Here is a 70,790-nt window from a genome sequence, read left to right on the forward strand (position 1 = left end):
TAGTCGAGAATGAATCTGAGTCTGCTTGACAGCTATACTTTGTGCAGAACAGAGCTGCATAAGCAAGCAGAATATTATTAGGTACCAATGCTGAGAAATATTCCTTTCTAAGGTGAATGTCTATGAGTAAAAGTACTTCTTCACTTCTTTCCCTTTCAAAGGAATTTGCACAACTCTAAACAATATAATTTATACACAGACTCCTATCGCACTACTGTCCACACGTGCCACTGTCAGCCTCTTTAAAGCTTCAGAAATTGCTTCTTACATAGCACTGTCCTCTAGAGCTCTTTCTTCTCGTTACTCTCCTGTTTTTCAGTTATCCCCCTATTTGCATACTGACACATTTTTTTCTTTCTCCTGCTACTGCACTTAACCTGAGCACCAAAGCTTTCCAGTACAACCAGGGACTTTCAGCATAAAAGCATGTTTTGAACAGAAGGCGGCAGCACCAGGAGGCTAACAGGGGTGAATTGCCTTCCTTCTTGCTTAACCTTCCAGTTTAGGAGTAATGAAATCAAAACAAAAGCATGAATTATTACCTTCCTCTGTAGACAGTGTCACAGTTCTCACCACTGTCCGGACATTTTCCTTTTCCGGAGCAGGAAAAATCATAGAATCGACGGGAGGAAGAGAAGATCTTGAAGGACCTTCTGCTCAGAGCAAGCAAAACATAAGGAAGTTTACCAAACAGAAAAAACTATCACGAAGAACAAAAAACTGTAATTATTCATTACTGTCAAACATACAGTGACCAGAGCATGCAAATAAGAGAGGTGACTAATTTGCCTCTGGTTGCCCTTGGAATTCCCATCTAGAATACCAGCTGGCTGAGAATCAGGTTGCTCGATGCCCCCAGCTAAACATGGAAGTCTATCCCTCAAGCAGCTCCCAGCCACCATCACCTGCCATTCTGAAGCCAATCAAATTTCACTTCTTTGGCAAATAGTTGGATTCACCAAAGCATAGCCAGCTACCCGGTATTACTGGAAGAATTTTTTTTTGAAAGAAAAATCATCACACAGGATGAAGGTGAAGAGGGTAAGAAAGTAGGGAATATTAACTCACCACCGTGTCTCTTAGTTTTTTCCTTCATTTTCTGCAATTTGATTTCTTCAAGTGTTTTTATTCCAAAATTCAGACCGTCCTCTGAAAACAGAAAACAGTTAATGAGACTAAGGCTTAGAGGCACTCACTGAGGACCACAGATCCTCAGGCTTCTTAGTGCTCAGGAACTTTCAGAAGTATTTAGAATAAACCCTGTCAACACTCCTCACAAGTGAAACAACCATAGAATCAATGGCATTTTGCCCCTCCTTTCACCCTTCAGGGTAAAAACTGTAGTTTTAATTTTAATCCATTTACGTGATATTAGATCCCTCTATCGTTAGATATGGCTTTCAACAGTGGTTGCCAGGCTGCACGTGCAGCCATTTAAACTCCATGCTGTGACCCTGTTTTGTTCTCCAAAAGGAAAGAAAAGGAGTTCAACTTTCTGACCCAATGGGCACATGATGGTATCAGGGAGAAATGAGATCATGGAAATAACCGAGTCCATTCAGCACCCCTACATTCTGTTGTGTTTTTACGCCACATTGCTTTTGAGTTAATTGTCAAGTTCTCCTTCCGAGTTATCCTACTACAGGTGCTGGAATACCTTGTTTAGCAGTAGTAGCACTGGCTTTCCGAGTGGAAATCATCCGTAATCCATTTTGGCCTTCCTCAGCTGGTTGCTGGACGGGAGTTTTAGTTTCTTCTCCTTCCGCAGAAAGCTGGTCTGAAGGGGAAAAATCTATTCAGTTATGCATAGGCCAGATTGTTCGTGATTATGTAGCTCATGCAATGACACTTCAGTCCATGGTTCCTATAAAAAAGCTTTTTTTTTTTTTTTTTTTTTTTTTTTAATACAGCTACACTGACCTGATGAACTCGTAAGTAGACTACCCTAGGACAAAACATCTAGGACTCTAGATTCTCTCTGCAGCTTTAACTACTACACAACATATTACTCTTCAGACAAAAAAAAAGGAATTTCCTTCCTAGTTTCACATAGAGCTTTACACAACAGACCAACTAAAGCCAAGAGTGGTTCTAAGCTTTCCTCCAACATTTCAGGTTCTGTCCACTGACTGCCAGACAAAGCCACCAGTGACCTGACCAGACTGCCTGCCCTATCGCTAGTCAGACCTCAGGTCATCTGTGATTTATACATTGATTTACAGCACAAATTCCTTCCAAGAACCAAAGACTTACACAATCATTTACAGCACAAATTCCTTCCAAGAACCAAACCATGCTCACCATCATCATCTTCATCATCATCTGCAGCATTGATTACAACTGGAGGGTGTGTAGGGCTTGGGACATTTTCCGAGTTTTCCACTTTCATCACCCGCCTTAGCTATGGAGAGGGATTGGACTGGACAGAAAGTTTGTTTTGCTGCAGTGACATCTGAGCCACTTTCAAATCATCGTCCGCGGACTCAGGCGGACTTGGCAGTGTAGCTAGAGGAAGAGGAGGATCATCAGTAATATGGCAGTTTAAAACTTTGACCACAATGCACGAAGATGGTAGCTAAGGCAGATAACCTGCACAGACAATGAATTCAGCATCTCCTTTTGCCCATCCCGCCACTGTTTACACCGTGAACAATGACTTGCCTTCAAACAACAACACATCTCCCTACCACCCAGCAGAGGACGAAACAACAGAAAGCAAACTGCAAGGCAAATATCACACAAAGCAGAGAGAAGCTGAGCATGAAAGCAGAAAACAAATACCAGCAGTACAGCAGCAGTACACTCGGTTTAGCTGACCACCTAGGACTGCAGACCTTTTCCTGCACTCACAAATGGACGGTTACCTGATGTCTCCTACACTATTGGCACCCACTAAGTAATATGCAAAATTAATTCTTCAATACTTAAAGAAAAAGGACCTAAACTCACTCTTGCTTGGTGGTAAGAAGACTCCATCGATGTAACGTCCCTTTGCGTGATGAAAAGCACAGTTGGCTTTCTGACAGCCTACTGGCTGCTTCTCCCAGTAGCAGGGAATCTCACCGCGCTTTTTCTGAAGACAGAAAGAAAGACAAGCTCGTGATAACATGCACCTAAGGTTTGCAAAGAGATGCACAGTTCCAGGTCACGACAGCGATAGGGCTGTCACAATACAGTGCTGAAACATCATTCCAAAGGTCAGTTTATCACGGAAGTATAGTATTTCCGGGCATATTCACAAAGTTTGCAGAAGCTGTAACCACTATGCACGTTTAGCCCTGTCATCATTCAGTTTGAGAAGACAGGCACTCTCAGACATCAGTTTAGGGTGGGTTAAACTAATACACCTAGGATTATACTAGGATTATTCAGAGGGAAAAAGAACATCTTAAATTGCCTACGTTAACTCTATCCAGAACTACTTCTTGGAGACTTCGTTCTTCTGCACCTTTAACTTTCCCCACTGCTTCCTAGCCCAGGCAGCTAGAACAGCATTATCTGAAGGACTCCGGGACACAAGAGACCTGATAGATCATTATCAAGCCTGCTCTCAGGAGGCTAGTACAGCCTGTTTATTACCCCCCTGCTCCAGCAGGTTTTAGCAGTCTAGTTAGCGGTTATTCTGCATCTGTTGAGACAATACTGTCGGCGTCTAATAAAAGAAAATCTTGCTAAGACATACCTAAGGCATTGATTTTATTTCCCTCTCCTTCCTCCCACCCCCTCCCCTGCTAACAGAAACCAGTGTAATTCCAAAGCAAATGACTCTATCCTGCAAAAGCACAATCAGCACACCTACAGCACTGAAAAATGCTTTTGTTGATTTATTTTGAGAACACATCTTTAGGCACTCACGTCAATTTCCATGTGTCTGAATCGGCAGACATTCCTGAAACAACGACCCTCCTGCCACAGCGTGCAGACTGTCTCGTTCCCCAGAGCAGCTTCGCAGTGGCGGAAGGAACAGTTGTCTCCCTGTAACCAAAAGGAAACCAACAAGGAAAATATAGTACAGCCTCAAAAACGTCCATGCTACTGCCTCAGGTTGCTACGATTGAATTCAGAATCTATCTGGTTATCACGTTAACCAAAGACCAGTGTGCCTCCTCCTCCTACTCTACCCCTTCCTGAAAAAAATGAAAAAAAAAAAAAACAAAAACAAAGCAAAGCAAAGCAAAAGAAACCCAGCCATACCTTGGTACAGGTAGAATAGAAATAGAAGTAGCAATCGTCTCCTTGTTTAGACATGCCGACAAGTTCTGATAACAAGCTCGGGTTCTCTCCACAGGGACTTCCTCTGCTCTTGGAGAGAGCTGTCTTCACCCTTGCTTGGGCTGAAAGTCTTCCACTGGCTTGTGATCAGTGAAATCTTCTTTTTAAAAGTAACCCTAAACAAAGTACCAACAAGTGAAAAATAATGAGTAACAAGCATTTTTCCAGCTTTCTTCTGTTCATCAAATTAGTCTCTTGAGGAGAGCAATGCCTTGAAATCAGCTGTTACGGGAACTAACACAATATTAAACTAAAGTTCTGTAAAGCTGCCAGGAGCTTTGTCAGCAAGTGTTCTCTTCCACGTCCTCAATAATATGCCTTGGAGCACACCTGGAAGCCTGAAAATGGAGTCACTTCTTCAAAAACCACCTGATCATACATGCAAGGCAATGATCAACTATGGCTACGAGTAACTTCTACAGAACGCAGTATGACGCATTAAATAGCATGTTCCAGTCACTGTGGGTCTTCGAGTTCACCTACCTGGACAACCTCAGCAAAGTTATTGATCTTCAAAGACTTCCAGTTAACTTCTCCTGGAGGCCGAACCAACACTGAATCCGTGAATTAATGATAAAGGGGTAGGAAGAATTTGCCTCTCCACTTTGCCAAGGGAACCTCTCATCCACAATTCAAACGTAGGATGTGCTTTTAAACAGCTTATAACTAATGGAGGAAGCAAGTCCATCTGAACACTCTCTCAGACTGGAGACAGCCAGGGTTAGTTAGCTCTTCAAAAAATAAAAACCAAAAAAAAACCCCCACAAAACAAAACAAAAACAAAAAAAACCAGTGCATTTAGAGATGAACTCGTGATTCAAAGTGGCTGCAAAAATGAGGATCCATCTTCCACAGCCAGACAATTTGACTTTTTTTTTTTTTTTTTTATTCAAAATTCAGTATGTTCCAATCTCTGGTCTTCAAGATTTCTTCACCTATTAAGAAAACACTAAAACCTTTCCCCGTCTTTATTACCTGTACAGCAAAAAACACACCAGTGCATAGAAATACACAAATGTGCATACGCATACACACATATGTGTTTAGACACACACACGAGGAGTGAGTGATAGAAAGTTAGCGAGAGCGACAGTGGAAATCAGAAGTTTTGCCTTTTTGACACAGAGAGCGCGTAAAAACTCTCTCATTTTGAGGGAACTAGAAAAAAATGGAGGATCTACCAAATATTTTGATGAGTATGCCTTCGAGGCCAATGCTTTATACCATGAGTGATCTGGGGGCCAGCACACAAATATGCATACATATGTACATGCATACAGGATAAACATATCTATACACACAAGCGTGCACAGTATATGTTGTATGGTATCCATATGGAGAACAACTCGTAGCCCTGATCAGACACGTAGAGTTGCAATCAATTAACAGCAGGAAGACAGCAGATCAAGGATACAGCAAGCTTTGAGAGGCAGGGCAATGCTCACTTTGCCAGTGGCATGGCTGCATGATACCAAGAATTTTGAATTAGTTTGATTTTTTGGAAGCAATTTGTTTTCTTTCTGCGCTGTAGCAAATACCACAGGTTTGCCATCACGTGCTGTTCCCTAATCCATATATCCATCATCATCCATTGCTGCAAGATCATGAAAGGTTAGAAAAGATGACTAAGGTCCAATTTAACAGCCAATGATTTTTCAATGACCAGAGCTGCAACAGATTTTATTTAGCCACAAGCAGGTTTTTTTTTCTGATGTGAAGTCAGATATTTTGATTTTTTTTTTAAGACACTAAATGTCATAAAACCTGCAACCAGACCAGATAAAGTTCAAATTAGAGTGATTCTGAATCCTTTCATTAAAATGCTGCACATTTCTGTGCAAATTATTTCTGACTCTTCTGGACAAAAGCGGATGAAATAGTTCTTACAAATTAATAATAAAAGGTTGGAACCTTTTACTCACACAAACACTAGTGAATTTTCCAGGAAGTATTATTTTGGCAGGGAATTTTCCCAAATCTAAAGTAAAGAGGGGAAAAGTTGGGTTCTCGTATTAGTTGTTGGTTTTGACTGCTTGACAAAGGGAATAAAAACAGTAGTTAAGTGCAAGGTTTCCTTCTCTTCTTTAGTATTGAGAGGAATCGTCACTTCCGACCTTTAGCACCTTCAGAAACACGCTTAGTGCCATGCAGATTCCTCTGCATCTACTTCTAAAAATTACTGGTGCTCCTTAACATGGAAGTTGGACTTGAAATCTTTTCCAGATTGAGCTCTTTTGAATGCCCAAGGAGCTCATCATTTTGCTTGTTGCCTTCCATTTTCCTGAACAGACCCAGAACGCTGTTCAGGATATGAATGGATCTGGTCTAAGGAATGGGAAGAAAGCAAAAACCAAGGATACCTCACAGCCCTAAATGCCATAAAAAGCAGTCTCATTTTAAAAAAGATCTCCAAAGCTTTTTTTTTTTTTTTTAACTGACATCTGCCAATATGGCGATCCAAGTGCTGAACAGAAACCAACTGAACTAGCCCCTGAAAGCCTGAATAAAAATGAGTAACTCTGGTGCACTCAGCAGGTCTGTAATAGAAGTTGGCAAGAGTTTTAGATTTCTTTTTTCTCCAGGGTGCTAGTAAAGTTTTTGCGTTACGAGATTTTGAACTCTTTTTGTACAAAAGAATTACAGATGCACTACAGTCACGGTAGCTGGGGGTCTGGAAATACATGCCAACAAGTGTCATAAACTTTGCCTTTGCTGAAGGAAGATAACTAGTCCAAAGAAAACCTGTCTAGTTTGTTTTACAGGCTTGTCTTTCTCAGTATGGAACAAACTGACCTCCCTGGTCTAACTTTCCAGTTGGCTATTCTGCCTTTGTCCTGGAGAGAAGAGCAAGAAGGGAACAAAATATTTTTGCACTCCAAAAAATGCATTAGGGAAGGATTATCACACCTACCTAAGGGTAATTTCTTGTTTGTTTATAAAGCACAAAGTCTTTCTCTTGGACAGTCTCTGTTGCTGGCCTGTTTTGTGCCTTCCATTTATAATAAAGGTATTAAAGATGCTTACCCCGTTTTGGTGGTTTTTTTTTTTTTTTAGAACAGTGTAAGCAGACAGTCGGATGACAAGCAAGAAAGAACAGCATAAACTCCTTGTTGTGACCCTGCTTTTCAATCACCCAGCATCAGCCTGGCTGCAAAACAGTCTCCGCTGATTTACCTGCTTGTTAAAGCACCCCACAGGCTGCAAGTGTTGTGTGCTAGGTGTCAAACTATATTTAACGGTGCATAGGTAAACCATTCATCTTCCCATGGTCGAAGCACAGAACAGCCCCCTGCTAGCACAGCTCATCCTTGCTGTAACTGCTTTTAAACCTATTTGTTGGTAAGAAAAGAGCTCAGTACACCACCTTCACAGGGCAAAAATTCACATGGAAGAGCAGAAAAACCCAGAAGTGCTTCCTGAACTTCACGTTACCAACAGCACCATCGGATTTAGATCCTGGCCTGGCATCCAGGATGCACGGCCTGCAAGCACTGCTGCGATGTGGAAGTGCCAAGGCAGGTTTTTGGCCTGCCCTAAAACACTTTTTTTTTTTTTTTTTTTCTTTAACAAACAATACAAAGAGTGTGCCAGGTATGCTGTAATGCCCGTGTGCCAGGTCAATAGAGGATATCCAAACAACAGAGGCGCTTCTCCTAATTTCCCGCGTGAAAACACTTTCACAGCGTTCTTTTCACGAAGAAACCCCTCTCTATCTTCTCCAATGCTCCAGGACCTGCTGCAGCTGCAGCGGCTGCGCTGGTACAACCCGCATCTTTGACAAATCTTTTCAACAGTTCTGCTTTACCTCGGCACAGTTGAGGTCACTCCTCTTCCTCTTCCAGCTGAGGAAGCAGCTTGCGGGCTCTGCCACACGGTCGGTGCAGAAGCGAAAGCTGGGAACACAGCAGTCAAACTCTCACTGCTAACGAAGCCACCAGGGCAGAGGGCTGACACAGACCCGCCAGAGGCGAACCGTACCCGCTCTCCCTCCCAGCTGCGAGGCTCGCCGCAGCAGCCCCGACCCGAAGCGCTCACAGTGCTTTGCTTGGTGATGTCACCGATGAGTCAGAGTCCCCAGATGAGCATCTGCCTTGCCACTCTTTAATGTTGGTGTTGTTTTTTGGTTGGTTGTTTGCTTGCTTTTGAAACTTATGCAGGTTATGGTAAACCTTCAGGTAAACCACAGATCAATGGGGAAGAAGTCCCACACGAGGGAAGGCCGTGCTTTTCTTCCAGGCAATGGCGCATGCTTTAACATGCTGCATTCGACAAAGAAGCTCTCTCCATTTTGCGCAGTGGCAACAGGCACGACTGCAACACACGCACGTGTAGGCAGCACCTGCAGGTCCCAAACCCTTAACCAATTTTTAGATAGCACCAATTTTTTATGTAGTTGCTTTCCCTTCATCCATAACCCCTTTTTTCCTTTCTTTGTATCGGGTGGCTCTCCTCCATTGTTCTCTCTGTCATTTTCCTCCCCAGTGTCTGAGCAGGCACTGGGAATCGTTTCCAGAGGAAGGGTACTGCTGAAGCTACAACATTTACTCTCAGGGAAAAGAGAGTATGTGAAAGAATACATACTTCCTTTCTTTTTCCTTTTTTTTTTTTTTAAATCTCTGAAATCAACGCTGCGGCCTGGCAGCAAATAACTATGGGAGTAATGATGATTCCTCATCCTCACTGTAACGTTGTAGTTAATGTCATAAAGAAGCAATTTCCCCAGACAGTGGCCATTTGAGATGGGAAGGGGCAGTAAGAGGAAGTTTTCCTTAGACTAGCTCTTCCCCCAGAACACCTCGCCATCCAGCAACAAATTCAATTCACCTGCTCCGCCTGATCAGTCAAACGCGCGTCCGACTCCAGCACACGCCACAGCGGTGGTTCTGACGTGGTTTGAGAATCACCTATCCGCAGAATATCTCGGGTTTGTACACTCAAATAACGCAGTCTTTTCCAAATAAGGCCCAGAGCTCACACTCCGAGTGCAGCCTAACAACACCAGAGGGCCGGTAGGCTAAACATTCCCATCCTGGCAACAGGACTGACCCGGGCAACAGTAAGCATCCCTTCTGCACTTTCATTGTGAACATCAGCATAAGGAAACAGAGACCTCCTCGATCCAAGTTTGAAGAAACAAACACAAAGGTCACCCAAGAGGGTTGTTTTCAGCAAACTAACGGAGAAATTAAGGTGACAACCGCGTGCATCCAGAGTTAGTCAGATCCCGAAGGCAGTTCCTTTGGGAAACGCAGGAGCAGCGCGCCAGATGACGGCTACCTTACAGCGCACCCCTCAGAGGCACTGCTACGAAAGGAAGGCAGAAGGTTGGAACTCAAAATAACTCGCAAGGCGGGTTAAGGGGGAAGCTTTAATTTCCTGAGCAGAACCTCCCCCCTGAAGGCAGCCCAGGGACTCTTTGCTTCCCTCGGAAGACGGCAGGGACGGAGGGACACAGGGCCAGATGGACGGCCAGACAGCCCAAAAGGCCTGAGCAAGGGCTGCGGAGCGGGAGGGAAGGGCAGGGCAAGGGGAAGGGCGGCCCTGGGCCTGACAGGGCACCTTGGGCCTAACCCCAGGCAGCAGCTCCCCGTCTCACAGGGCCCGCGGGGGGCTGCCTGTAACAGGAGATGCGGGCAGGTAAATTTTACAAGCACTGCATCACAAATACCCTGCAACACCTGAACTATTCACTGGGACAGCCTCCTTCCTCACCTCCTGAAAGCTCCAGCTGGCAAACCAAGGACAAAATGAAAGGCAGATGTGGAGGACCTCGTAAGATACTGTTTTGTTCCCTACGTGCCCACTGCTGGTGACACGTAATGCCTCCTGTTCCCAAACGACATTGGCACGTTACATCTTTACTACATGCTGAAAGGAACTCAGCAACTTGAACACAACTTAGAATTACCCATCCCGGCAGCAGGCTGTCCAGCTGAAGCTGCTTTCGCCAATCAAGTGTGTCATGCTGCCCCTCAAAGGTTTCTTCCTGGGAACGTCTGCTGTGACACTCCTGACGTATTACTTCTCGGAATGGCAGAACTGCGCTGGGTAGGCCCCACAGCAAGACTCGTATTTCTGTCCTTCCCTTTCAGGAAAGGATCTCCCACCTTGAATTTATTAATTTTCATGATGATGATACACAAATTGAAGTTTTGAAAAACTGAATGCTGATTAACAGATTTCTAGCACAGCCTGTGCATCAAAATTCATTTCTCTCCATTTAGGTAATCTTAGTTTCTGAGTTACAGTTACAGTCAAAATTTTTCTTCTTCGATTTTTTTCTTTTTCTTTTTTTTTTTTTTTTTGTGATCAGAAAAACGAGGGGACTGGCTGTCCCAAGTCAGCCGGGGAACTTCTCTTTGGTCGATGCATCAAGGAACTCAGCTCTCTTGGGGAAACTTAAATAGAAAAGACAGATCTCCAAACGGATAAAAAAAATAAATCAAATGATAAAAACCCAACCGACACATCTGATACCCCAGCTTATTGAACAGCACAAGGGTTTAATCTACAGGCTCTGTCCAAAGCAGCAAGAAGTGACAGATTTAATCTGAACCAGTTGCCCGCTCTCACTCTCTGATCTGGAGACGTTATTGGACAAGCATGCGTAGCAGTAACACTTGTAAACACTGGGTTACTGCACCACAGCCCTGAATCCCTCACGGGCCCACTAAGATACTTTTACTGACTGATCCACAATAAGCACTCCCAAAAAGATTCTCAACAAGTTAAACCCTGTTTAGAAAGAATCTGAGGAACCTGTCACTGCAGCAACAAAGGGCTGCAATTGCATGCAAAATCTCCAACACCCTCCTTAGCACCCTGCTAGCTCAAGGACTGTGTGGGGCTTCCGTGCCCTGAACGAGTCCACCCTGGCCACATAATGCAGATGTAATGGTCAAGAAAGCACATAGCATTATCGAAACTTATCAGATCCACAGCAAAAAGAAAAGCCCACGCTTCTATATTTCTCCTCCTTCTCCATTCACAGAAGGAAGAGACTGAAAACAAGCAGATTTGTGGTTTACATTTACAGTTAATGTGAAAAATGGCTATTTGTGAAATACATCACGTATTGTTTCAAGCTACAAACAACTCGCTCCCACAAAGGAAGGACTTTTGACCTCAGCATGCAACCCCAGTTACAAATAACTTCCTATCTACCAGCGGGCCGCGTTCCCCTGGCACTCAGTCACTCCGCAGCACGGCAGCCACCTTTGTTCTAAGGATGGCAAATTCTACTTAGAAACGCTCTGTAGAAGAGTGATGCTGTCCCCTTTTAACACGATCCGGCCTGCAGCACAGAGAAGGGAAAGAGGGGATTAGAGAGAGCCCAGAACCTGAGAATAATCTCGTGTTTTCAGAAAGTGTTTCGTGTGGTTGAGCAGGGTTTTGCCCATCACGCAGAGTGCAGGCCGCCTGGTATTACACGTTTCAAAGACCAGAACTGATCTCAGGCAGGGACAGATTCTCCTTCATTCAGCAAAATCAGCAGCTCAAAAATCATCAGGGACAGAGATGTAGCCAGGAATTGCTCACTGAACTTCAACAGCAAGGCTCGTCACACGGTTGGTACCTCTCAGTGCTGCTACCTAGAAGGCTCACCCGGGCAGGTTTCAGACCGCGCGTCACTCGGGTTGCACAGACACACGACACACCCAGCTGTTTCCTTGATTTTGTCTTGGAGTGAATCTCCTCTGCGTCGTCCAGCGCCAAATTCACGTACTCGTCAAAGCCCTAGAAATCGGCAACAGTGGCAATTAGTTCAGCAACAACACGAACCATCGTCAGCTTTGCTGAGCCAGGCTGGACAATGAAGACTAATTGTTAGAGAAGCACGATTTCTTTTTTCCCTTGGGCTAGTTTTTCTTGACAAGAAAAAATAGGATTGTGAATGAGGGAAAACAAACTAACGACGTAACGTGGGGTCGTGCTGACACTCACGATGATGCAGCCTTCTATCCGCACGTTCACTTGCTCAGCCACACCTGGATCCTCGAGCTCTGCAGAACGAAGGAGGAGAGTAAATTGGAACACAAACACCGCGAGCAGTTTTGTTCTCTCTCGTGTGTTCAGAAATACCCGCTAACCATAGCCGCTAGAGCTCCCAAACACTCCAAGGAGCAACTCTCAGGGGCAGTTTCAATTAACAGTCTGACATTTTAGAGTCTTATATGACTGGGTGAATACTACACGTTTGCTGAAGGACACGTTTCCAGTCACAAGGGAACACTCCTGCACGCCCGGCTGCACGATCCCACTCCCGTTAACACGAGGGCGAAACGCCGGGCTGCGCAGCAGCTCCTTGTACCCACCAGCACGCCGCACAGCTCTCCATTCCCCACAAACCTGCCCCGAGCAACGGGTGGGAGCCGAAAACTCAGCGAGGGAGATCCCCGGACCCTCCCCGCTCCCCCCACCCCCCCCAAATCCCCATCCCCATCCCCTCCCCGTCCTCTCCCCGCGCTACTCACGCTCTGCAGGTAGCGGAAGATGAGGTTCTGGGGCGCTGCGTGAAGGGCTCAGCATGGGGACAAGAGCTCCAGGCCCGGGACAAGGCCTCAGGACAAGGCCTCAAACCCTGCAACGAGGCCCCAAGGCCCCGGGACAAGGCCTCAAGGCCCGGGCCGAGACCCCTGAGGCCGGGGCCGCCCCCCACCTGCTCCCCCGTCGCTCCCCGGCCGCAGGAAGACTACGATGGGCTGCACCATCACCTTCTGCACCTTCTGGTCCTGCCCGCGGTACGCCATGGCTGCCGCCGCCTCGCTGCTCCCGCCGCCCCTGCTGGGCCGCCTCCGGAAGCCCCTGAGGCCGGGCGGGAGCGCGCAAGGGACGCTGGGATGCTGGAGGAGCGTGGGGGGCCGCTCTAGCATGCCGGGAGGACCGCGTCTCTATGGTTGCAGGCAGGGGTCCCTGCGCTAGCTTTATTGGCGAGCAGCGAGGCTGGGGGGGGGAGGGGGGCAAGACAGCCTTAAATAAAATACAAATATAAAAAGTTTTATAAATGGCTGAGTCCCAAATAGGATTACAATCAAAGTTTACAATTTATTAAACGAATAGAGGCAAGCAAGCAGCGCTGGGTGCGCCGGGAGTCTCTGCTCCCCCAGGACGCACGCCTGTTACGTAAGGCGGCTGGTTTTGATGCTCCCAGGCTAATACATATTCATTACTACTTCGAGAAGAGGCAGGGTTATTAGAATTGGTTTCCGGAATCCGAAACCCCTCCCAGGGGCGCCTGCGTACCTGTCTCTGGTGGTCTCTCGGGGCTTGCTCGGGCTGAATGCTGGTTGTCTTCCTCTCAGGCTTTTGTCCTTCAATTGTCCTTCAGCTCCCCCTTCCTCCTCGTTTGGGAGCCTCTGCGCCGGATTTCAGAAACTCTAGCAACATCCCCTGCAGTAGTCAGCACTTTTCCCTAAAAACCCCTTTGTTCTCTTATCACCTAGAACCGGGCCTCGATGGTAACCCTTCAAATCCCTTAGTGACACGAATTGCTGGACCATTCCTTACAAAAGGAAGGATAAAATATGTAGAGGAGCAATGGCACACGCGAAAGCCCAGCGCCGCGGGCAGAGGCAGCGAAGGTTGACGGCAGAACAGTGCTCGGTTTGAACACGGAGAGGGAAAGCGAGGGGAAGGTGGCCGAAGCCGGCCGCAGTCTCTGAGCTCTCCTCCTCCTGATTGTTTTCTCTCAAAGCCATTTCTGTCTGTGTGCGGGCACCCGGAGCCGGCAGAAGTCCCCGTGAAGTCCTTCGGCAGGACGGAGGGCTGCGTGGGCTCCAGTGAGAGAGGGAGTTAGGAGAATCTTATCAAGTAGAGATAGAGCGCTGACAGCGTTAAACTAGGATGCTACTTAGTGTCTTTGCTAACTATGGTGCATTGTGCCAATTAACTAAAGCAAGAAGCCTTGGGCCCCTTACCAAGGTCAGTCTCCTAATAAGAGAGTGAGCCTGTCTTAAGAAACTGGGAGAAACTGGTCTTGCAGATGGACAAGAGCCAAGGAGCAACTGAGTCTGTGCAAAGACAAGAGGTCAACTAGCGGTGACGAGGAAGAGTCATCAATCTTCACGCCCACGACCTCCCATGCTGCCCAGCGCTGAATAAACATACCTACTTTACAATCTCACTGATTGTGGAGTCCCTTTTCCGCAAGTCACTAGCAGCGGTTTCTTCCGCAGAGGTTTTCCCAGAGCCGCTTCAAAGCTTCCCTCGCGGAGCTGGGGCGTCGCAGGGGGTCGTCAAAGCACGCACGCGTGCACACACACACACACACACACACACACACACAGGCGTTGTTGTCCAAACAGAAAGTATTTACAACAAATTCGACAAGCGGTTTTCCTCTGCCAGCAGCAAATGCCTGAGGGCCCCTACAGCTTCACAAATCATAGCACAAAGAGCCTAAAGTTCCTCTAAAATTTAGGGAAATGATTCAAAATAGATCTGCTAGGGGAAAACGATCACTGGCGGCAGGGTACACAATACACGCGAGTCTCAGCTCTCCTCCGCAGGGTCAGTGCCCACGCCCAAGTGCGACGCTGATGGCACCCGAACATTTGCTGTAGCAGGCAGCAGAGCCAGCAGCTCAGGGGAGCAATTTTAAAAACCAGGAGGCACTTAAACCAACCCTTAATTGACCCAGTTACTGCAGGAGAGTCCCGACTACTCGCCCTGGAGTCCTACTGTCACCAGCAAAAAGCACCAACCAAAGCTTGGGGGAACTTTGGTACAGCACAAGAGAAGGGAGTGGGGGTAGCGTAGCCGTATCGCAGAGCTGCTGCTTTTCACACCATTTTATCACCCCTGATAATTGAAAGTAAGGCCGGGTGGGCTGACCCCACTACCACCACTCCTGGCAGCATGTTTGGTCCACAATGCTAGAATAATTATTTTGCTCCCTCCCGCCCCTACAGCTTCATCATCTGAAAAGATTACAGTCAAAACAATGGCATACACAAATAAAAGTCAAGAGTTGACATAGTAACTCCGGGATTTGGGTATCAACTGTCCGAGAAATCAGAACACCCAGGCTTCACAATGTGCCCAACATCGAGCTGTGCCAAGGGGGGGCGGAAGGAAGAAGCTTTCCGTTTAAGCCTTCAGAGCATCGCTCCATCACTACGTCAATTCACAGCCACCACAGCGTGCCGATGGACATCTTTCTGTGCCAAAAGAAACAAGTGCTTTGTCCTCTTGATATCAAAGGTAGCCACCTATAGTTACGGAACCATGCACAAGACCTTAACTCTGACCAGCAGGAAAACTTAGGACAACTGAGTGCAGATCCTGCCAATTTCTACCAGATCCAACTGTGCTTTAAGTCTCATTGCAAAGCCTCAGTTAGAAAAAGGATCACCTCGGGGTATCCAACAAGAAGAAGAGTTTTTTTTTGTTGTTGTTTTTTTTTTTTTTTTTTTTTTAATATACCATAGGACTATGCAGTTCAATCATCAATCATCTTGGAAAGCTCAAGGAGGAGGTCATCCTCATCCTTCCCTGGGTCCAAGTCGAGCTCGGCTTCCAGTATGCCGTCTGAGAGTTCCCAAAGTAGCATCTCTAAATCCTCGTCTACAGATACGGGCGCGTTGCCTGTGGAACTCAGCCGGCGTGTCCTTGCTTCTTCTAGCTGGGAAGAAGCTGAAGTCGAGCTTGAGAACTCCATTGGCTCCACGGATTCTGCCTGGCTTCCAAGATGTGCTTCAGGTCTTGGCAGAGCAAGGAAGAGAACAATCAGTATATGCCATTTCTTAATGGGAAATCCCTTTTCTGCAAACCGGCTCTTAAAACCGTAGCCAACCCCTCCTGCACTTCAATCTTACCCAGGGATTGTTATTCAATTAACCCAGGGCTACATTTAGAGCCCAATATATTAGCAGGTACATTTTTCAGTTTGGGGGTTTCTCTGTGAAGCCAGAGCACCCGGAGTCTAGCAGAGATGGTTCAATTTTTGTAGCAAGAGGCACTTTGCCACCTTGCTTAATTTTCCTGTAAAAATGTTAAGAAGTCTCCATCTGCAAATATCTGTTTACTAAGTTAGTCATTTTTCCCACGGCACACTCAGCAGAGTTTGCTCCCCACTACAGGAAGCTGATCTGCAGCCATCACTTCCCTCTGCTCTCCCTGCACTCTTGTCACCTTGTATGTTTGTTCGGGTGGCATTCTTGAGGACCAAAAGGCAGAGGACACTACTCATCATTTATCACCTCACGAGGAAGTAGAAGAACTTCACCTCATCCTCATTTAGGTATTCAGACAGAGCAAGAAGTCACTGGAAAGCTGTACCGACTTGCAGCATTTAAAGAAAGTAAGTCTAATTAAGCATTCCTGCTAGCTGCTAGAAAGTCATTTCACGTGACTTATTTATCTTATAAGATAAATAAGTGACTTATCCTCTGATGGATTTGGGCTTTAATTATCTCAGAACCCTCCTTTTTTCCCCACCTGTGACAGAACTTATGTTTCACTGGGGATATACACCGATTGAGAAAAAGAACAAGTTGTGGTCATCACCTGTTTTGGGGATTTTCTTCAAGTCTGGTGGCTGGGACGTGCTCCAGCGTGGCTGGAACAGCCTAGAAAGCAGCAAAACAGTGTTTAGGACTCATGGGTAAAAGATTCCTTGCTAGCTTTTTCCTCCATGCTGCTTCTCCTCTGGCATTGCGGAGCCTTAGCCAAAATACAAAACCAAGGTGCTCCTGAAGAAAGTTAATATTCACTTGGAGGTTACTAATGATCTTGTGTCTTTTAAGAACACAGCATTAATGGACAAAATCCTCCACACCAGAGAAATCACAGAATCACAGAGGACTAAGTAAATAGTGCCATTAATCTAATAAATATGGAAGGGTACTACAAGAATTCTGTAGGCAGCTACTGGATTTAAAAGGAAACAGAAGGCCTGTAGAACATTTGAGTTTTCCATCTTTTCTCCTAGAGGAGGGTATAAATTTTACAAGGGATCCATTTCTGCATTAGCCCCTGTCCTTACCATAGCTGCTTTTTTGGCTGGAGGTCCCATTGTGTCTGCATCGGAGGCAGTCCGTGGTTTCACAGCTGCTACAGCAGAGGGAAAACTGCCAGGTGCCTTACGTTTCAGTGCCTTCTTCTTGGGGGAAGCGACTTTCCCATCCCAAGGCTTCGCAAACATGTTAAAGTTGGCTAGAGTAAAAGGAAGAGAGAACTGATACAGTCTTGCTCTGCCTCATGAAAAATCCACGTTCTCTTCCTCATTTCCACGGCCCTTCTACACAGTTAACTGTATTTGGCCAGCAGAATTACACTGCCATTGCCTGGATTCTCAGCAATATCTTCCACATAGTAAACTCCGTCTACCAACAATCCATACAAAGGAACAAAGAAAGTGAATGGCTACAGTAAATCATAATCCAGGACGAGGGAAACTCAGACACAGAGCGATCCCAAGTGCAAGCAATACTCTAAGACGTTGTATGAAGTCTAGTAAGATTCACAAATGTTGACAGCTTTTGTATTTAAAGTCTTGCTCCCTCTAGGAAAGGAAAAGCAGCAGGTATAGTAAGACAAGAGAGTGTATGCAACTGTTGTACCAGCTTCCTCTCCCCTGCAGTGATGTCCCACAAAATTTATTAAGTTGTTCTACAAAATCCAAATTTGTAGAGTCATATTCTAGTCTCCCATTCCTGACCTAACGTCTGGCTGGCAGGAGAAGAAACGAAAGAAAGCTGGGTACTTGTTTTCTTTGTGTGTTTATTTCCTCGTGTCCCGTGAGACAGAGAGAAAGGCTACAATGTGCAGTGCATGCAGCCTTTAAGCCCTCCTTATCTCCCTCACACAATCTCATTTTACAAAGTTGATATAATCTTAACAACGAGGCCTTTGATCCTCTGTCATTTTTGACAGAAACTGGCCCCCCACATTAAGATGCTGATGCATGCTTTACAAACACATACACGTGTCAAGCTAAGCAACACATGCCAAAGAGGAAGGTGAACTTGAACTCAACACAGGGAGGACTTCATACCATAAACAGATGGCAGAAAAAAACAGAATACCAAAATTAGACTAAAAAGCCCCTCAATGTGTTAATTTTCTAGTGGGAAATACAGAATACCATCACGTAATTAACGAAAACAGACATGGTTGCACGTTCTGGCCCTTCTTTGCCTTTGAACTTTGTAGCCTTAAACTCTTTTATCCTCCGCATTGAAGGAAAAAGCAAAGCAGATCCTGAGCAAATGGAACTTGCTCAATATGGGAAGCACCTCACCGGGGCAGGTATTAAAGCATCTTATTACCTGATAGCTTTGTGTTCCATAACGATTTCTGCCCGGCTGGGGCAGGTCCAGGTTGTGCTGGGGGAGCTGGCACATTTCCTCCACTCTGCTGCATCCGCAGAGCTTTCTCGCGCTTTATTTCTTCCAGGGTTTTAACACGCACTTCTCCTTCTGGCTTGGCTTTACCTGCCGGCTCCTTCGACTGCACTTTGCTGGGCCCGGAAAGAGTGAGCACACTCTGCTTCTTGGGCTCACCCTCAATTTTTGCCCCTGCGCTGGGATCTTTGGTTTTACCATGCCATTCAGCCTGGGCTTTGGCTTGACTTTCTCGAAGAGCTCTCTCACGATGGATTTCCTCCAGTGTTTTCACATGGATCTCTCCCTTTGGCTTAGCAGCCTTCCCTGTCATCATCAAGAAATGAGAAGCACCAGCATTTAAAGAGAGTCCAACAATAGTTTAAGTCTCCAAAATTTGTCACAGTACTAAGGAAAACTAAGCCTGAGCGTTCCCAATAACCCATCTTAGGACAATAGCCTAACATTCTCCTCCTCCTCTGAGCCACTTGTTGTATTTTGAAGACCAGCCCTATCCAGAGAGAGTTGCTACACAGAAATGCTAGTTTACTTGATTACTTTTTCAGACTGCATTTCAAATTCCTGCTCCCGGCAGTGGCTCTATTCTAATTGTATATGATGGTTCACAGAAGCAGCTTAAAACCTTGACAAGGCACAAGCGGAAAATAAACACACACCTAGAGGCAGATTTCTGATAGTGGCTGTCAGAAGAGCTTCAGCACTCGAGCGAGAGGAACCAGTTCTTTGTTTTCATTTGAATTCCTTTTTAGGGCTGTATGAAAACGGTCTAAGTTCACGGAAAGGAAGAAGGAGAAAGTATATTTAATAGCCAGTTGTTACCTTTCGCAGTACTAGTCCGTTGAGAAGGTAATCCTAGTCTCTCCTTCACAGACTTGGGAACTTGAACTGCAAAACAGAAAAAGACCAAATTAGGGAGGCTGCATAAACGTCAACTTTGTGTTCACATTCGAAAACAAGGCAGGAAAGGTAACTTTGAATCCCGGTGATTAAGACCTCAGCCAACATGCAAAAAGAAACATCGCAGGAAAAGGACAAACAGAGAGCCTAAATACAAAACCCGTGAATCACATCCAGATGCCTGTTTAGTAGCTGTACCTCTCTTTGGTGCTTTGTCAGCATTTCCCGGAACCTCCACCTTCTTCCCCAGCCTTTCAGCAAGGCTGCGCTTCACGGGAAGGGCGCTTACATCAGCTTCAGACAGAGAAAACAAGGAATATTTTAAGAACATTTCTTTGCAGGAAGATTTGAGAACAGTCAACCACAAGCTTCTATTTTTCAAGCATATTTTCATAAAATTGCCTTTCAGCTGCTAAATGGTTTTTTTGCCATTTCTGCAGTCAACACAGATCTCCACTGCAACGCATTTTCCTCTCACACGTCAAAAATACTCTTCGATGCAGTCATATAGAGAAGGCGGCACCTAAATAACAGCTCATAAAAAGTTCTTACCCACGGAGGCTTTCCGTTTTCCTTGTTTCTCAGCAAGATCTAGTCGAACCACAGGTTCCTCCCCTAAAACAAAAGTAAAATTTTTCTATTTCATAGAGACCAGTAGCCAATAGAAATAGTATACTGTTAGCCCATGTCCAAAAAAACCCAGCAAGACACTGTTTTGACAGCTAAACCACACAAACTCATATTACAACTATAATTAACTTAGAAAAAGTATCCATAGTCTCAGTGTTTGCCTCAAATTCCAGCTGAATGTAGTCGAGAATGAATCTGAGTCTGCTTGACAGCTATACTTTGTGCAGAACAGAGCTGCATAAGCAAGCAGAATATTATTAGGTACCAATGCTGAGAAATATTCCTTTCTAAGGTGAATGTCTATGAGTAAAAGTACTTCTTCACTTCTTTCCCTTTCAAAGGAATTTGCACAACTCTAAACAATATAATTTATACACAGACTCCTATCGCACTACTGTCCACACGTGCCACTGTCAGCCTCTTTAAAGCTTCAGAAATTGCTTCTTACATAGCACTGTCCTCTAGAGCTCTTTCTTCTCGTTACTCTCCTGTTTTTCAGTTATCCCCCTATTTGCATACTGACACATTTTTTTCTTTCTCCTGCTACTGCACTTAACCTGAGCACCAAAGCTTTCCAGTACAACCAGGGACTTTCAGCATAAAAGCATGTTTTGAACAGAAGGCGGCAGCACCAGGAGGCTAACAGGGGTGAATTGCCTTCCTTCTTGCTTAACCTTCCAGTTTAGGAGTAATGAAATCAAAACAAAAGCATGAATTATTACCTTCCTCTGTAGACAGTGTCACAGTTCTCACCACTGTCCGGACATTTTCCTTTTCCGGAGCAGGAAAAATCATAGAATCGACGGGAGGAAGAGAAGATCTTGAAGGACCTTCTGCTCAGAGCAAGCAAAACATAAGGAAGTTTACCAAACAGAAAAAACTATCACGAAGAACAAAAAACTGTAATTATTCATTACTGTCAAACATACAGTGACCAGAGCATGCAAATAAGAGAGGTGACTAATTTGCCTCTGGTTGCCCTTGGAATTCCCATCTAGAATACCAGCTGGCTGAGAATCAGGTTGCTCGATGCCCCCAGCTAAACATGGAAGTCTATCCCTCAAGCAGCTCCCAGCCACCATCACCTGCCATTCTGAAGCCAATCAAATTTCACTTCTTTGGCAAATAGTTGGATTCACCAAAGCATAGCCAGCTACCCGGTATTACTGGAAGAATTTTTTTTTGAAAGAAAAATCATCACACAGGATGAAGGTGAAGAGGGTAAGAAAGTAGGGAATATTAACTCACCACCGTGTCTCTTAGTTTTTTCCTTCATTTTCTGCAATTTGATTTCTTCAAGTGTTTTTATTCCAAAATTCAGACCGTCCTCTGAAAACAGAAAACAGTTAATGAGACTAAGGCTTAGAGGCACTCACTGAGGACCACAGATCCTCAGGCTTCTTAGTGCTCAGGAACTTTCAGAAGTATTTAGAATAAACCCTGTCAACACTCCTCACAAGTGAAACAACCATAGAATCAATGGCATTTTGCCCCTCCTTTCACCCTTCAGGGTAAAAACTGTAGTTTTAATTTTAATCCATTTACGTGATATTAGATCCCTCTATCGTTAGATATGGCTTTCAACAGTGGTTGCCAGGCTGCACGTGCAGCCATTTAAACTCCATGCTGTGACCCTGTTTTGTTCTCCAAAAGGAAAGAAAAGGAGTTCAACTTTCTGACCCAATGGGCACATGATGGTATCAGGGAGAAATGAGATCATGGAAATAACCGAGTCCATTCAGCACCCCTACATTCTGTTGTGTTTTTACGCCACATTGCTTTTGAGTTAATTGTCAAGTTCTCCTTCCGAGTTATCCTACTACAGGTGCTGGAATACCTTGTTTAGCAGTAGTAGCACTGGCTTTCCGAGTGGAAATCATCCGTAATCCATTTTGGCCTTCCTCAGCTGGTTGCTGGACGGGAGTTTTAGTTTCTTCTCCTTCCGCAGAAAGCTGGTCTGAAGGGGAAAAATCTATTCAGTTATGCATAGGCCAGATTGTTCGTGATTATGTAGCTCATGCAATGACACTTCAGTCCATGGTTCCTATAAAAAAGCTTTTTTTTTTTTTTTTTTTTTTTTTTTAATACAGCTACACTGACCTGATGAACTCGTAAGTAGACTACCCTAGGACAAAACATCTAGGACTCTAGATTCTCTCTGCAGCTTTAACTACTACACAACATATTACTCTTCAGACAAAAAAAAAGGAATTTCCTTCCTAGTTTCACACAGAGCTTTACACAACAGACCAACTAAAGCCAAGAGTGGTTCTAAGCTTTCCTCCAACATTTCAGGTTCTGTCCACTGACTGCCAGACAAAGCCACCAGTGACCTGACCAGACTGCCTGCCCTATCGCTAGTCAGACCTCAGGTCATCTGTGATTTATACATTGATTTACAGCACAAATTCCTTCCAAGAACCAAAGACTTACACAATCATTTACAGCACAAATTCCTTCCAAGAACCAAACCATGCTCACCATCATCATCTTCATCATCATCTGCAGCATTGATTACAACTGGAGGGTGTGTAGGGCTTGGGACATTTTCCGAGTTTTCCACTTTCATCACCCGCCTTAGCTATGGAGAGGGATTGGACTGGACAGAAAGTTTGTTTTGCTGCAGTGACATCTGAGCCACTTTCAAATCATCGTCCGCGGACTCAGGCGGACTTGGCAGTGTAGCTAGAGGAAGAGGAGGATCATCAGTAATATGGCAGTTTAAAACTTTGACCACAATGCACGAAGATGGTAGCTAAGGCAGATAACCTGCACAGACAATGAATTCAGCATCTCCTTTTGCCCATCCCGCCACTGTTTACACCGTGAACAATGACTTGCCTTCAAACAACAACACATCTCCCTACCACCCAGCAGAGGACGAAACAACAGAAAGCAAACTGCAAGGCAAATATCACACAAAGCAGAGAGAAGCTGAGCATGAAAGCAGAAAACAAATACCAGCAGTACAGCAGCAGTACACTCGGTTTAGCTGACCACCTAGGACTGCAGACCTTTTCCTGCACTCACAAATGGACGGTTACCTGATGTCTCCTACACTATTGGCACCCACTAAGTAATATGCAAAATTAATTCTTCAATACTTAAAGAAAAAGGACCTAAACTCACTCTTGCTTGGTGGTAAGAAGACTCCATCGATGTAACGTCCCTTTGCGTGATGAAAAGCACAGTTGGCTTTCTGACAGCCTACTGGCTGCTTCTCCCAGTAGCAGGGAATCTCACCGCGCTTTTTCTGAAGACAGAAAGAAAGACAAGCTCGTGATAACATGCACCTAAGGTTTGCAAAGAGATGCACAGTTCCAGGTCACGACAGCGATAGGGCTGTCACAATACAGTGCTGAAACATCATTCCAAAGGTCAGTTTATCACGGAAGTATAGTATTTCCAGGCATATTCACAAAGTTTGCAGAAGCTGTAACCACTATGCACGTTTAGCCCTGTCATCATTCAGTTTGAGAAGACAGGCACTCTCAGACATCAGTTTAGGGTGGGTTAAACTAATACACCTAGGATTATACTAGGATTATTCAGAGGGAAAAAGAACATCTTAAATTGCCTACGTTAACTCTATCCAGAACTACTTCTTGGAGACTTCGTTCTTCTGCACCTTTAACTTTCCCCACTGCTTCCTAGCCCAGGCAGCTAGAACAGCATTATCTGAAGGACTCCGGGACACAAGAGACCTGATAGATCATTATCAAGCCTGCTCTCAGGAGGCTAGTACAGCCTGTTTATTACCCCCCTGCTCCAGCAGGTTTTAGCAGTCTAGTTAGCGGTTATTCTGCATCTGTTGAGACAATACTGTCGGCGTCTAATAAAAGAAAATCTTGCTAAGACATACCTAAGGCATTGATTTTATTTCCCTCTCCTTCCTCCCACCCCCTCCCCTGCTAACAGAAACCAGTGTAATTCCAAAGCAAATGACTCTATCCTGCAAAAGCACAATCAGCACACCTACAGCACTGAAAAATGCTTTTGTTGATTTATTTTGAGAACACATCTTTAGGCACTCACGTCAATTTCCATGTGTCTGAATCGGCAGACATTCCTGAAACAACGACCCTCCTGCCACAGCGTGCAGACTGTCTCGTTCCCCAGAGCAGCTTCGCAGTGGCGGAAGGAACAGTTGTCTCCCTGTAACCAAAAGGAAACCAACAAGGAAAATATAGTACAGCCTCAAAAACGTCCATGCTACTGCCTCAGGTTGCTACGATTGAATTCAGAATCTATCTGGTTATCACGTTAACCAAAGACCAGTGTGCCTCCTCCTCCTACTCTACCCCTTCCTGAAAAAAATGAAAAAAAAAAAAAAACAAAAACAAAGCAAAGCAAAGCAAAAGAAACCCAGCCATACCTTGGTACAGGTAGAATAGAAATAGAAGTAGCAATCGTCTCCTTGTTTAGACATGCCGACAAGTTCTGATAACAAGCTCGGGTTCTCTCCACAGGGACTTCCTCTGCTCTTGGAGAGAGCTGTCTTCACCCTTGCTTGGGCTGAAAGTCTTCCACTGGCTTGTGATCAGTGAAATCTTCTTTTTAAAAGTAACCCTAAACAAAGTACCAACAAGTGAAAAATAATGAGTAACAAGCATTTTTCCAGCTTTCTTCTGTTCATCAAATTAGTCTCTTGAGGAGAGCAATGCCTTGAAATCAGCTGTTACGGGAACTAACACAATATTAAACTAAAGTTCTGTAAAGCTGCCAGGAGCTTTGTCAGCAAGTGTTCTCTTCCACGTCCTCAATAATATGCCTTGGAGCACACCTGGAAGCCTGAAAATGGAGTCACTTCTTCAAAAACCACCTGATCATACATGCAAGGCAATGATCAACTATGGCTACGAGTAACTTCTACAGAACGCAGTATGACGCATTAAATAGCATGTTCCAGTCACTGTGGGTCTTCGAGTTCACCTACCTGGACAACCTCAGCAAAGTTATTGATCTTCAAAGACTTCCAGTTAACTTCTCCTGGAGGCCGAACCAACACTGAATCCGTGAATTAATGATAAAGGGGTAGGAAGAATTTGCCTCTCCACTTTGCCAAGGGAACCTCTCATCCACAATTCAAACGTAGGATGTGCTTTTAAACAGCTTATAACTAATGGAGGAAGCAAGTCCATCTGAACACTCTCTCAGACTGGAGACAGCCAGGGTTAGTTAGCTCTTCAAAAAATAAAAACCAAAAAAAAACCCCCACAAAACAAAACAAAAACAAAAAAAACCAGTGCATTTAGAGATGAACTCGTGATTCAAAGTGGCTGCAAAAATGAGGATCCATCTTCCACAGCCAGACAATTTGACTTTTTTTTTTTTTTTTTTTATTCAAAATTCAGTATGTTCCAATCTCTGGTCTTCAAGATTTCTTCACCTATTAAGAAAACACTAAAACCTTTCCCCGTCTTTATTACCTGTACAGCAAAAAACACACCAGTGCATAGAAATACACAAATGTGCATACGCATACACACATATGTGTTTAGACACACACACGAGGAGTGAGTGATAGAAAGTTAGCGAGAGCGACAGTGGAAATCAGAAGTTTTGCCTTTTTGACACAGAGAGCGCGTAAAAACTCTCTCATTTTGAGGGAACTAGAAAAAAATGGAGGATCTACCAAATATTTTGATGAGTATGCCTTCGAGGCCAATGCTTTATACCATGAGTGATCTGGGGGCCAGCACACAAATATGCATACATATGTACATGCATACAGGATAAACATATCTATACACACAAGCGTGCACAGTATATGTTGTATGGTATCCATATGGAGAACAACTCGTAGCCCTGATCAGACACGTAGAGTTGCAATCAATTAACAGCAGGAAGACAGCAGATCAAGGATACAGCAAGCTTTGAGAGGCAGGGCAATGCTCACTTTGCCAGTGGCATGGCTGCATGATACCAAGAATTTTGAATTAGTTTGATTTTTTGGAAGCAATTTGTTTTCTTTCTGCGCTGTAGCAAATACCACAGGTTTGCCATCACGTGCTGTTCCCTAATCCATATATCCATCATCATCCATTGCTGCAAGATCATGAAAGGTTAGAAAAGATGACTAAGGTCCAATTTAACAGCCAATGATTTTTCAATGACCAGAGCTGCAACAGATTTTATTTAGCCACAAGCAGGTTTTTTTTTCTGATGTGAAGTCAGATATTTTGATTTTTTTTTTAAGACACTAAATGTCATAAAACCTGCAACCAGACCAGATAAAGTTCAAATTAGAGTGATTCTGAATCCTTTCATTAAAATGCTGCACATTTCTGTGCAAATTATTTCTGACTCTTCTGGACAAAAGCGGATGAAATAGTTCTTACAAATTAATAATAAAAGGTTGGAACCTTTTACTCACACAAACACTAGTGAATTTTCCAGGAAGTATTATTTTGGCAGGGAATTTTCCCAAATCTAAAGTAAAGAGGGGAAAAGTTGGGTTCTCGTATTAGTTGTTGGTTTTGACTGCTTGACAAAGGGAATAAAAACAGTAGTTAAGTGCAAGGTTTCCTTCTCTTCTTTAGTATTGAGAGGAATCGTCACTTCCGACCTTTAGCACCTTCAGAAACACGCTTAGTGCCATGCAGATTCCTCTGCATCTACTTCTAAAAATTACTGGTGCTCCTTAACATGGAAGTTGGACTTGAAATCTTTTCCAGATTGAGCTCTTTTGAATGCCCAAGGAGCTCATCATTTTGCTTGTTGCCTTCCATTTTCCTGAACAGACCCAGAACGCTGTTCAGGATATGAATGGATCTGGTCTAAGGAATGGGAAGAAAGCAAAAACCAAGGATACCTCACAGCCCTAAATGCCATAAAAAGCAGTCTCATTTTAAAAAAGATCTCCAAAGCTTTTTTTTTTTTTTTTTAACTGACATCTGCCAATATGGCGATCCAAGTGCTGAACAGAAACCAACTGAACTAGCCCCTGAAAGCCTGAATAAAAATGAGTAACTCTGGTGCACTCAGCAGGTCTGTAATAGAAGTTGGCAAGAGTTTTAGATTTCTTTTTTCTCCAGGGTGCTAGTAAAGTTTTTGCGTTACGAGATTTTGAACTCTTTTTGTACAAAAGAATTACAGATGCACTACAGTCACGGTAGCTGGGGGTCTGGAAATACATGCCAACAAGTGTCATAAACTTTGCCTTTGCTGAAGGAAGATAACTAGTCCAAAGAAAACCTGTCTAGTTTGTTTTACAGGCTTGTCTTTCTCAGTATGGAACAAACTGACCTCCCTGGTCTAACTTTCCAGTTGGCTATTCTGCCTTTGTCCTGGAGAGAAGAGCAAGAAGGGAACAAAATATTTTTGCACTCCAAAAAATGCATTAGGGAAGGATTATCACACCTACCTAAGGGTAATTTCTTGTTTGTTTATAAAGCACAAAGTCTTTCTCTTGGACAGTCTCTGTTGCTGGCCTGTTTTGTGCCTTCCATTTATAATAAAGGTATTAAAGATGCTTACCCCGTTTTGGTGGTTTTTTTTTTTTTTTAGAACAGTGTAAGCAGACAGTCGGATGACAAGCAAGAAAGAACAGCATAAACTCCTTGTTGTGACCCTGCTTTTCAATCACCCAGCATCAGCCTGGCTGCAAAACAGTCTCCGCTGATTTACCTGCTTGTTAAAGCACCCCACAGGCTGCAAGTGTTGTGTGCTAGGTGTCAAACTATATTTAACGGTGCATAGGTAAACCATTCATCTTCCCATGGTCGAAGCACAGAACAGCCCCCTGCTAGCACAGCTCATCCTTGCTGTAACTGCTTTTAAACCTATTTGTTGGTAAGAAAAGAGCTCAGTACACCACCTTCACAGGGCAAAAATTCACATGGAAGAGCAGAAAAACCCAGAAGTGCTTCCTGAACTTCACGTTACCAACAGCACCATCGGATTTAGATCCTGGCCTGGCATCCAGGATGCACGGCCTGCAAGCACTGCTGCGATGTGGAAGTGCCAAGGCAGGTTTTTGGCCTGCCCTAAAACACTTTTTTTTTTTTTTTTTTTCTTTAACAAACAATACAAAGAGTGTGCCAGGTATGCTGTAATGCCCGTGTGCCAGGTCAATAGAGGATATCCAAACAACAGAGGCGCTTCTCCTAATTTCCCGCGTGAAAACACTTTCACAGCGTTCTTTTCACGAAGAAACCCCTCTCTATCTTCTCCAATGCTCCAGGACCTGCTGCAGCTGCAGCGGCTGCGCTGGTACAACCCGCATCTTTGACAAATCTTTTCAACAGTTCTGCTTTACCTCGGCACAGTTGAGGTCACTCCTCTTCCTCTTCCAGCTGAGGAAGCAGCTTGCGGGCTCTGCCACACGGTCGGTGCAGAAGCGAAAGCTGGGAACACAGCAGTCAAACTCTCACTGCTAACGAAGCCACCAGGGCAGAGGGCTGACACAGACCCGCCAGAGGCGAACCGTACCCGCTCTCCCTCCCAGCTGCGAGGCTCGCCGCAGCAGCCCCGACCCGAAGCGCTCACAGTGCTTTGCTTGGTGATGTCACCGATGAGTCAGAGTCCCCAGATGAGCATCTGCCTTGCCACTCTTTAATGTTGGTGTTGTTTTTTGGTTGGTTGTTTGCTTGCTTTTGAAACTTATGCAGGTTATGGTAAACCTTCAGGTAAACCACAGATCAATGGGGAAGAAGTCCCACACGAGGGAAGGCCGTGCTTTTCTTCCAGGCAATGGCGCATGCTTTAACATGCTGCATTCGACAAAGAAGCTCTCTCCATTTTGCGCAGTGGCAACAGGCACGACTGCAACACACGCACGTGTAGGCAGCACCTGCAGGTCCCAAACCCTTAACCAATTTTTAGATAGCACCAATTTTTTATGTAGTTGCTTTCCCTTCATCCATAACCCCTTTTTTCCTTTCTTTGTATCGGGTGGCTCTCCTCCATTGTTCTCTCTGTCATTTTCCTCCCCAGTGTCTGAGCAGGCACTGGGAATCGTTTCCAGAGGAAGGGTACTGCTGAAGCTACAACATTTACTCTCAGGGAAAAGAGAGTATGTGAAAGAATACATACTTCCTTTCTTTTTCCTTTTTTTTTTTTTTAAATCTCTGAAATCAACGCTGCGGCCTGGCAGCAAATAACTATGGGAGTAATGATGATTCCTCATCCTCACTGTAACGTTGTAGTTAATGTCATAAAGAAGCAATTTCCCCAGACAGTGGCCATTTGAGATGGGAAGGGGCAGTAAGAGGAAGTTTTCCTTAGACTAGCTCTTCCCCCAGAACACCTCGCCATCCAGCAACAAATTCAATTCACCTGCTCCGCCTGATCAGTCAAACGCGCGTCCGACTCCAGCACACGCCACAGCGGTGGTTCTGACGTGGTTTGAGAATCACCTATCCGCAGAATATCTCGGGTTTGTACACTCAAATAACGCAGTCTTTTCCAAATAAGGCCCAGAGCTCACACTCCGAGTGCAGCCTAACAACACCAGAGGGCCGGTAGGCTAAACATTCCCATCCTGGCAACAGGACTGACCCGGGCAACAGTAAGCATCCCTTCTGCACTTTCATTGTGAACATCAGCATAAGGAAACAGAGACCTCCTCGATCCAAGTTTGAAGAAACAAACACAAAGGTCACCCAAGAGGGTTGTTTTCAGCAAACTAACTCGAGAAATTAAGGTGACAACCGCGTGCATCCAGAGTTAGTCAGATCCCGAAGGCAGTTCCTTTGGGAAACGCAGGAGCAGCGCGCCAGATGACGGCTACCCTACAGCGCACCCCTCAGAGGCACTGCTACGAAAGGAAGGCAGAAGGTTGGAACTCAAAATAACTCGCAAGGCGGGTTAAGGGGGAAGCTTTAATTTCCTGAGCAGAACCTCCCCCCTGAAGGCAGACCAGGGACTCTTTGCTTCCCTCGGAAGACGGCAGGGACGGAGGGACACAGGGCCAGATGGACGGCCAGACAGCCCAAAAGGCCTGAGCAAGGGCTGCGGAGCGGGAGGGAAGGGCAGGGCAAGGGGAAGGGCGGCCCTGGGCCTGACAGGGCACCTTGGGCCTAACCCCAGGCAGCAGCTCCCCGTCTCACAGGGCCCGCGGGGGGCTGCCTGTAACAGGAGATGCGGGCAGGTAAATTTTACAAGCACTGCATCACAAATACCCTGCAACACCTGAACTATTCACTGGGACAGCCTCCTTCCTCACCTCCTGAAAGCTCCAGCTGGCAAACCAAGGACAAAATGAAAGGCAGATGTGGAGGACCTCGTAAGATACTGTTTTGTTCCCTACGTGCCCACTGCTGGTGACACGTAATGCCTCCTGTTCCCAAACGACATTGGCACGTTACATCTTTACTACATGCTGAAAGGAACTCAGCAACTTGAACACAACTTAGAATTACCCATCCCGGCAGCAGGCTGTCCAGCTGAAGCTGCTTTCGCCAATCAAGTGTGTCATGCTGCCCCTCAAAGGTTTCTTCCTGGGAACGTCTGCTGTGACACTCCTGACGTATTACTTCTCGGAATGGCAGAACTGCGCTGGGTAGGCCCCACAGCAAGACTCGTATTTCTGTCCTTCCCTTTCAGGAAAGGATCTCCCACCTTGAATTTATTAATTTTCATGATGATGATACACAAATTGAAGTTTTGAAAAACTGAATGCTGATTAACAGATTTCTAGCACAGCCTGTGCATCAAAATTCATTTCTCTCCATTTAGGTAATCTTAGTTTCTGAGTTACAGTTACAGTCAAAATTTTTCTTCTTCGATTTTTTTCTTTTTCTTTTTTTTTTTTTTTTGTGATCAGAAAAACGAGGGGACTGGCTGTCCCAAGTCAGCCGGGGAACTTCTCTTTGGTCGATGCATCAAGGAACTCAGCTCTCTTGGGGAAACTTAAATAGAAAAGACAGATCTCCAAACGGATAAAAAAAATAAATCAAATGATAAAAACCCAACCGACACATCTGATACCCCAGCTTAATGAACAGCACAAGGGTTTAATCTACAGGCTCTGTCCAAAGCAGCAAGAAGTGACAGATTTAATCTGAACCAGTTGCCCGCTCTCACTCTCTGATCTGGAGACGTTATTGGACAAGCATGCGTAGCAGTAACACTTGTAAACACTGGGTTACTGCACCACAGCCCCGAATCCCTCACGGGCCCACTAAGATACTTTTACTGACTGATCCACAATAAGCACTCCCAAAAAGATTCTCAACAAGTTAAACCCTGTTTAGAAAGAATCTGAGGAACCTGTCACTGCAGCAACAAAGGGCTGCAATTGCATGCAAAATCTCCAACACCCTCCTTAGCACCCTGCTAGCTCAAGGACTGTGTGGGGCTTCCGTGCCCTGAACGAGTCCACCCTGGCCACATAATGCAGATGTAATGGTCAAGAAAGCACATAGCGTTATCGAAACTTATCAGATCCACAGCAAAAAGAAAAGCCCACGCTTCTATATTTCTCCTCCTTCTCCATTCACAGAAGGAAGAGACTGAAAACAAGCAGATTTGTGGTTTACATTTACAGTTAATGTGAAAAATGGCTATTTGTGAAATACATCACGTATTGTTTCAAGCTACAAACAACTCGCTCCCACAAAGGAAGGACTTTTGACCTCAGCATGCAACCCCAGTTACAAATAACTTCCTATCTACCAGCGGGCCGCGTTCCCCTGGCACTCAGTCACTCCGCAGCACGGCAGCCACCTTTGTTCTAAGGATGGCAAATTCTACTTAGAAACGCTCTGTAGAAGAGTGATGCTGTCCCCTTTTAACACGATCCGGCCTGCAGCACAGAGAAGGGAAAGAGGGGATTAGAGAGAGCCCAGAACCTGAGAATAATCTCGTGTTTTCAGAAAGTGTTTCGTGTGGTTGAGCAGGGTTTTGCCCATCATGCAGAGTGCAGGCCGCCTGGTATTACACGTTCCAAAGACCAGAACTGGTCTCAGGCAGGGACAGATTCTCCTTCATTCAGCAAAATCAGCAGCTCAAAAATCATCAGGGACAGAGATGTAGCCAGGAATTGCTCACTGAACTTCAACAGCAAGGCTCGTCACACGGTTGGTACCTCTCAGTGCTGCTACCTAGAAGGCTCACCCGGGCAGGTTTCAGACCGCGCGTCACTCGGGTTGCACAGACACACGACACACCCAGCTGTTTCCTTGATTTTGTCTTGGAGTGAATCTCCTCTGCGTCGTCCAGCGCCAAATTCACGTACTCGTCAAAGCCCTAGAAATCGGCAACAGTGGCAATTAGTTCAGCAACAACACGAACCATCGTCAGCTTTGCTGAGCCAGGCTGGACAATGAAGACTAATTGTTAGAGAAGCACGATTTCTTTTTTCCCTTGGGCTAGTTTTTCTTGACAAGAAAAAATAGGATTGTGAATGAGGGAAAACAAACTAACGACGTAACGTGGGGTCGTGCTGACACTCACGATGATGCAGCCTTCTATCCGCACGTTCACTTGCTCAGCCACACCTGGATCCTCGAGCTCTGCAGAACGAAGGAGGAGAGTAAATTGGAACACAAACACCGCGAGCAGTTTTGTTCTCTCTCGTGTGTTCAGAAATACCCGCTAACCATAGCCGCTAGAGCTCCCAAACACTCCAAGGAGCAACTCTCAGGGGCAGTTTCAATTAACAGTCTGACATTTTAGAGTCTTATATGACTGGGTGAATACTACACGTTTGCTGAAGGACACATTTCCAGTCACAAGGGAACACTCCTGCACGCCCGGCGGCACGATCCCACTCCCGTTAACACGAGGGCGAAACGCCGGGCTGCGCAGCAGCTCCTTGTACCCACCAGCACGCCGCACAGCTCTCCATTCCCCACAAACCTGCCCCGAGCAACGGGTGGGAGCCGAAAACTCAGCGAGGGAGATCCCCGGACCCTCCCCGCTCCCCCCACCCCCCCCAAATCCCCATCCCCATCCCCTCCCCGTCCTCTCCCCGCGCTACTCACGCTCTGCAGGTAGCGGAAGATGAGGTTCTGGGGCGCTGCGTGAAGGGCTCAGCACGGGGACAAGAGCTCCAGGCCCGGGACAAGGCCTCAGGACAAGGCCTCAAACCCTGCAACGAGGCCCCAGGGCCCCGGGACAAGGCCTCAAGGCCCGGGCCGAGACCCCTGAGGCCGGGGCCGCCCCCCACCCGCTCCCCCGTCGCTCCCCGGCCGCAGGAAGGCTACGATGGGCTGCACCATCACCTTCTGCACCTTCTGGTCCTGCCCGCGGTACGCCATGGCTGCCGCCGCCTCGCTGCTCCCGCCGCCCCTGCTGGGCCGCCTCCGGAAGCCCCTGAGGCCGGGCGGGAGCGCGCAAGGGACGCTGGGATGCTGGAGGAGCGTGGGGGGCCGCTCTAGCAGGCCGGGAGGACCGCGTCTCTATGGTTGCAGGCAGGGGTCCCTGCGCTAGCTTTATTGGCGAGCAGCGAGGCTGGGGGGGGGAGGGGGGCAAGACAGCCTTAAATAAAATACGAATATAAAAAGTTTTATAAATGGCTGAGTCCCAAATAGGATTACAATCAAAGTTTACAATTTATTAAACGAATAGAGGCAAGCAAGCAGCGCTGGGTGCGCCGGGAGTCTCTGCTCCCCCAGGACGCACGCCTGTTACGTAAGGCGGCTGGTTTTGATGCTCCCAGGCTAATACATATTCATTACTACTTCGAGAAGAGGCAGGGTTATTAGAATTGGTTTCCGGAATCCGAAACCCCTCCCAGGGGCGCCTGCGTACCAGTCTCTGGTGGTCTCTCGGGGCTTGCTCGGGCTGAATGCTGGTTGTCTTCCTCTCAGGCTTTTGTCCTTCAATTGTCCTTCAGCTCCCCCTTCCTCCTCGTTTGGGAGCCTCTGCGCCGGATTTCAGAAACTCTAGCAACATCCCCTGCAGTAGTCAGCACTTTTCCCTAAAAACCCCTTTGTTCTCTTATCACCTAGACCCGGGCCTCGATGGTAACCCTTCAAATCCCTTAGTGACACGAATTGCTGGACCATTCCTTACAAAAGGAAGGATAAAATATGTAGAGGAGCAATGGCACACGCGAAAGCCCAGCGCCGCGGGCAGAGGCAGCGAAGGTTGACGGCAGAACAGTGCTCGGTTTGAACACGGAGAGGGAAAGCGAGGGGAAGGTGGCCGAAGCCGGCCGCAGTCTCTGAGCTCTCCTCCTCCTGATTGTTTTCTCTCAAAGCCATTTCTGTCTGTGTGCGGGCACCCGGAGCCGGCAGAAGTCCCCGTGAAGTCCTTCGGCAGGACGGAGGGCTGCGTGGGCTCCAGTGAGAGAGGGAGTTAGGAGAATCTTATCAAGTAGAGATAGAGCGCTGACAGCGTTAAACTAGGATGCTACTTAGTGTCTTTGCTAACTATGGTGCATTGTGCCAATTAACTAAAGCAAGAAGCCTTGGGCCCCTTACCAAGGTCAGTCTCCTAATAAGAGAGTGAGCCTGTCTTAAGAAACTGGGAGAAACTGGTCCTGCAGATGGACAAGAGCCAAGGAGCAACTGAGTCTGTGCAAAGACAAGAGGTCAACTAGCGGTGACGAGGAAGAGTCATCAATCTTCATGCCCACGACCTCCCGTGTTGCCCAGCGCTGAATAAACATACCTACTTTACAATCTCACTGATTGTGGAGTCCCTTTTCCGCAAGTCACTAGCAGCGGTTTCTTCCGCAGAGGTTTTCCCAGAGCCGCTTCAAAGCTTCCCTCGCGGAGCTGGGGCGTCGCAGGGGGTCGTCAAAGCACACACACACACACACACACACACACACAGGCGTTGTTGTCCAAACAGAAAGTATTTACAACAAATTCGACAAGCGGTTTTCCTCTGCCAGCAGCAAATGCCTGAGGGCCCCTACAGCTTCACAAATCATAGCACAAAGAGCCTAAAGTTCCTCTAAAATTTAGGGAAATGATTCAAAATAGATCTGCTAGGGGAAAACGATCACTGGCGGCAGGGTACACAATACACGCGAGTCTCAGCTCTCCTCCGCAGGGTCAGTGCCCACGCCCAAGTGCGACGCTGATGGCACCCGAACATTTGCTGTAGCAGGCAGCAGAGCCAGCAGCTCAGGGGAGCAATTTTAAAAACCAGGAGGCACTTAAACCAACCCTTAATTGACCCAGTTACTGCAGGAGAGTCCCGACTACTCGCCCTGGAGTCCTACTGTCACCAGCAAAAAGCACCAACCAAAGCTTGGGGGAACTTTGGTACAGCACAAGAGAAGGGAGTGGGGGTAGCGTAGCCGTATCGCAGAGCTGCTGCTTTTCACACCATTTTATCATCCCTGATAATTGAAAGTAAGGCCGGGTGGGCTGACCCCACCACCACCACTCCTGGCAGCATGTTTGGTCCACAACGCTAGAATAATTATTTTGCTCCCTCCCGCCCCTACAGCTTCATCATCTGAAAAGATTACAGTCAAAACAATGGCATACACAAATAAAAGTCAAGAGTTGACATAGTAACTCCGGGATTTGGGTATCAACTGTCCGAGAAATCAGAACACCCAGGCTTCACAATGTGCCCAACATCGAGCTGTGCCAAGGGGGGGCGGAAGGAAGAAGCTTTCCGTTTAAGCCTTCAGAGCATCGCTTCATCACTACGTCAATTCACAGCCACCACAGCGTGCCGATGGACATCTTTCTGTGCCAAAAGAAACAAGTGCTTTGTCCTCTTGATATCAAAGGTAGCCACCTATACTTACGGAACTATGCACAAGACCTTAACTCTGACCAGCAGGGAAACTTAGGACAACTGAGTGCAGATCCTGCCAATTTCTACCAGTTCCAACTGTGCTTTAAGTCTCATTGCAAAGCCTCAGTTAGAAAAAGGATCACCTCAGGGTATCCAACAAGAAGAAGAGGGTTTTTTTTTTGTTTTGTTGTTTTTTTTTTTTAATATACCATAGGACTATGCAGTTCAATCATCAATCATCTTGGAAAGCTCAAGGAGGAGGTCATCCTCATCCTTCCCTGGGTCCAAGTCGAGCTCGGCTTCCAGTATGCCGTCTGAGAGTTCCCAAAGTAGCATCTCTAAATCCTCGTCTACAGATACGGGCGCGTTGCCTGTGGAACTCAGCCGGCGTGTCCTTGCTTCTTCTAGCTGGGAAGAAGCTGAAGTCGAGCTTGAGAACTCCATTGGCTCCACGGATTCTGCCTGGCTTCCAAGATGTGCTTCAGGTCTTGGCAGAGCAAGGAAGAGAACAATCAGTATATGCCATTTCTTAACGGGAAATCCCTTTTCTGCAAACCGGCTCTTAAAACCGTAGCCAACCCCTCCTGCACTTCAATCTTACCCAGGGATTGTTATTCAATTAACTCAGGGCTACATTTAGAGCCCAATATATTAGCAGGTACATTTTTCAGTTTGGGGGTTTCTCTGTGAAGCCAGAGCACCCGGAGTCTAGCAAAGATGGGAAACCAACATGGCCTCCCGGAAGCCCAGTGTCCGAGAACTACATCTCCCGGCATGCTCTGGGAAAACAATATGGACTCCCGGAAACCCGGTGGCCAAGAACTACATTTCCCAGCACTCCCCAGAAAATTGAGCCTCGCACCTTGCCGTAGGACGCCATTTTTTGCTCTGTTACATTACCGGTTTCGTGTTTATGGAGGGTTTTCCCGCCGTTTTGGGGGGTTTCCCCTCAATTTCGGGTTTTCAGCTCTCCATTTCAGAGTTCTTCCCCGCAATTTTGGGGTTCCTTCCCCTAATTTGGTGCTTCGCCCCCCCCCCCCCCACTTTTGGGGTTCCCCCTCCATTTTGGGGATTCCCCCCAATTCCAAGCCCCCCACAATTTTGGAGGCCCCCACCATCCTTTCTTGGCCTGCCACCCTAATATTAAGGTTCTTTCCCCCAATGTTGGGGTTCTCACCACATGTTTGAGGTTCCTTCCCTTAATTTGGGGCTTAGCTCCCCGGGATCTGGGGCTTTAACCCCAATTTTGGGGGTCCCCCCCAAGTTTGGGGATTCCTCCCCAGGTCTGGGGGGGGTCCACATTCAATTCTGGAATTTCACACTTCCATTTAAGTCTTCTTCCCCCCAATTTGGGGGTTCACCCACCCAATTTTGGGGGTTCCTCCCCTAATTTGGGGGGACCCGACCAATTTTGGGGGTCCCCCCCAATTGTAGAGTCCCCCACCCTCCTTTTTTGGGTTCCCCCCTAATATTAAAGAGTTCTTCCGCCCAATTTTGGGGGACCCCACAATTTGGCCGTTCCTTCCCCTAACTTTGGGCTTCAACCCTTCGATTTTGGGGGGGGCTCCCCCCCTCTTATTTTGGCCTTCCGCCCTAATATTAGGCCTAACCCCTAAGAACCTTGACCCCTAAGCCTATGGCAACCACGGATCTAACCCTAACCCCTACCCCAACAAACCCTAGAAACCCTAACCCTAAAAACCCTTGCAGCCCTAACCCGATAAAATTTACCACACTAAACCCCTGAAGACTGTTCTGGGGGGTCCACATTCAATTCTGGAATTTCACACTTCCATTTAAGTGTTCTGCCCCCCCAATATGGGGGCTCGCCCACCCAATTTTGGGGGTTCCTCCCCTAATTGGGGGGGACACAACCAATTTTGGGGGGGACACAACCAATTTTAGAGTCCCCCACCCTCCTTTTTTTGGGTTTCCCCCAATATTAAGAGCTCTTCCGCTCAATTTTGGGGGACCCCACAATTTTGACGTTCCTTCCCCTAACTTGGGGCTTCAACCCTTCAATTTTGGGGGGGGCTCCCACCCTCTTATTTTGGCCTTCCGCCCTAATATTAGGCCTAACCCCTAAGAACCTTGACCCCTAACGCTATGGCAACCACGGATCTAACCCTAACCCCTACCCCAACAAACCCTAGAAACCCTAACCCTAAAAACCCTTACAGCCCTAACCCGATAAAATTTACCACACTAAACCCCTGAAGACTGTTCTGGGGGGTCCACATTCAATTCTGGAATTTCACACTTCCATTTAAGTGTTCTGCCCCCCCAATATGGGGGTTCGCCCACCCAATTTTGGGGGTTCCTCCCCTAATTGGGGGGGACACAACCAATTTTGGGGGGGACACAACCAATTTGGGGGGGTCCCCCCAATTTTAGAGTCCCCCACCCTCCTTTTTTGGGTTTCCCCCAATATTAAGAGCTCTTCCGCCCTATTTTGGGGGACCCCACAATTTTGACGTTTCTTCCCCTAAATTGGGGCTTCGACCCTTCAATTTTGGGGGGGGCTCCCCCCTTAGTTTGGCCTTCCACCCTAATATTGGGCCTTACCCCTAAGAACCCTGACCCCTAACACTACGGCTCCCACGGATCTAACCCTAACCCCTACCCCAAAAAACCCTAGAAACCCTAACCCTAAAAACCCTTACAGTCCTAACCCGATAAAATTTACCACACTAGACCTACGCCTAAAAGCCCTAACCCTAAAAATTAAGACCCTCTAAACCCTAACCCAAAACGTAAAGATTCTCAAAGCCCTACCGCTGGAGACCCTAACCTTAAAAAAAAAAAAAAAAAGACCTTAAAACCCTAACCCTAAATACCTGACCATAACTAAAACCCTAAGACCCTAACCCTAAAAACCCTATCAACACTAAAACCACAAAATACTTTAAAACCTTAACACACTAACCCCCAAACCCTAACCCTTATAACTCCAACCCTAACAACCTTAAAATCCTAACCCTAAACCCTGGAAACCCTAACCCTGAAACCCAACCCTAGTGCCTTAGCCCTGAAACCTTAAAACCCTAACACCTTATTAGAAACACTCTGTAACCAATACCATAGGCTCAGGCAAGTATCTCAGTGAGGTAGCATTTTTATTCACGATTGCAATGGCAGGCGTCCCACAAGCCACCTACTAGTTCCATAACACAGTTTATATAATTTTTTTTTTCCTCTCGGTGACCAGGACCCTCCCCAGTTTCCCCATTGACTGGGTAATCCATGTTCACAATCTATCCAGTGCTTCACAGAAAATACACAGCTGCTGGCCTGTTACTAGTCAATTTTATTTTTTTTCTTGACTGTTTTCCTCTTTGAGGTGGTAATGTTTCTTACACCGTGATTTCCACCCAATTGCTCTAAGGATTCTGGTTGTCTGCATTTTACAAGGTTGTCTGTTAAGCTTTCTTATCACTGCAAGCATATATCAATACCACCTTCCTTCCCTCTAAACGATGTAACTCTGTGCAAAAACATTTTTATTCCCACAACCTTGATCCCCTTACCCTAAAATCCTTATTCTGTTTAACCCTAACAACTCTAACCACAACCCTAACCCTTCATATCAACCCCCCGACACTAATGACACTGACTAATGATCCAAACCCCAAACCCCAGGCAACCAACAAAGAAACAGACACAAAGCTGAAAACTACAAAAAAGGCAAAACCCTGGATACAGACCCCAAATCACAAACACGCTACCAAAATGCTACAGAAAAGCCCCAGACGCAGGCCCCAAGCACTACAGCTAGGCCCCAGAAGCTCTAGACACATCCCAAAGCCAAAATGCAATCCCCAAACACTACAGAAAAGCCCCCAAACACCAGACACAGGCTGCAGAAGTCTACAAGCAGGCCCCAGCCACACCCGGATGCAGACCCCAACTGTCCACAAGCAGCTCCCAACCCACCCCCCCCCATGAACTGGACCCCCCCCCACCACCACCCAGATGCATGCCCCAGGCCCCAGGCCTCAGCCCCAGCCCCCACACCCCAGACTCAGGCCCCAAAGGTGTACAACCAGCTCCCAACTGCCCCCCTCAAAGGGAGGCCCCAAAGCCTGCCAGAGGACCCTAGAGCGTACAAGCAGCTCCCAACCCCCCTGGCACAGGCCCCAACCCCCCCCCAGACACAGGCCCCAAAGGTGTACAAGCAACTCCCCATCCTCCCCAGAGGCACGCCACAAAGGTGTACAAACAGCCCCAACCCCCCAAGACCCAGACCCCTACAGCGTAGAAGCAGCTCCCAACCCCATGCCCCCAAGGCACATGCCCCAACCCCTCCCCCAAGGCAGGCCCTAACAGTGTACAAGCAGCTCCCACCCCCCCCCAGACGCAGGCCCCAAAGGTGTACAAGCAGGCCCCTACAGTATACAAGCAGCTCACAACCACCCCCCCAAAGGCAGGCCCCAAGCCCCTCCAGATGCAAGCCCGAAAGGTTAAAACCAGCTCCAACCCCCTAACCCCCCCCGCCCCGCGCAGACGCAGGCCCCAAAGGTGTACAAGCAGTTCCCAACCCCTCCAAGGCAGGCCCCAAAAGTGTACAGGCAGGCCCCTACAGTGTAGAAACGCTCCAACCCCCCCCCGCTTCCACCTCGAGGGAGGCCCTCCCCCCCCAGTATACACGAAGCTCCCAACCCCCTCTCAGAGGAATGCCTAAAAAAGTATACAAGCAGCTCCTAACACCCCCCCCCCCCCCCCCAAAAGAGGCAGTCCCCAAAGGTGTACAAGCAGGCCCTCAAATCCCTTAGGTGTACAAGCAGGCCCTTCAAATCCCTTAGCCCCTGCGCCAGCTTTATTGGCGAGCAGCGAGGCTGGGGGGGGAGGGGGGCAAGACAGCCTTAAATAAAATACAAATATAAAAAGTGTTATAAATGGCTGTTATAAATCCAAATAGGATTACAATCAAAGTTTACAATTTATTAAACGAATAGAGGCAAGCAAGCAGCGCTGGGTGCGCCGGGAGTCTCTGCTCCCCCAGGACGCACACCTGTTACGTAAGGCGGCTGGTTTTGATGCTCCCAGGCTAATACATATTCATTACTACTTCGAGAAGAGGCAGGGTTATTAGAATTGGTTTCCGGAATCCGAAACCCCTCCCAGGGGCGCCTGCGTACCAGTCTCTGGTGGTCTCTCGGGGCTTGCTCGGGCTGAATGCTGGTTGTCTTCCTCTCAGGCTTTTGTCCTTCAATTGTCCTTCAGCTCCCCCTTCCTCCTCGTTTGGGAGCCTCTGCGCCGGATTTCAGAAACTCTAGCAACATCCCCTGCAGTAGTCAGCACTTTTCCCTAAAAACCCCTTTGTTCTCTTATCACCTAGACCCGGGCCTCGATGGTAACCCTTCAAATCCCTTAGTGACACGAATTGCTGGACCATTCCTTACAAAAGGAAGGATAAAATATGTAGAGGAGCAATGGCACACGCGAAAGCCCAGCGCCGCGGGCAGAGGCAGCGAAGGTTGACGGCAGAACAGTGCTCGGTTTGAACACGGAGAGGGAAAGCGAGGGGAAGGTGGCCGAAGCCGGCCGCAGTCTCTGAGCTCTCCTCCTCCTGATTGTTTTCTCTCAAAGCCATTTCTGTCTGTGTGCGGGCACCCGGAGCCGGCAGAAGTCCCCGTGAAGTCCTTCGGCAGGACGGAGGGCTGCGTGGGCTCCAGTGAGAGAGGGAGTTAGGAGAATCTTATCAAGTAGAGATAGAGCGCTGACAGCGTTAAACTAGGATGCTACTTAGTGTCTTTGCTAACTATGGTGCATTGTGCCAATTAACTAAAGCAAGAAGCCTTGGGCCCCTTACCAAGGTCAGTCTCCTAATAAGAGAGTGAGCCTGTCTTAAGAAACTGGGAGAAACTGGTCCTGCAGATGGACAAGAGCCAAGGAGCAACTGAGTCTGTGCAAAGACAAGAGGTCAACTAGCGGTGACGAGGAAGAGTCATCAATCTTCATGCCCACGACCTCCCGTGTTGCCCAGCGCTGAATAAACATACCTACTTTACAATCTCACTGATTGTGGAGTCCCTTTTCCGCAAGTCACTAGCAGCGGTTTCTTCCGCAGAGGTTTTCCCAGAGCCGCTTCAAAGCTTCCCTCGCGGAGCTGGGGCGTCGCAGGGGGTCGTCAAAGCACACACACACACACACACACACACACACAGGCGTTGTTGTCCAAACAGAAAGTATTTACAACAAATTCGACAAGCGGTTTTCCTCTGCCAGCAGCAAATGCCTGAGGGCCCCTACAGCTTCACAAATCATAGCACAAAGAGCCTAAAGTTCCTCTAAAATTTAGGGAAATGATTCAAAATAGATCTGCTAGGGGAAAACGATCACTGGCGGCAGGGTACACAATACACGCGAGTCTCAGCTCTCCTCCGCAGGGTCAGTGCCCACGCCCAAGTGCGACGCTGATGGCACCCGAACATTTGCTGTAGCAGGCAGCAGAGCCAGCAGCTCAGGGGAGCAATTTTAAAAACCAGGAGGCACTTAAACCAACCCTTAATTGACCCAGTTACTGCAGGAGAGTCCCGACTACTCGCCCTGGAGTCCTACTGTCACCAGCAAAAAGCACCAACCAAAGCTTGGGGGAACTTTGGTACAGCACAAGAGAAGGGAGTGGGGGTAGCGTAGCCGTATCGCAGAGCTGCTGCTTTTCACACCATTTTATCATCCCTGATAATTGAAAGTAAGGCCGGGTGGGCTGACCCCACCACCACCACTCCTGGCAGCATGTTTGGTCCACAACGCTAGAATAATTATTTTGCTCCCTCCCGCCCCTACAGCTTCATCATCTGAAAAGATTACAGTCAAAACAATGGCATACACAAATAAAAGTCAAGAGTTGACATAGTAACTCCGGGATTTGGGTATCAACTGTCCGAGAAATCAGAACACCCAGGCTTCACAATGTGCCCAACATCGAGCTGTGCCAAGGGGGGGCGGAAGGAAGAAGCTTTCCGTTTAAGCCTTCAGAGCATCGCTTCATCACTACGTCAATTCACAGCCACCACAGCGTGCCGATGGACATCTTTCTGTGCCAAAAGAAACAAGTGCTTTGTCCTCTTGATATCAAAGGTAGCCACCTATACTTACGGAACTATGCACAAGACCTTAACTCTGACCAGCAGGGAAACTTAGGACAACTGAGTGCAGATCCTGCCAATTTCTACCAGTTCCAACTGTGCTTTAAGTCTCATTGCAAAGCCTCAGTTAGAAAAAGGATCACCTCAGGGTATCCAACAAGAAGAAGAGGGTTTTTTTTTTGTTTTGTTGGTTTTTTTTTTTAATATACCATAGGACTATGCAGTTCAATCATCAATCATCTTGGAAAGCTCAAGGAGGAGGTCATCCTCATCCTTCCCTGGGTCCAAGTCGAGCTCGGCTTCCAGTATGCCGTCTGAGAGTTCCCAAAGTAGCATCTCTAAATCCTCGTCTACAGATACGGGCGCGTTGCCTGTGGAACTCAGCCGGCGTGTCCTTGCTTCTTCTAGCTGGGAAGAAGCTGAAGTCGAGCTTGAGAACTCCATTGGCTCCACGGATTCTGCCTGGCTTCCAAGATGTGCTTCAGGTCTTGGCAGAGCAAGGAAGAGAACAATCAGTATATGCCATTTCTTAACGGGAAATCCCTTTTCTGCAAACCGGCTCTTAAAACCGTAGCCAACCCCTCCTGCACTTCAATCTTACCCAGGGATTGTTATTCAATTAACTCAGGGCTACATTTAGAGCCCAATATATTAGCAGGTACATTTTTCAGTTTGGGGGTTTCTCTGTGAAGCCAGAGCACCCGGAGTCTAGCAAAGATGGGAAACCAACATGGCCTCCCGGAAGCCCAGTGTCCGAGAACTACATCTCCCGGCATGCTCTGGGAAAACAATATGGACTCCCGGAAACCCGGTGGCCAAGAACTACATTTCCCAGCACTCCCCAGAAAATTGAGCCTCGCACCTTGCCGTAGGACGCCATTTTTTGCTCTGTTACATTACCGGTTTCCTGTTTATGGAGGGTTTTCCCGCCGTTTTGGGGGGTTTCCCCTCAATTTCGGGTTTTCAGCTCTCCATTTCAGAGTTCTTCCCCGCAATTTTGGGGTTCCTTCCCCTAATTTGGTGCTTCGCCCCCCCCCCCCACTTTTGGGGTTCCCCCTCCATTTTGGGGATTCCCCCCAATTCCAAGCCCCCCACAATTTTGGAGGCCCCCACCATCCTTTCTTGGCCTGCCACCCTAATATTAAGGTTCTTTCCCCCAATGTTGGGGTTCTCACCACATGTTTGAGGTTCCTTCCCTTAATTTGGGGCTTAGCTCCCCGGGATCTGGGGCTTTAACCCCAATTTTGGGGGTCCCCCCCAAGTTTGGGGATTCCCCCCCAGGTCTGGGGGGGGTCCACATTCAATTCTGGAATTTCACACTTCCATTTAAGTCTTCTTCCCCCCAATTTGGGGGTTCACCCACCCAATTTTGGGGGTTCCTCCCCTAATTTGGGGGGACCCGACCAATTTTGGGGGTCCCCCCCAATTGTAGAGTCCCCCACCCTCCTTTTTTGGGTTCCCCCCTAATATTAAAGAGTTCTTCCGCCCAATTTTGGGGGACCCCACAATTTGGCCGTTCCTTCCCCTAACTTTGGGCTTCAACCCTTCGATTTTGGGGGGGGCTCCCCCCCTCTTATTTTGGCCTTCCGCCCTAATATTAGGCCTAACCCCTAAGAACCTTGACCCCTAAGCCTATGGCAACCACGGATCTAACCTTAACCCCTACCCCAACAAACCCTAGAAACCCTAACCCTAAAAACCCTTGCAGCCCTAACCCGATAAAATTTACCACACTAAACCCCTGAAGACTGTTCTGGGGGGTCCACATTCAATTCTGGAATTTCACACTTCCATTTAAGTGTTCTGCCCCCCCAATATGGGGGCTCGCCCACCCAATTTTGGGGGTTCCTCCCCTAATTGGGGGGGACACAACCAATTTTGGGGGGGACACAACCAATTTTAGAGTCCCCCACCCTCCTTTTTTTGGGTTTCCCCCAATATTAAGAGCTCTTCCGCTCAATTTTGGGGGACCCCACAATTTTGACGTTCCTTCCCCTAACTTTGGGCTTCAACCCTTCAATTTTGGGTGGGCTCCTCCCCTCTTATTTTGGCCTTCCGCCCTAATATTAGGCCTAACCCCTAAGAACCTTGACCCCTAACCCTATGGCAACCACGGATCTAACCCTAACCCCTACCCCAACAAACCCTAGAAACCCTAACCCTAAAAAGGCTTACAGCCCTAACCCGATATAATTTACCACACTAAACCCCTGAAGACTGTTCTGGGGGGTCCACATCCAATTCTGGAATTTCACACTTCCATTTAAGTCTTCTTCCCCCCAATTTGGGGGTTCGCCCACCCAATTTTGGGGGTTCCTCCCCTAATTTGGGGGGGACACAACCGATTTTAGAGTCCCCCACCCTCCTTTTTTGGGTTCCCCCCTAATATTAAAAGTTCTTCCGCCCAATTTTGGGGGACCCCACAATTTTGACGTTCCTTCCCCTAACTTGGGGCTTCAACCCTTCAATTTTGGGGGGGGCTCCCACCCTCTTATTTTGGCCTTCCGCCCTAATATTAGGCCTAACCCCTAAGAACCTTGACCCCTAACGCTATGGCAACCACGGATCTAACCCTAACCCCTACCCCAACAAACCCTAGAAACCCTAACCCTAAAAACCCTTACAGCCCTAACCCGATAAAATTTACCACACTAAACCCCTGAAGACTGTTCTGGGGGGTCCACATTCAATTCTGGAATTTCACACTTCCATTTAAGTGTTCTGCCCCCCCAATATGGGGGTTCGCCCACCCAATTTTGGGGGTTCCTCCCCTAATTGGGGGGGACACAACCAATTTTGGGGGGGACACAACCAATTTTGGGGGGTCCCCCCAATTTTAGAGTCCCCCACCCTCCTTTTTTGGGTTTCCCCCAATATTAAGAGCTCTTCCGCCCTATTTTGGGGGACCCCACAATTTTGACGTTTCTTCCCCTAAATTGGGGCTTCGACCCTTCAATTTTGGGGGGGGCTCCCCCCTTAGTTTGGCTTTCCACCCTAATATTGGGCCTTACCCCTAAGAACCCTGACCCCTAACACTACGGCTCCCACGGATCTAACCCTAACCCCTACCCCAAAAAACCCTAGAAACCCTAACCCTAAAAACCCTTACAGTCCTAACCCGATAAAATTTACCACACTAGACCTACGCCTAAAAGCCCTAACCCTAAAAATTAAGACCCTCTAAACCCTAACCCAAAACGTAAAGATTCTCAAAGCCCTACCGCTGGAGACCCTAACCTTAAAAAAAAAAAAAAAAAGACCTTAAAACCCTAACCCTAAATACCTGACCATAACTAAAACCCTAAGACCCTAACCCTAAAAACCCTATCAACACTAAAACCACAAAATACTTTAAAACCTTAACACACTAACCCCCAAACCCTAACCCTTATAACTCCAACCCTAACAACCTTAAAATCCTAACCCTAAACCCTGGAAACCCTAACCCTGAAACCCAACCCTAGTGCCTTAGCCCTGAAACCTTAAAACCCTAACACCTTATTAGAAACACTCTGTAACCAATACCATAGGCTCAGGCAAGTATCTCAGTGAGGTAGCATTTTTATTCACGATTGCAATGGCAGGCGTCCCACAAGCCACCTACTAGTTCCATAACACAGTTTATATAATTTTTTTTTTCCTCTCGGTGACCAGGACCCTCCCCAGTTTCCCCATTGACTGGGTAATCCATGTTCACAATCTATCCAGTGCTTCACAGAAAATACACAGCTGCTGGCCTGTTACTAGTCAATTTTATTTTTTTTCTTGACTGTTTTCCTCTTTGAGGTGGTAATGTTTCTTACACCGTGATTTCCACCCAATTGCTCTAAGGATTCTGGTTGTCTGCATTTTACAAGGTTGTCTGTTAAGCTTTCTTATCACTGCAAGCATATATCAATACCACCTTCCTTCCCTCTAAACGATGTAACTCTGTGCAAAAACATTTTTATTCCCACAACCTTGATCCCCTTACCCTAAAATCCTTATTCTGTTTAACCCTAACAACTCTAACCACAACCCTAACCCTTCATATCAACCCCCCGACGCTAATGACACTGACTAATGATCCAAACCCCAAACCCCAGGCAACCAACAAAGAAACAGACACAAAGCTGAAAACTACAAAAAAGGCAAAACCCTGGATACAGACCCCAAATCACAAACACGCTACCAAAATGCTACAGAAAAGCCCCAGACGCAGGCCCCAAGCACTACAGCTAGGCCCCAGAAGCTCTAGACACATCCCAAAGCCAAAATGCAATCCCCAAACACTACAGAAAAGCCCCCAAACACCAGACACAGGCTGCAGAAGTCTACAAGCAGGCCCCAGCCACACCCGGATGCAGACCCCAACTGTCCACAAGCAGCTCCCAACCCACCCCCCCCCATGAACTGGACCCCCCCCCACCACCACCCAGATGCATGCCCCAGGCCCCAGGCCTCAGCCCCAGCCCCCACACCCCAGACTCAGGCCCCAAAGGTGTACAACCAGCTCCCAACTGCCCCCCTCAAAGGGAGGCCCCAAAGCCTGCCAGAGGACCCTAGAGCGTACAAGCAGCTCCCAACCCCCCTGGCACAGGCCCCAACCCCCCCCCAGACACAGGCCCCAAAGGTGTACAAGCAACTCCCCATCCTCCCCAGAGGCACGCCCCAAAGGTGTACAAACAGCCCCAACCCCCCAAGACCCAGACCCCTACAGCGTAGAAGCAGCTCCCAACCCCATGCCCCCAAGGCACATGCCCCAACCCCTCCCCCAAGGCAGGCCCTAACAGTGTACAAGCAGCTCCCACCCCCCCCCAGACGCAGGCCCCAAAGGTGTACAAGCAGGCCCCTACAGTATACAAGCAGCTCACAACCACCCCCCCAAAGGCAGGCCCCAAGCCCCTCCAGATGCAAGCCCGAAAGGTTAAAACCAGCTCCAACCCCCTAACCCCCCCCGCCCCGCGCAGACGCAGGCCCCAAAGGTGTACAAGCAGTTCCCAACCCCTCCAAGGCAGGCCCCAAAAGTGTACAGGCAGGCCCCTACAGTGTAGAAACGCTCCAACCCCCCCCCGCTTCCACCTCGAGGGAGGCCCTCCCCCCCCAGTATACACGAAGCTCCCAACCCCCTCTCAGAGGAATGCCTAAAAAAGTATACAAGCAGCTCCTAACACCCCCCCCCCCCCCCCCCAAAAGAGGCAGTCCCCAAAGGTGTACAAGCAGGCCCTCAAATCCCTTAGGTGTACAAGCAGGCCCTTCAAATCCCTTAGCCCCTGCGCCAGCTTTATTGGCGAGCAGCGAGGCTGGGGGGGGAGGGGGGCAAGACAGCCTTAAATAAAATACAAATATAAAAAGTGTTATAAATGGCTGTTATAAATCCAAATAGGATTACAATCAAAGTTTACAATTTATTAAACGAATAGAGGCAAGCAAGCAGCGCTGGGTGCGCCGGGAGTCTCTGCTCCCCCAGGACGCACACCTGTTACGTAAGGCGGCTGGTTTTGATGCTCCCAGGCTAATACATATTCATTACTACTTCGAGAAGAGGCAGGGTTATTAGAATTGGTTTCCGGAATCCGAAACCCCTCCCAGGGGCGCCTGCGTACCAGTCTCTGGTGGTCTCTCGGGGCTTGCTCGGGCTGAATGCTGGTTGTCTTCCTCTCAGGCTTTTGTCCTTCAATTGTCCTTCAGCTCCCCCTTCCTCCTCGTTTGGGAGCCTCTGCGCCGGATTTCAGAAACTCTAGCAACATCCCCTGCAGTAGTCAGCACTTTTCCCTAAAAACCCCTTTGTTCTCTTATCACCTAGACCCGGGCCTCGATGGTAACCCTTCAAATCCCTTAGTGACACGAATTGCTGGACCATTCCTTACAAAAGGAAGGATAAAATATGTAGAGGAGCAATGGCACACGCGAAAGCCCAGCGCCGCGGGCAGAGGCAGCGAAGGTTGACGGCAGAACAGTGCTCGGTTTGAACACGGAGAGGGAAAGCGAGGGGAAGGTGGCCGAAGCCGGCCGCAGTCTCTGAGCTCTCCTCCTCCTGATTGTTTTCTCTCAAAGCCATTTCTGTCTGTGTGCGGGCACCCGGAGCCGGCAGAAGTCCCCGTGAAGTCCTTCGGCAGGACGGAGGGCTGCGTGGGCTCCAGTGAGAGAGGGAGTTAGGAGAATCTTATCAAGTAGAGATAGAGCGCTGACAGCGTTAAACTAGGATGCTACTTAGTGTCTTTGCTAACTATGGTGCATTGTGCCAATTAACTAAAGCAAGAAGCCTTGGGCCCCTTACCAAGGTCAGTCTCCTAATAAGAGAGTGAGCCTGTCTTAAGAAACTGGGAGAAACTGGTCCTGCAGATGGACAAGAGCCAAGGAGCAACTGAGTCTGTGCAAAGACAAGAGGTCAACTAGCGGTGACGAGGAAGAGTCATCAATCTTCATGCCCACGACCTCCCGTGTTGCCCAGCGCTGAATAAACATACCTACTTTACAATCTCACTGATTGTGGAGTCCCTTTTCCGCAAGTCACTAGCAGCGGTTTCTTCCGCAGAGGTTTTCCCAGAGCCGCTTCAAAGCTTCCCTCGCGGAGCTGGGGCGTCGCAGGGGGTCGTCAAAGCACACACACACACACACACACACACACACAGGCGTTGTTGTCCAAACAGAAAGTATTTACAACAAATTCGACAAGCGGTTTTCCTCTGCCAGCAGCAAATGCCTGAGGGCCCCTACAGCTTCACAAATCATAGCACAAAGAGCCTAAAGTTCCTCTAAAATTTAGGGAAATGATTCAAAATAGATCTGCTAGGGGAAAACGATCACTGGCGGCAGGGTACACAATACACGCGAGTCTCAGCTCTCCTCCGCAGGGTCAGTGCCCACGCCCAAGTGCGACGCTGATGGCACCCGAACATTTGCTGTAGCAGGCAGCAGAGCCAGCAGCTCAGGGGAGCAATTTTAAAAACCAGGAGGCACTTAAACCAACCCTTAATTGACCCAGTTACTGCAGGAGAGTCCCGACTACTCGCCCTGGAGTCCTACTGTCACCAGCAAAAAGCACCAACCAAAGCTTGGGGGAACTTTGGTACAGCACAAGAGAAGGGAGTGGGGGTAGCGTAGCCGTATCGCAGAGCTGCTGCTTTTCACACACCATTTTATCATCCCTGATAATTGAAAGTAAGGCCGGGTGGGCTGACCCCACCACCACCACTCCTGGCAGCATGTTTGGTCCACAACGCTAGAATAATTATTTTGCTCCCTCCCGCCCCTACAGCTTCATCATCTGAAAAGATTACAGTCAAAACAATGGCATACACAAATAAAAGTCAAGAGTTGACATTAACTCCGGGATTTGGGTATCAACTGTCCGAGAAATCAGAACACCCAGGCTTCACAATGTGCCCAACATCGAGCTGTGCCAAGGGGGGGCGGAAGGAAGAAGCTTTCCGTTTAAGCCTTCAGAGCATCGCTTCATCACTACGTCAATTCACAGCCACCACAGCGTGCCGATGGACATCTTTCTGTGCCAAAAGAAACAAGTGCTTTGTCCTCTTGATATCAAAGGTAGCCACCTATACTTACGGAACTATGCACAAGACCTTAACTCTGACCAGCAGGGAAACTTAGGACAACTGAGTGCAGATCCTGCCAATTTCTACCAGTTCCAACTGTGCTTTAAGTCTCATTGCAAAGCCTCAGTTAGAAAAAGGATCACCTCAGGGTATCCAACAAGAAGAAGAGGGTTTTTTTTTTGTTTTGTTGTTTTTTTTTTTTAATATACCATAGGACTATGCAGTTCAATCATCAATCATCTTGGAAAGCTCAAGGAGGAGGTCATCCTCATCCTTCCCTGGGTCCAAGTCGAGCTCGGCTTCCAGTATGCCGTCTGAGAGTTCCCAAAGTAGCATCTCTAAATCCTCGTCTACAGATACGGGCGCGTTGCCTGTGGAACTCAGCCGGCGTGTCCTTGCTTCTTCTAGCTGGGAAGAAGCTGAAGTCGAGCTTGAGAACTCCATTGGCTCCACGGATTCTGCCTGGCTTCCAAGATGTGCTTCAGGTCTTGGCAGAGCAAGGAAGAGAACAATCAGTATATGCCATTTCTTAACGGGAAATCCCTTTTCTGCAAACCGGCTCTTAAAACCGTAGCCAACCCCTCCTGCACTTCAATCTTACCCAGGGATTGTTATTCAATTAACTCAGGGCTACATTTAGAGCCCAATATATTAGCAGGTACATTTTTCAGTTTGGGGGTTTCTCTGTGAAGCCAGAGCACCCGGAGTCTAGCAAAGATGGGAAACCAACATGGCCTCCCGGAAGCCCAGTGTCCGAGAACTACATCTCCCGGCATGCTCTGGGAAAACAATATGGACTCCCGGAAACCCGGTGGCCAAGAACTACATTTCCCAGCACTCCCCAGAAAATTGAGCCTCGCACCTTGCCGTAGGACGCCATTTTTTGCTCTGTTACATTACCGGTTTCCTGTTTATGGAGGGTTTTCCCGCCGTTTTGGGGGGTTTCCCCTCAATTTCGGGTTTTCAGCTCTCCATTTCAGAGTTCTTCCCCGCAATTTTGGGGTTCCTTCCCCTAATTTGGTGCTTCGCCCCCCCCCCCACTTTTGGGGTTCCCCCTCCATTTTGGGGATTCCCCCCAATTCCAAGCCCCCCACAATTTTGGAGGCCCCCACCATCCTTTCTTGGCCTGCCACCCTAATATTAAGGTTCTTTCCCCCAATGTTGGGGTTCTCACCACATGTTTGAGGTTCCTTCCCTTAATTTGGGGCTTAGCTCCCCGGGATCTGGGGCTTTAACCCCAATTTTGGGGGTCCCCCCCAAGTTTGGGGATTCCCCCCCAGGTCTGGGGGGGGTCCACATTCAATTCTGGAATTTCACACTTCCATTTAAGTCTTCTTCCCCCCAATTTGGGGGTTCACCCACCCAATTTTGGGGGTTCCTCCCCTAATTTGGGGGGACCCGACCAATTTTGGGGGTCCCCCCCAATTGTAGAGTCCCCCACCCTCCTTTTTTGGGTTCCCCCCTAATATTAAAGAGTTCTTCCGCCCAATTTTGGGGGACCCCACAATTTGGCCGTTCCTTCCCCTAACTTTGGGCTTCAACCCTTCGATTTTGGGGGGGGCTCCCCCCCTCTTATTTTGGCCTTCCGCCCTAATATTAGGCCTAACCCCTAAGAACCTTGACCCCTAAGCCTATGGCAACCACGGATCTAACCTTAACCCCTACCCCAACAAACCCTAGAAACCCTAACCCTAAAAACCCTTGCAGCCCTAACCCGATAAAATTTACCACACTAAACCCCTGAAGACTGTTCTGGGGGGTCCACATTCAATTCTGGAATTTCACACTTCCATTTAAGTGTTCTGCCCCCCCAATATGGGGGCTCGCCCACCCAATTTTGGGGGTTCCTCCCCTAATTGGGGGGGACACAACCAATTTTGGGGGGGACACAACCAATTTTAGAGTCCCCCACCCTCCTTTTTTTGGGTTTCCCCCAATATTAAGAGCTCTTCCGCTCAATTTTGGGGGACCCCACAATTTTGACGTTCCTTCCCCTAACTTTGGGCTTCAACCCTTCAATTTTGGGTGGGCTCCTCCCCTCTTATTTTGGCCTTCCGCCCTAATATTAGGCCTAACCCCTAAGAACCTTGACCCCTAACCCTATGGCAACCACGGATCTAACCCTAACCCCTACCCCAACAAACCCTAGAAACCCTAACCCTAAAAAGGCTTACAGCCCTAACCCGATAAAATTTACCACACTAAACCCCTGAAGACTGTTCTGGGGGGTCCACATCCAATTCTGGAATTTCACACTTCCATTTAAGTCTTCTTCCCCCCAATTTGGGGGTTCGCCCACCCAATTTTGGGGGTTCCTCCCCTAATTTGGGGGGGACACAACCGATTTTAGAGTCCCCCACCCTCCTTTTTTGGGTTCCCCCCTAATATTAAAAGTTCTTCCGCCCAATTTTGGGGGACCCCACAATTTTGACGTTCCTTCCCCTAACTTGGGGCTTCAACCCTTCAATTTTGGGGGGGGCTCCCACCCTCTTATTTTGGCCTTCCGCCCTAATATTAGGCCTAACCCCTAAGAACCTTGACCCCTAACGCTATGGCAACCACGGATCTAACCCTAACCCCTACCCCAACAAACCCTAGAAACCCTAACCCTAAAAACCCTTACAGCCCTAACCCGATAAAATTTACCACACTAAACCCCTGAAGACTGTTCTGGGGGGTCCACATTCAATTCTGGAATTTCACACTTCCATTTAAGTGTTCTGCCCCCCCAATATGGGGGTTCGCCCACCCAATTTTGGGGGTTCCTCCCCTAATTGGGGGGGACACAACCAATTTTGGGGGGGACACAACCAATTTTGGGGGGTCCCCCCAATTTTAGAGTCCCCCACCCTCCTTTTTTGGGTTTCCCCCAATATTAAGAGCTCTTCCGCCCTATTTTGGGGGACCCCACAATTTTGACGTTTCTTCCCCTAAATTGGGGCTTCGACCCTTCAATTTTGGGGGGGGCTCCCCCCTTAGTTTGGCTTTCCACCCTAATATTGGGCCTTACCCCTAAGAACCCTGACCCCTAACACTACGGCTCCCACGGATCTAACCCTAACCCCTACCCCAAAAAACCCTAGAAACCCTAACCCTAAAAACCCTTACAGTCCTAACCCGATAAAATTTACCACACTAGACCTACGCCTAAAAGCCCTAACCCTAAAAATTAAGACCCTCTAAACCCTAACCCAAAACGTAAAGATTCTCAAAGCCCTACCGCTGGAGACCCTAACCTTAAAAAAAAAAAAAAAAAGACCTTAAAACCCTAACCCTAAATACCTGACCATAACTAAAACCCTAAGACCCTAACCCTAAAAACCCTATCAACACTAAAACCACAAAATACTTTAAAACCTTAACACACTAACCCCCAAACCCTAACCCTTATAACTCCAACCCTAACAACCTTAAAATCCTAACCCTAAACCCTGGAAACCCTAACCCTGAAACCCAACCCTAGTGCCTTAGCCCTGAAACCTTAAAACCCTAACACCTTATTAGAAACACTCTGTAACCAATACCATAGGCTCAGGCAAGTATCTCAGTGAGGTAGCATTTTTATTCACGATTGCAATGGCAGGCGTCCCACAAGCCACCTACTAGTTCCATAACACAGTTTATATAATTTTTTTTTTCCTCTCGGTGACCAGGACCCTCCCCAGTTTCCCCATTGACTGGGTAATCCATGTTCACAATCTATCCAGTGCTTCACAGAAAATACACAGCTGCTGGCCTGTTACTAGTCAATTTTATTTTTTTTCTTGACTGTTTTCCTCTTTGAGGTGGTAATGTTTCTTACACCGTGATTTCCACCCAATTGCTCTAAGGATTCTGGTTGTCTGCATTTTACAAGGTTGTCTGTTAAGCTTTCTTATCACTGCAAGCATATATCAATACCACCTTCCTTCCCTCTAAACGATGTAACTCTGTGCAAAAACATTTTTATTCCCACAACCTTGATCCCCTTACCCTAAAATCCTTATTCTGTTTAACCCTAACAACTCTAACCACAACCCTAACCCTTCATATCAACCCCCCGACGCTAATGACACTGACTAATGATCCAAACCCCAAACCCCAGGCAACCAACAAAGAAACAGACACAAAGCTGAAAACTACAAAAAAGGCAAAACCCTGGATACAGACCCCAAATCACAAACACGCTACCAAAATGCTACAGAAAAGCCCCAGACGCAGGCCCCAAGCACTACAGCTAGGCCCCAGAAGCTCTAGACACATCCCAAAGCCAAAATGCAATCCCCAAACACTACAGAAAAGCCCCCAAACACCAGACACAGGCTGCAGAAGTCTACAAGCAGGCCCCAGCCACACCCGGATGCAGACCCCAACTGTCCACAAGCAGCTCCCAACCCACCCCCCCCCATGAACTGGACCCCCCCCCACCACCACCCAGATGCATGCCCCAGGCCCCAGGCCTCAGCCCCAGCCCCCACACCCCAGACTCAGGCCCCAAAGGTGTACAACCAGCTCCCAACTGCCCCCCTCAAAGGGAGGCCCCAAAGCCTGCCAGAGGACCCTAGAGCGTACAAGCAGCTCCCAACCCCCCCGGCACAGGCCCCAACCCCCCCCCGGACACAGGCCCCAAAGGTGTACAAGCAACTCCCCATCCTCCCCAGAGGCACGCCCCAAAGGTGTACAAACAGCCCCAACCCCCCAAGACCCAGACCCCTACAGCGTAGAAGCAGCTCCCAACCCCATGCCCCCAAGGCACATGCCCCAACCCCTCCCCCAAGGCAGGCCCTAACAGTGTACAAGCAGCTCCCACCCCCCCCCAGACGCAGGCCCCAAAGGTGTACAAGCAGGCCCCTACAGTATACAAGCAGCTCACAACCACCCCCCCAAAGGCAGGCCCCAAGCCCCTCCAGATGCAAGCCCGAAAGGTTAAAACCAGCTCCAACCCCCTAACCCCCCCCGCCCCGCGCAGACGCAGGCCCCAAAGGTGTACAAGCAGTTCCCAACCCCTCCAAGGCAGGCCCCAAAAGTGTACAGGCAGGCCCCTACAGTGTAGAAACGCTCCAACCCCCCCCCGCTTCCACCTCGAGGGAGGCCCTCCCCCCCCAGTATACACGAAGCTCCCAACCCCCTCTCAGAGGAATGCCTAAAAAAGTATACAAGCAGCTCCTAACACCCCCCCCCCCCCCCCAAAAGAGGCAGTCCCCAAAGGTGTACAAGCAGGCCCTCAAATCCCTTAGGTGTACAAGCAGGCCCTTCAAATCCCTTAGCCCCTGTGCCAGCTTTATTGGCGAGCAGCGAGGCTGGGGGGGGAGGGGGGCAAGACAGCCTTAAATAAAATACAAATATAAAAAGTGTTATAAATGGCTGTTATAAATCCAAATAGGATTACAATCAAAGTTTACAATTTATTAAACGAATAGAGGCAAGCAAGCAGCGCTGGGTGCGCCGGGAGTCTCTGCTCCCCCAGGACGCACGCCTGTTACGTAAGGCGGCTGGTTTTGATGCTCCCAGGCTAATACATATTCATTACTACTTCGAGAAGAGGCAGGGTTATTAGAATTGGTTTCCGGAATCCGAAACCCCTCCCAGGGGCGCCTGCGTACCAGTCTCTGGTGGTCTCTCGGGGCTTGCTCGGGCTGAATGCTGGTTGTCTTCCTCTCAGGCTTTTGTCCTTCAATTGTCCTTCAGCTCCCCCTTCCTCCTCGTTTGGGAGCCTCTGCGCCGGATTTCAGAAACTCTAGCAACATCCCCTGCAGTAGTCAGCACTTTTCCCTAAAAACCCCTTTGTTCTCTTATCACCTAGACCCGGGCCTCGATGGTAACCCTTCAAATCCCTTAGTGACACGAATTGCTGGACCATTCCTTACAAAAGGAAGGATAAAATATGTAGAGGAGCAATGGCACACGCGAAAGCCCAGCGCCGCGGGCAGAGGCAGCGAAGGTTGACGGCAGAACAGTGCTCGGTTTGAACACGGAGAGGGAAAGCGAGGGGAAGGTGGCCGAAGCCGGCCGCAGTCTCTGAGCTCTCCTCCTCCTGATTGTTTTCTCTCAAAGCCATTTCTGTCTGTGTGCGGGCACCCGGAGCCGGCAGAAGTCCCCGTGAAGTCCTTCGGCAGGACGGAGGGCTGCGTGGGCTCCAGTGAGAGAGGGAGTTAGGAGAATCTTATCAAGTAGAGATAGAGCGCTGACGGCGTTAAACTAGGATGCTACTTAGCGTCTTTGCTAACTATGGTGCATTGTGCCAATTAACTAAAGCAAGAAGCCTTGGGCCCCTTACCAAGGTCAGTCTCCTAATAAGAGAGTGAGCCTGTCTTAAGAAACTGGGAGAAACTGGTCCTGCAGATGGACAAGAGCCAAGGAGCAACTGAGTCTGTGCAAAGACAAGAGGTCAACTAGCGGTGACGAGGAAGAGTCATCAATCTTCATGCCCACGACCTCCCGTGTTGCCCAGCGCTGAATAAACATACCTACTTTACAATCTCACTGATTGTGGAGTCCCTTTTCCGCAAGTCACTAGCAGCGGTTTCTTCCGCAGAGGTTTTCCCAGAGCCGCTTCAAAGCTTCCCTCGCGGAGCTGGGGCATCGCAGGGGGTCGTCAAAGCACACACACACACACACACACACACACACAGGCGTTGTTGTCCAAACAGAAAGTATTTACAACAAATTCGACAAGCGGTTTTCCTCTGCCAGCAGCAAATGCCTGAGGGCCCCTACAGCTTCACAAACGATAGCACAAAGAGCCTAAAGTTCCTCTAAAATTTAGGGAAATGATTCAAAATAGATCTGCTAGGGGAAAACGATCACTGGCGGCAGGGTACACAATACACGCGAGTCTCAGCTCTCCTCCGCAGGGTCAGTGCCCACGCCCAAGTGCGACGCTGATGGCACCCGAACATTTGCTGTAGCAGGCAGCAGAGCCAGCAGCTCAGGGGAGCAATTTTAAAAACCAGGAGGCACTTAAACCAACCCTTAATTGACCCAGTTACTGCAGGAGAGTCCCGACTACTCGCCCTGGAGTCCTACTGTCACCAGCAAAAAGCACCAACCAAAGCTTGGGGGAACTTTGGTACAGCACAAGAGAAGGGAGTGGGGGTAGCGTAGCCGTATCGCAGAGCTGCTGCTTTTCACACCATTTTATCATCCCTGATAATTGAAAGTAAGGCCGGGTGGGCTGACCCCACCACCACCACTCCTGGCAGCATGTTTGGTCCACAACGCTAGAATAATTATTTTGCTCCCTCCCGCCCCTACAGCTTCATCATCTGAAAAGATTACAGTCAAAACAATGGCATACACAAATAAAAGTCAAGAGTTGACATAGTAACTCCGGGATTTGGGTATCAACTGTCCGAGAAATCAGAACACCCAGGCTTCACAATGTGCCCAACATCGAGCTGTGCCAAGGGGGGGCGGAAGGAAGAAGCTTTCCGTTTAAGCCTTCAGAGCATCGCTCCATCACTACGTCAATTCACAGCCACCACAGCGTGCCGATGGACATCTTTCTGTGCCAAAAGAAACAAGTGCTTTGTCCTCTTGATATCAAAGGTAGCCACCTATAGTTACGGAACCATGCACAAGACCTTAACTCTGACCAGCAGGAAAACTTAGGACAACTGAGTGCAGATCCTGCCAATTTCTACCAGTTCCAACTGTGCTTTAAGTCTCATTGCAAAGCCTCAGTTAGAAAAAGGATCACCTCAGGGTATCCAACAAGAAGAAGAGGTTTTTTTTTTGTTTTGTTGTTTTTTTTTTTTAATATACCATAGGACTATGCAGTTCAATCATCAATCATCTTGGAAAGCTCAAGGAGGAGGTCATCCTCATCCTTCCCTGGGTCCAAGTCGAGCTCGGCTTCCAGTATGCCGTCTGAGAGTTCCCAAAGTAGCATCTCTAAATCCTCGTCTACAGATACGGGCGCGTTGCCTGTGGAACTCAGCCGGCGTGTCCTTGCTTCTTCTAGCTGGGAAGAAGCTGAAGTCGAGCTTGAGAACTCCATTGGCTCCACGGATTCTGCCTGGCTTCCAAGATGTGCTTCAGGTCTTGGCAGAGCAAGGAAGAGAACAATCAGTATATGCCATTTCTTAACGGGAAATCCCTTTTCTGCAAACCGGCTCTTAAAACCGTAGCCAACCCCTCCTGCACTTCAATCTTACCCAGGGATTGTTATTCAATTAACTCAGGGCTACATTTAGAGCCCAATATATTAGCAGGTACATTTTTCAGTTTGGGGGTTTCTCTGTGAAGCCAGAGCACCCGGAGTCTAGCAAAGATGGGAAACCAACATGGCCTCCCGGAAGCCCAGTGTCCGAGAACTACATCTCCCGGCATGCTCTGGGAAAACAATATGGACTCCCGGAAACCCGGTGGCCAAGAACTACATTTCCCAGCACTCCCCAGAAAATTGAGCCTCGCACCTTGCCGTAGGACGCCATTTTTTGCTCTGTTACATTACCGGTTTCGTGTTTATGGAGGGTTTTCCCGCCGTTTTGGGGGGTTTCCCCTCAATTTCGGGTTTTCAGCTCTCCATTTCAGAGTTCTTCCCCGCAATTTTGGGGTTCCTTCCCCTAATTTGGTGCTTCGCCCCCCCCCCCACTTTTGGGGTTCCCCCTCCATTTTGGGGATTCCCCCCAATTCCAAGCCCCCCACAATTTTGGAGGCCCCCACCATCCTTTCTTGGCCTGCCACCCTAATATTAAGGTTCTTTCCCCCAATGTTGGGGTTCTCACCACATGTTTGAGGTTCCTTCCCTTAATTTGGGGCTTAGCTCCCCGGGATCTGGGGCTTTAACCCCAATTTTGGGGGTCCCCCCCAAGTTTGGGGATTCCTCCCCAGGTCTGGGGGGGGTCCACATTCAATTCTGGAATTTCACACTTCCATTTAAGTCTTCTTCCCCCCAATTTGGGGGTTCACCCACCCAATTTTGGGGGTTCCTCCCCTAATTTGGGGGGACCCGACCAATTTTGGGGGTCCCCCCCAATTGTAGAGTCCCCCACCCTCCTTTTTTGGGTTCCCCCCTAATATTAAAGAGTTCTTCCGCCCAATTTTGGGGGACCCCACAATTTGGCCGTTCCTTCCCCTAACTTTGGGCTTCAACCCTTCGATTTTGGGGGGGGCTCCCCCCCTCTTATTTTGGCCTTCCGCCCTAATATTAGGCCTAACCCCTAAGAACCTTGACCCCTAAGCCTATGGCAACCACGGATCTAACCCTAACCCCTACCCCAACAAACCCTAGAAACCCTAACCCTAAAAACCCTTGCAGCCCTAACCCGATAAAATTTACCACACTAAACCCCTGAAGACTGTTCTGGGGGGTCCACATTCAATTCTGGAATTTCACACTTCCATTTAAGTGTTCTGCCCCCCCAATATGGGGGCTCGCCCACCCAATTTTGGGGGTTCCTCCCCTAATTGGGGGGGACACAACCAATTTTGGGGGGGACACAACCAATTTTAGAGTCCCCCACCCTCCTTTTTTTGGGTTTCCCCCAATATTAAGAGCTCTTCCGCTCAATTTTGGGGGACCCCACAATTTTGACGTTCCTTCCCCTAACTTTGGGCTTCAACCCTTCAATTTTGGGTGGGCTCCTCCCCTCTTATTTTGGCCTTCCGCCTTAATATTAGGCCTAACCCCTAAGAACCTTGACCCCTAACCCTATGGCAACCACGGATCTAACCCTAACCCCTACCCCAACAAACCCTAGAAACCCTAACCCTAAAAACCCTTACAGCCCTAACCCGATAAAATTTACCACACTAAACCCCTGAAGACTGTTCTGGGGGGTCCACATCCAATTCTGGAATTTCACACTTCCATTTAAGTCTTCTTCCCCCCAATTTGGGGGTTCGCCCACCCAATTTTGGGGGTTCCTCCCCTAATTTGGGGGGGACACAACCGATTTTAGAGTCCCCCACCCTCCTTTTTTGGGTTCCCCCCTAATATTAAAAGTTCTTCCGCCCAATTTTGGGGGACCCCACAATTTTGACGTTCCTTCCCCTAACTTGGGGCTTCAACCCTTCAATTTTGGGGGGGGCTCCCACCCTCTTATTTTGGCCTTCCGCCCTAATATTAGGCCTAACCCCTAAGAACCTTGACCCCTAACGCTATGGCAACCACGGATCTAACCCTAACCCCTACCCCAACAAACCCTAGAAACCCTAACCCTAAAAACCCTTACAGCCCTAACCCGATAAAATTTACCACACTAAACCCCTGAAGACTGTTCTGGGGGGTCCACATTCAATTCTGGAATTTCACACTTCCATTTAAGTGTTCTGCCCCCCCAATATGGGGGCTCGCCCACCCAATTTTGGGGGTTCCTCCCCTAATTGGGGGGGACACAACCAATTTTGGGGGGGACACAACCAATTTTAGAGTCCCCCACCCTCCTTTTTTTGGGTTTCCCCCAATATTAAGAGCTCTTCCGCTCAATTTTGGGGGACCCCACAATTTTGACGTTCCTTCCCCTAACTTTGGGCTTCAACCCTTCAATTTTGGGTGGGCTCCTCCCCTCTTATTTTGGCCTTCCGCCTTAATATTAGGCCTAACCCCTAAGAACCTTGACCCCTAACCCTATGGCAACCACGGATCTAACCCTAACCCCTACCCCAACAAACCCTAGAAACCCTAACCCTAAAAACCCTTACAGCCCTAACCCGATAAAATTTACCACACTAAACCCCTGAAGACTGTTCTGGGGGGTCCACATCCAATTCTGGAATTTCACACTTCCATTTAAGTCTTCTTCCCCCCAATTTGGGGGTTCGCCCACCCAATTTTGGGGGTTCCTCCCCTAATTTGGGGGGGACACAACCGATTTTAGAGTCCCCCACCCTCCTTTTTTGGGTTCCCCCCTAATATTAAAAGTTCTTCCGCCCAATTTTGGGGGACCCCACAATTTTGACGTTCCTTCCCCTAACTTGGGGCTTCAACCCTTCAATTTTGGGGGGGGCTCCCACCCTCTTATTTTGGCCTTCCGCCCTAATATTAGGCCTAACCCCTAAGAACCTTGACCCCTAACGCTATGGCAACCACGGATCTAACCCTAACCCCTACCCCAACAAACCCTAGAAACCCTAACCCTAAAAACCCTTACAGCCCTAACCCGATAAAATTTACCACACTAAACCCCTGAAGACTGTTCTGGGGGGTCCACATTCAATTCTGGAATTTCACACTTCCATTTAAGTGTTCTGCCCCCCCAATATGGGGGCTCGCCCACCCAATTTTGGGGGTTCCTCCCCTAATTGGGGGGGACACAACCAATTTTGGGGGGGACACAACCAATTTTAGAGTCCCCCACCCTCCTTTTTTTGGGTTTCCCCCAATATTAAGAGCTCTTCCGCTCAATTTTGGGGGACCCCACAATTTTGACGTTCCTTCCCCTAACTTTGGGCTTCAACCCTTCAATTTTGGGTGGGCTCCTCCCCTCTTATTTTGGCCTTCCGCCTTAATATTAGGCCTAACCCCTAAGAACCTTGACCCCTAACCCTATGGCAACCACGGATCTAACCCTAACCCCTACCCCAACAAACCCTAGAAACCCTAACCCTAAAAACCCTTACAGCCCTAACCCGATAAAATTTACCACACTAAACCCCTGAAGACTGTTCTGGGGGGTCCACATCCAATTCTGGAATTTCACACTTCCATTTAAGTCTTCTTCCCCCCAATTTGGGGGTTCGCCCACCCAATTTTGGGGGTTCCTCCCCTAATTTGGGGGGGACACAACCGATTTTAGAGTCCCCCACCCTCCTTTTTTGGGTTCCCCCCTAATATTAAAAGTTCTTCCGCCCAATTTTGGGGGACCCCACAATTTTGACGTTCCTTCCCCTAACTTGGGGCTTCAACCCTTCAATTTTGGGGGGGGCTCCCACCCTCTTATTTTGGCCTTCCGCCCTAATATTAGGCCTAACCCCTAAGAACCTTGACCCCTAACGCTATGGCAACCACGGATCTAACCCTAACCCCTACCCCAACAAACCCTAGAAACCCTAACCCTAAAAACCCTTACAGCCCTAACCCGATAAAATTTACCACACTAAACCCCTGAAGACTGTTCTGGGGGGTCCACATTCAATTCTGGAATTTCACACTTCCATTTAAGTGTTCTGCCCCCCCAATATGGGGGTTCGCCCACCCAATTTTGGGGGTTCCTCCCCTAATTGGGGGGGACACAACCAATTTTGGGGGGGACACAACCAATTTGGGGGGGGGCACAACCAATTTGGGGGGGTCCCCCCAATTTTAGAGTCCCCCACCCTCCTTTTTTGGGTTTCCCCCAATATTAAGAGCTCTTCCGCCCAATTTTGTGGGACCCCACAATTTTGACGTTTCTTCCCCTAAATTGGGGCTTCGACCCTTCAATTTTGGGGGGGGCTCCCACCCTCTTATTTTGGCCTTCCGCCCTAATATTAGGCCTAACCCCTAAGAACCTTGACCCCTAACGCTATGGCAACCACGGATCTAACCCTAACCCCTACCCCAAAAAACCCTAGAAACCCTAACCCTAAAAACCCTTACAGTCCTAACCCGATAAAATTTACCACACTAGACCTACGCCTAAAAGCCCTAACCCTAAAAATTAAGACCCTCTAAACCCTAACCCAAAACGTAAAGATTCTCAAAGCCCTACCGCTGGAGACCCTAACCTTAAAAAAAAAAAAAAAAAGACCTTAAAACCCTAACCCTAAATACCTGACCATAACTAAAACCCTAAGACCCTAACCCTAAAAACCCTATCAACACTAAAACCACAAAATACTTTAAAACCTTAACACACTAACCCCCAAACCCTAACCCTTATAACTCCAACCCTAACAACCTTAAAATCCTAACCCTAAACCCTGGAAACCCTAACCCTGAAACCCAACCCTAGTGCCTTAGCCCTGAAACCTTAAAACCCTAACACCTTATTAGAAACACTCTGTAACCAATACCATAGGCTCAGGCAAGTATCTCAGTGAGGTAGCATTTTTATTCACGATTGCAATGGCAGGCGTCCCACAAGCCACCTACTAGTTCCATAACACAGTTTATATAATTTTTTTTTTCCTCTCGGTGACCAGGACCCTCCCCAGTTTCCCCATTGACTGGGTAATCCATGTTCACAATCTATCCAGTGCTTCACAGAAAATACACAGCTGCTGGCCTGTTACTAGTCAATTTTATTTTTTTTCTTGACTGTTTTCCTCTTTGAGGTGGTAATGTTTCTTACACCGTGATTTCCACCCAATTGCTCTAAGGATTCTGGTTGTCTGCATTTTACAAGGTTGTCTGTTAAGCTTTCTTATCACTGCAAGCATATATCAATACCACCTTCCTTCCCTCTAAACGATGTAACTCTGTGCAAAAACATTTTTATTCCCACAACCTTGATCCCCTTACCCTAAAATCCTTATTCTGTTTAACCCTAACAACTCTAACCACAACCCTAACCCTTCATATCAACCCCCCGACGCTAATGACACTGACTAATGATCCAAACCCCAAACCCCAGGCAACCAACAAAGAAACAGACACAAAGCTGAAAACTACAAAAAAGGCAAAACCCTGGATACAGACCCCAAATCACAAACACGCTACCAAAATGCTACAGAAAAGCCCCAGACGCAGGCCCCAAGCACTACAGCTAGGCCCCAGAAGCTCTAGACACATCCCAAAGCCAAAATGCAATCCCCAAACACTACAGAAAAGCCCCCAAACACCAGACACAGGCTGCAGAAGTCTACAAGCAGGCCCCAGCCACACCCGGATGCAGACCCCAACTGTCCACAAGCAGCTCCCAACCCACCCCCCCCCATGAACTGGACCCCCCCCCACCACCACCCAGATGCATGCCCCAGGCCCCAGGCCTCAGCCCCAGCCCCCACACCCCAGACTCAGGCCCCAAAGGTGTACAACCAGCTCCCAACTGCCCCCCTCAAAGGGAGGCCCCAAAGCCTGCCAGAGGACCCTAGAGCGTACAAGCAGCTCCCAACCCCCCTGGCACAGGCCCCAACCCCCCCCCAGACACAGGCCCCAAAGGTGTACAAGCAACTCCCCATCCTCCCCAGAGGCACACCACAAAGGTGTACAAACAGCCCCAACCCCCCAAGACCCAGACCCCTACAGCGTAGAAGCAGCTCCCAACCCCATGCCCCCAAGGCACATGCCCCAACCCCTCCCCCAAGGCAGGCCCTAACAGTGTACAAGCAGCTCCCACCCCCCCCCAGACGCAGGCCCCAAAGGTGTACAAGCAGGCCCCTACAGTATACAAGCAGCTCACAACCACCCCCCCAAAGGCAGGCCCCAAGCCCCTCCAGATGCAAGCCCGAAAGGTTAAAACCAGCTCCAACCCCCTAACCCCCCCCGCCCCGCGCAGACGCAGGCCCCAAAGGTGTACAAGCAGTTCCCAACCCCTCCAAGGCAGGCCCCAAAAGTGTACAGGCAGGCCCCTACAGTGTAGAAACGCTCCAACCCCCCCCCGCTTCCACCTCGAGGGAGGCCCTACCCCCCAGTATACACGAAGCTCCCAACCCCCTCTCAGAGGAATGCCTAAAAAAGTATACAAGCAGCTCCTAACACCCCCCCCCCCCCCCCCAAAAGAGGCAGTCCCCAAAGGTGTACAAGCAGGCCCTCAAATCCCTTAGGTGTACAAGCAGGCCCTTCAAATCCCTTAGCCCCTGCGCCAGCTTTATTGGCGAGCAGCGAGGCTGGGGGGGGAGGGGGGCAAGACAGCCTTAAATAAAATACAAATATAAAAAGTGTTATAAATGGCTGTTATAAATCCAAATAGGATTACAATCAAAGTTTACAATTTATTAAACGAATAGAGGCAAGCAAGCAGCGCTGGGTGCGCCGGGAGTCTCTGCTCCCCCAGGACGCACGCCTGTTACGTAAGGCAGCTGGTTTTGATGCTCCCAGGCTAATACATATTCATTACTACTTCGAGAAGAGGCAGGGTTATTAGAATTGGTTTCCGGAATCCGAAACCCCTCCCAGGGGCGCCTGCGTACCAGTCTCTGGTGGTCTCTCGGGGCTTGCTCGGGCTGAATGCTGGTTGTCTTCCTCTCAGGCTTTTGTCCTCCAATTGTCCTTCAGCTCCCCCTTCCTCCTCGTTTGGGAGCCTCTGCGCCGGATTTCAGAAACTCTAGCAACATCCCCTGCAGTAGTCAGCACTTTTCCCTAAAAACCCCTTTGTTCTCTTATCACCTAGACCCGGGCCTCGATGGTAACCCTTCAAATCCCTTAGTGACACGAATTGCTGGACCATTCCTTACAAAAGGAAGGATAAAATATGTAGAGGAGCAATGGCACACGCGAAAGCCCAGCGCCGCGGGCAGAGGCAGCGAAGGTTGACGGCAGAACAGTGCTTGGTTTGAACACGGAGAGGGAAAGCGAGGGGAAGGTGGCCGAAGCCGGCCGCAGTCTCTGAGCTCTCCTCCTCCTGATTGTTTTCTCTCAAAGCCATTTCTGTCTGTGTGCGGGCACCCGGAGCCGGCAGAAGTCCCCGTGAAGTCCTTCGGCAGGACGGAGGGCTGCGTGGGCTCCAGTGAGAGAGGGAGTTAGGAGAATCTTATCAAGTAGAGATAGAGCGCTGACAGCGTTAAACTAGGATGCTACTTAGTGTCTTTGCTAACTATGGTGCATTGTGCCAATTAACTAAAGCAAGAAGCCTTGGGCCCCTTACCAAGGTCAGTCTCCTAATAAGAGAGTGAGCCTGTCTTAAGAAACTGGGAGAAACTGGTCCTGCAGATGGACAAGAGCCAAGGAGCAACTGAGTCTGTGCAAAGACAAGAGGTCAACTAGCGGTGACGAGGAAGAGTCATCAATCTTCATGCCCACGACCTCCCGTGTTGCCCAGCGCTGAATAAACATACCTACTTTACAATCTCACTGATTGTGGAGTCCCTTTTCCGCAAGTCACTAGCAGCGGTTTCTTCCGCAGAGGTTTTCCCAGAGCCGCTTCAAAGGTTCCCTCGCGGAGCTGGGGCGTCGCAGGGGGTCGTCAAAGCACACACACACACACACACACACACACACAGGCGTTGTTGTCCAAACAGAAAGTATTTACAACAAATTCGACAAGCGGTTTTCCTCTGCCAGCAGCAAATGCCTGAGGGCCCCTACAGCTTCACAAACCATAGCACAAAGAGCCTAAAGTTCCTCTAAAATTTAGGGAAATGATTCAAAATAGATCTGCTAGGGGAAAACGATCACTGGCGGCAGGGTACACAATACACGCGAGTCTCAGCTCTCCTCCGCAGGGTCAGTGCCCACGCCCAAGTGCGACGCTGATGGCACCCGAACATTTGCTGTAGCAGGCAGCAGAGCCAGCAGCTCAGGGGAGCAATTTTAAAAACCAGGAGGCACTTAAACCAACCCTTAATTGACCCAGTTACTGCAGGAGAGTCCCGACTACTCGCCCTGGAGTCCTACTGTCACCAGCAAAAAGCACCAACCAAAGCTTGGGGGAACTTTGGTACAGCACAAGAGAAGGGAGTGGGGGTAGCGTAGCCGTATCGCAGAGCTGCTGCTTTTCACACCATTTTATCATCCCTGATAATTGAAAGTAAGGCCGGGTGGGCTGACCCCACCACCACCACTCCTGGCAGCATGTTTGGTCCACAACGCTAGAATAATTATTTTGCTCCCTCCCGCCCTTACAGCTTCATCATCTGAAAAGATTACAGTCAAAACAATGGCATACACAAATAAAAGTCAAGAGTTGACATAGTAACTCCGGGATTTGGGTATCAACTGTCCGAGAAATCAGAACACCCAGGCTTCACAATGTGCCCAACATCGAGCTGTGCCAAGGGGGGGCGGAAGGAAGAAGCTTTCCGTTTAAGCCTTCAGAGCATCGCTCCATCACTACGTCAATTCACAGCCACCACAGCGTGCCGATGGACATCTTTCTGTGCCAAAAGAAACAAGTGCTTTGTCCTCTTGATATCAAAGGTAGCCACCTATACTTACGGAACCATGCACAAGACCTTAACTCTGACCAGCAGGAAAACTTAGGACAACTGAGTGCAGATCCTGCCAATTTCTACCAGTTCCAACTGTGCTTTAAGTCTCATTGCAAAGCCTCAGTTAGAAAAAGGATCACCTCAGGGTATCCAACAAGAAGAAGAGTTGTTTTTTTTTTTTTTTTTTTTTTTTTTTTTTTTTTAATATACCATAGGACTATGCAGTTCAATCATCAATCATCTTGGAAAGCTCAAGGAGGAGGTCATCCTCATCCTTCCCTGGGTCCAAGTCGAGCTCGGCTTCCAGTATGCCGTCTGAGAGTTCCCAAAGTAGCATCTCTAAATCCTCGTCTACAGATACGGGCGCGTTGCCTGTGGAACTCAGCCGGCGTGTCCTTGCTTCTTCTAGCTGGGAAGAAGCTGAAGTCGAGCTTGAGAACTCCATTGGCTCCACGGATTCTGCCTGGCTTCCAAGATGTGCTTCAGGTCTTGGCAGAGCAAGGAAGAGAACAATCAGTATATGCCATTTCTTAACGGGAAATCCCTTTTCTGCAAACCGGCTCTTAAAACCGTAGCCAACCCCTCCTGCACTTCAATCTTACCCAGGGATTGTTATTCAATTAACCCAGGGCTACATTTAGAGCCCAATATATTAGCAGGTACATTTTTCAGTTTGGGGGTTTCTCTGTGAAGCCAGAGCACCCGGAGTCTAGCAAAGATGGGAAACCAACATGGCCTCCCGGAAGCCCAGTGTCCGAGAACTACATCTCCCGGCATGCTCTGGGAAAACAATATGGACTCCCGGAAACCCGGTGGCCAAGAACTACATTTCCCAGCACTCCCCAGAAAATTGAGCCTCGCACCTTGCCGTAGGACGCCATTTTTTGCTCTGTTACATTACCGGTTTCGTGTTTATGGAGGGTTTTCCCGCCGTTTTGGGGGGTTTCCCCTCAATTTCGGGTTTTCAGCTCTCCATTTCAGAGTTCTTCCCCGCAATTTTGGGGTTCCTTCCCCTAATTTGGTGCTTCGCCCCCCCCCCACTTTTGGGGTTCCCCCTCCATTTTGGGGATTCCCCCCAATTCCAAGCCCCCCACAATTTTGGAGGCCCCCACCATCCTTTCTTGGCCTGCCACCCTAATATTAAGGTTCTTTCCCCCAATGTTGGGGTTCTCACCACATGTTTGAGGTTCCTTCCCTTAATTTGGGGCTTAGCTCCCCGGGATCTGGGGCTTTAACCCCAATTTTGGGGGTCCCCCCCAAGTTTGGGGATTCCTCCCCAGGTCTGGGGGGGGTCCACATTCAATTCTGGAATTTCACACTTCCATTTAAGTCTTCTTCCCCCCAATTTGGGGGTTCACCCACCCAATTTTGGGGGTTCCTCCCCTAATTTGGGGGGACCCGACCAATTTTGGGGGTCCCCCCGAATTGTAGAGTCCCCCACCCTCCTTTTTTGGGTTCCCCCCTAATATTAAAGAGTTCTTCCGCCCAATTTTGGGGGACCCCACAATTTGGCCGTTCCTTCCCCTAACTTTGGGCTTCAACCCTTCGATTTTGGGGGGGGCTCCCCCCCTCTTATTTTGGCCTTCCGCCCTAATATTAGGCCTAACCCCTAAGAACCTTGACCCCTAACGCTATGGCAACCACGGATCTAACCCTAACCCCTACCCCAACAAACCCTAGAAACCCTAACCCTAGAAACCCTTGCAGCCCTAACCCGATAAAATTTACCACACTAAACCCCTGAAGACTGTTCTGGGGGGTCCACATTCAATTCTGGAATTTCACACTTCCATTTAAGTGTTCTTCCCCCCCAATATGGGGGTTCGCCCACCCAATTTTGGGGGTTCCTCCCCTAATTGGGGGGGACACAACCAATTTTGGGGGGGACACAACCAATTTTGGGGGGGACACAACCAATTTTAGAGTCCCCCACCCTCCTTTTTTGGGTTTCCCCCAATATTAAGAGCTCTTCCGCTCAATTTTGGGGGACCCCACAATTTTGACGTTCCTTCCCCTAACTTTGGGCTTCAACCCTTCAATTTTGGGTGGGCTCCTCCCCTCTTATTTTGGCCTTCCGCCCTAATATTAGGCCTAACCCCTAAGAACCTTGACCCCTAAGCCTATGGCAACCACGGATCTAACCCTAACCCCTACCCCAACAAACCCTAGAAACCCTAACCCTAAAAACACTTGCAGCCCTAACCCGATAAAATTTACCACACTAAACCGCTGAAGACTGTTCTGGGGGGTCCACATCCAATTCTGGAATTTCACACTTCCATTTAAGTCTTCTTCCCCCCAATTTGGGGGTTCGCCCACCCAATTTTGGGGGTTCCTCCCCTAATTTGGGGGGGACACAACCGATTTTAGAGTCCCCCACCCTCCTTTTTTGGGTTCCCCCCTAATATTAAAAGTTCTTCCGCCCAATTTTGGGGGACCCCACAATTTTGACGTTCCTTCCCCTAACTTGGGGCTTCAACCCTTCAATTTTGGGGGGGGCTCCCCCCCTCTTATTTTGGCCTTCCGCCCTAATATTAGGCCTAACCCCTAAGAACCTTGACCCCTAACGCTATGGCAACCACGGATCTAACCCTAACCCCTACCCCAACAAACCCTGGAAACCCTAACCCTAAAAACCCTTACAGCCCTAACTCGATAAAATTTACCACACTAAACCCCTGAAGACTGTTCTGGGGGGTCCACATTCAATTCTGGAATTTCACACTTCCATTTAAGTGTTCTGCCCCCCCAATATGGGGGTTCGCCCACCCAATTTTGGGGGTTCCTCCCCTAATTGGGGGGGACACAACCAATTTGGGGGGGGACACAACCAATTTGGGGGGGTCCCCCCAATTTTAGAGTCCCCCACCCTCCTTTTTTGGGTTTCCCCCAATATTAAGAGCTCTTCCGCCCAATTTTGGGGGACCCCACAATTTTGACGTTTCTTCCCCTAAATTGGGGCTTCGACCCTTCAATTTTGGGGGGGGCTCCCCCCTTAGTTTGGCCTTCCACCCTAATATTGGGCCTTACCCCTAAGAACCCTGACCCCTAACACTACGGCTCCCACGGATCTAACCCTAACCCCTACCCCAAAAAACCCTAGAAACCCTAACCCTAAAAACCCTTACAGTCCTAACCCGATAAAATTTACCACACTAGACCTACGCCTAAAAGCCCTAACCCTAAAAATTAAGACCCTCTAAACCCTAACCCAAAACGTAAAGATTCTCAAAGCCCTACCGCTGGAGACCCTAACCTTAAAAAAAAAAAAATAAGACCTTAAAACCCTAACCCTAAATACCTGACCATAACTAAAACCCTAAGACCCTAACCCTAAAAACCCTATCAACACTAAAACCACAAAATACTTTAAAACCTTAACACACTAACCCCCAAACCCTAACCCTTATAACTCCAACCCTAACAACCTTAAA

At 48.3% G+C, this 70,790-nt stretch overlaps 4 protein-coding genes and 1 long non-coding RNA gene across 12 annotated transcripts in view; all 5 read right to left on the reverse strand.

Moving 5' to 3' along the window:
- Positions 1-1,696, reverse strand: part of LOC308187208 (zinc finger CCCH domain-containing protein 11A-like) — a 3,881-nt gene extending 2,185 nt beyond the window's left edge. Inside the window, exon 1 of the mRNA XM_080609380.1 lies at positions 543-1,696. Coding sequence (XP_080465506.1) covers positions 543-615 — 73 coding nt within the window. The 5' untranslated portion in view covers positions 616-1,696. The remainder of the gene's footprint in view (positions 1-542) is intronic.
- Positions 1,697-5,076: 3,380 nt separating this feature from the next.
- LOC308187209 (uncharacterized protein) lies at positions 5,077-13,154 on the reverse strand. Its single transcript, XM_080609381.1, is given in 5 exon segments — positions 5,077-12,009; positions 12,217-12,254; positions 12,257-12,275; positions 12,747-12,773; positions 12,969-13,154. Coding segments are annotated over 5 exon segments (453 nt in total). The 5' UTR covers positions 13,146-13,154; the 3' UTR covers positions 5,077-11,817.
- Positions 13,155-15,712: 2,558 nt separating this feature from the next.
- Positions 15,713-21,959, reverse strand: LOC308187207 (zinc finger CCCH domain-containing protein 11A-like; the record flags this gene model as incomplete). Its single annotated transcript, XM_080609379.1, has 8 exons — positions 20,867-21,959; positions 20,067-20,129; positions 19,713-19,808; positions 19,437-19,502; positions 18,543-18,923; positions 17,258-17,427; positions 16,780-16,841; positions 15,713-15,974 (listed from the first exon to the last, which is right to left on the reverse strand). Exons 1-8 carry the CDS (start codon positions 20,937-20,939, stop codon positions 15,713-15,715), a joined length of 1,173 nt encoding a protein of 390 aa, XP_080465505.1. The 5' UTR covers positions 20,940-21,959.
- Positions 21,960-30,672: 8,713 nt separating this feature from the next.
- Positions 30,673-58,735, reverse strand: LOC308187210 (small nuclear ribonucleoprotein E-like). 8 transcript variants are annotated; one of them, XR_013944517.1, is made up of 7 exons: positions 56,007-58,735; positions 48,472-50,911; positions 40,934-43,373; positions 33,296-36,282; positions 33,074-33,100; positions 32,544-32,602; positions 30,673-32,336 (listed from the first exon to the last, which is right to left on the reverse strand). XR_013944517.1 is itself a non-coding variant. In XM_080609382.1 (3 exons), the coding sequence occupies exons 1-3, from the start codon at positions 33,347-33,349 to the stop codon at positions 32,145-32,147; spliced, it is 273 nt and encodes a 90-aa protein (XP_080465508.1). In that variant the 5' UTR covers positions 33,350-33,754; the 3' UTR covers positions 30,673-32,144. The 8 variants fall into 8 exon arrangements, 1 of the variants encoding a protein (XP_080465508.1); XR_013944515.1 differs by lacking the exon at positions 33,074-33,100 and having other exon boundaries at positions 33,314-36,282; XR_013944518.1 differs by having other exon boundaries at positions 30,673-32,602.
- An 8,689-nt stretch (positions 58,736-67,424) lies between these two features.
- The window catches only part of LOC308187211, an 11,483-nt gene continuing 8,117 nt past the window's right edge, over positions 67,425-70,790 (reverse strand). Inside the window, exon 2 of the long non-coding RNA XR_013944522.1 lies at positions 67,425-67,844. This is a non-coding gene — a long non-coding RNA (uncharacterized lncRNA). The remainder of the gene's footprint in view (positions 67,845-70,790) is intronic.

The sequence above is a fragment of the Anser brachyrhynchus genome (genome assembly GCF_964034855.1).
Source record: "Anser brachyrhynchus genome assembly, contig: SCAFFOLD_317, whole genome shotgun sequence".
Taxonomy (NCBI): Eukaryota; Metazoa; Chordata; class Aves; order Anseriformes; family Anatidae; genus Anser; species Anser brachyrhynchus.

Coding starts and splice junctions, on each gene's coding strand:
- LOC308187210 (XM_080609382.1), bottom strand. CDS start 33,349: ATGGCGTACCGCGGGCAGGACCAGAAGGTGCAGAAGGTGATGGTGCAG. Junction 33,101..33,295: donor AGGTGATGGTGCAGCCCATC/GTAGCCTTCCTG, acceptor GCAGCGCCCCAG/AACCTCATCTTCCGCTACCT. Junction 32,337..33,073: donor TCTTCCGCTACCTGCAGAGC/GTGAGTAGCGCG, acceptor GCCGATTTCTAG/GGCTTTGACGAGTACGTGAA.